The following is a 59,536-nucleotide window of genomic DNA, read 5'->3' as shown; positions in this document are numbered from 1 at the left end:
CTGGAAAGGGTTGGAAAGGAGCTCTGCTGCTCACCTTGTAACAGGCCGAGTAAAGAGCCTCAGTCCCCCCAGTGCTAGGAAAAAAGCTCCATGGAAAACCAGATTTGGGGAAATGAACTTTCTTCCGTTCTCCAGGGGGGATGCCCCGACGAGCAGCGGTAAAGATGCAGGCACACCAGCAGCACACAGCAGTTTAATTCTGCGTGACAGCTGCCTATGCAGAGCTGTTCTGCAGTCATGCACCCTGGCAGCCTTCCCCAGCTCTCACACAGATGGAATGTCAGCTCTCAGTGTCCATGCTCAGCTCCCAAGATACATGAGGTCCTGTCTCTAGGTTAACAGCACTTGGGTCCTTGCCTTCAGGCAGCTCAGATCCACAGGTGCAGGTCACCAGGAATCAAGGAATCACTCGATTGGTAGAGGTTTAAATGAAACTGCCATGAGCTGTCATCATAACTCCCGAATCCCCCCAGGTAAAACGTGTCCTGGAGCAGAGCAGCACATCCCTTGCACCCCCCCTTCAGTGAGACACAGACTGTGTGGGGTGTCATGAGCAGAGATGTTGAGAACTGACAGAGGAGCACCCAGAGCCTGGGCAACAGGTTACTGCCATAGCATCCATTGCTGACTGGGTGACCTGGCTTTGGCTGGGATAGAGCTGATTCTCTTCCCAGTAGCTGGTGCAGTGCTGGGTTGTGGCTTTAGTCTGGCAGTACCGCTGGTAGCACACTGATGGTTCAGTTGTTGCTCAGTAGCACTTACCCTGAGCAAGGACTTTTTGGTCTCATGCTCTGCAGTGAGAAGGGGCACAAGAGGCCAGGAAGGAGCAGAGACAAAACAACTGATCCAAACCAGCCAAAGGGGTATTCCATACCACAGGAATTGATAGAAACCAGGATAGAAACTGGGGTAGTTACCTGCTTGGGTCAGGCTGGGTATCAGTCAGCAGGTGGTGAGGAAGTATTGTGCATCACTTGTGTTTATTGGGGTTTGTTCCTCTCTATTTCACTATGATCATCATTCTTATTGCTATTATATTTTACTTGCTTTTCAATGGTGAAACTGTTCTTATCTCAGCTCAGGGTCTTTACCTTCCTCCTGATTCTCGTCCCCATCCCACTGGGGATGTGGGGAGTGAGTGAGGGGCTATGTGGTACTTACCTGTCAGCTGGGCTTAAACCATGGCACTAGGTCTGGGCTCATAAAGCAATCATCAGTTACAGCAGAGAAAGCAAAGGGCTATAAAGAGGCTGAGTCAACATTGCAATGTCCTTCTGCCCCGGGTGCTCAGTAATGTGAATGTTATTGGGTAAATATTTGTGTTGTTGGTTGAAGTGACAGACCTGTGCCTGTTGTTTGCCTTCTCTAGTATGAAATGAGGTGTGTGGAGAGAAGAGCAGGAGAAAACCCTGAATACTGAAGCACGAGACACTTGGATTTTCTTTACAGAGCCGCTTGTCCCTGTCAACTCCCGTTACATCCCCAACGATTTGCTTTCCTAAGAGAAATCCAAATGCTCAAAGCTGGGAGAAAAAGCAGCCCATGGGAAAGGCATGTTCCATTGCTGTCCAGGCAAGAGCTGCAGCACACAAGACTGTGCCACGCAGTGTGACAGGGCACATGAGCACAAAGCAGGGATGTCCTCTGTGGTGGTGGCATCTCAGCTCTGCTGCTATGGCTGTAAGTGTCAGAGGCTCTGAAACAGCCCCTGTGTAAGGAAAACGGGGTTGAATCATGGAATAACTGGAAGGAGTCCCTGGAGGTCTCTAGTCTCAAAGCAAGACTCCTTGAAGCCAAACTACCAGGGGAGGGCTAGTCCCCTAGAAGAACATGCAACACAAAGAAGGGGCATCAGCCCTCTTTCCCCTTCCAGTTCATGCTTCAGACCCAGCTGCGGGCTTACAAACGTGCCCATAATGACAGTGGTTGTTTTAAAGTCCCCTCCATCAAAAGCAAAGCCATCTGCCCAGCCAGAACGGGGCCAACATCTGGCATCAGTGCCCGTGCCTCCAGAGCCCCAGCAGCACCTTCCAGATGTGGCATTACCCTGCAGCCTCTTCCTCCACTGGGGCTGCCTGGCAGGCAGAGCCCTTGCACCCAGAGGAAGGCAGAGCTTCCTTTAGCTCTCTCAACAGAGAGACAGCCAAAGCAACCAGGCTGCTTTTCTTGTGAGGTGGACATTGACATAAAGACAGCAGATTCCTTGTGTTCTATCTGTACCATACCTTAGATAACATCTGAGCCTGGGCTGCTTTCTATTCATGGATGTCCGTGTTACTGTCTCTCTTTTTATAACCACGGAGCTGCTTTCACTTTAATATTGTATTTAAATCCAGGGCTTTCACAGTAATTGCTTCAGTATCTGGCACTGTCATTAAAGGAAGGTATTTTGGATGTTTCCCTTGGGTCTGATCTAGTTTTCTCCTGAGCATCCCCAGCCGCACTGAGGCAGTTCACAATGGTGCTCAAGAAACTTGGGAATGTACTTCTCAAATCCTAGCAGGCAGCTAGAGCAGATAAATGCTTTGCTCATGAAGGTCAACAGATGAGGATGTTCATTTTCACGGCACTGGATGAAACACCTCAGAAACCTGTAACATGGCAAAAAAAGAGCTAAGCGTTAAAATAACGTTTAAATATAAAGATGCAGGTGCTGTTTCTTTTGCCTCAGGAGTAGAACTGCTCAGCTCCCAGCCCCTCAGCCAGGACCACGGTGCCCTGTGATGGGAGCACGGAGACAGGACAAGCACTAGCACTGCCCCACGGAGCATGCACTTCCCCTCTCCACTCAAGGTACACGCTCGGAGTAAGGACTGCCTTATATTACATGGCTTAAGGATTAAGCACAAGGGGATCCATACTAAGGATCCATACTAAGGTGAAACCTTATCCATAATCCATACTGAGGTGAAATCCATACTAAGGTGAAACCCATAAAGCACATCAGAGTGGGCAGCAGGGAAGCTATTGACAAGTAAATGTCTAAAGGGGGTTTTCTACTTATCACTTCCTCCTCGTGTTCTTTGTCCCTGCCCTAACACACAGCCAGCACCTTCCCAATGGCAAAGCCTGCTGGAAAAGGGGGTGAGAGGAAATGGTACCGTGGCTGCCCTGGGGCCTCAGCACTCACCCATCACCCCCTCTCTGTGGGAGCAGAGGCTGCAGTCATGCGTATGCAGCATCAGTGGGCAAAGGCTTGATCCCTGAAATGCTCCCACTGAAAACGCTTCAGATCTCCTGTGATGCAGGAAAAGCTCCTTTGCAGTTGCCCAGCAGCCTGCAGACACTTCTGTTCTCCCAGTGGAAGGATCCGGGCTCTCTGGCTTTCTCCCACAGCAAGTTTCCTTACAGATCGCACCATTTCCCTCTTTTGATTCCTGCTTCTAGCCAGGAACAGGGCTTACAATCAGCTTCCTTTTTAACCTGAGCTCTAGCGCACTGCTTGTTACTGCCCTGGGTAGAGCACTGCCCTCCCTGCTGGGGTGCTGTTCGCTGTCCTTGCTGCGGCTGAAGCCACACTCTCATTGCTTGTTCATCTGCACTTGCTCAGCCCTCCCTTCTTCAGCCTGCTCATGAAGCAGGGTTTGCATCACTCGCTTTAAGCCTCGACATCGGAATGAGTCACCTGAACTCCCTGGGAACAGCAAGATGTAGGCTCTCCCAAGAAGGGACTGATCAGGTCTAGGCCCTCCCTGGGTTCTGTAACGGCACCTTTCAGTGAATTCACTGCTAAGGGGAGCTCTGGAACGGGCAAAACAACTGGTTTCATCCACCACTTCCGCAGTGCAACTGCATCCCCCACTGTACATGTACCTGTCCCCAGCATCTCCCTGGCAGAGGAGCAGACTAAAACCAGACCCTTCCAAGCCCCAGCCCTCCTTGGTGCTCCTGGGTCGCCTCTCGGTGCCCATGTGAAGATCGCACCCCTTTGCATGGATCCCAAATGGCCTGTGGTGGAAAACAGGCATCTCCCATGCAGTCCAACCCGCAAGACGCATGCTCGGGCATTTCTCTTGTGCAGTGAAACCTGCAGCATCTGAACAAGGCGTGCAAGTGAGATCACTGACAACCAGCTTGCTGGTCATTTAGAGACCTGGGAGCTTACAATGGGTCAGAGAGTTAAGGACCTGTAGGAATTGCTTTGTCAGCATCTTCTTCTCCTGCAATACTGTTGTTGTAACTATAGCAGAGCTTCTGGCACGACTAGAGAGTCATGCAGAAACCCCAGCCTGCAACCAGCCATGCCCTTGAATCCTGCTGTTTAAAGGAATCCTGGTTCCAGAATAGGTATTTTCCCAGACAAGGAATATCCCCAAGAGGGACGGGGATACATCATTGCAGTGGGGAACTGCAGAGAGACTCTCAGCTTCAGGTTCCCTGAAATCTGTGGATATGGGAACAAGGAGGAGTCGAGGCAATCCTGCTGTTAGACAAAGGCTGTGCTGTGCTGAGTGCGTCGGGTTAGCTTTCCTGAGCAGGCTGGGTGCTGTCACTTCAGATGTGTTCGAGACGGCAGCTATGCGGACAGGCAGATTCTGCCATCGGCTGTAGGAATCAGCTGTGCTTGCCCAAGACCAGCCTGGTTTGTGTTACATGATCATTAGAGCTGGAACAAGACTTAACAAAGCAAGTAAGTGATGAGGCTCTGCTGCATCAAACGCTGCTGCAGTGAAAGCAGGATTCCCCCAATTATAAAGCATGTCTCACTTGTGAGACGGGTGATGTTGTTCTGTAGTTCACTGCATTTCTTCAAGGAGCAAAGCAAACATCCTTCTAGAAGAAAAAGGGGATACAAAGAGTATCAAATGGACCTCAAGCAGCACAAACCACAGTTCTTACCAAAAGCTGTAGCTCGATCATCAGAAGCCTCCCATGGTTGTGAGTTTCTCTGTAGCCCTTGAAAGAGGCCAAGGTGTCAGAGGAGCGAAGGACAACATGAACTGGGTCTGCCAGTCCTTGTCCAGCCAGCACAGTGTTAGAGATAGAAACATCTTTCTCTTTTAAAGGACTCCAGTAAAATGACCCACAGCACACTCAGATGGGCTTCAAAGCTGGACCATGGCCATGGCCAGAACAAGCCACCTCCAGTCTGAAGAGCATCCTGCAAGGATCGTTTCCCCAGGACAAACTTCTGCTTTTCTTGCTGGCAGGAGGGTTCAAAGCTGCTTCCCAAAGAGCAACACCCACTTAGCTCACAGGTAGTGGAGGATGCTCAACCCTTGCATGTCCATTGCTGAGAGGAACACCCATGGCTGGAAGTGTCTCTCTCCCATGTCTTAGCTAACTTATGCAACTGCAGTCAAGTGCCAGAGCAGATCCAGCCACAGGGACTCTTGCTTTTGATGCAGATGGTCCTTATCCTGCCCCTGATGGTAATTCCGAGCGGTGCAAACGAAGCTCTCAGCGCAGGTGGATGCAGGCATCCAAGGGCTCCTCCCTCAGTCTGAGCTGCTCTGCTTTATTGTCAGCAGGAACAAAGCAACCTGAGGGGTGACCTGGACATCCAAGAGCAATCAGCTGAGCAACCCTCACATGAGGTTAGGGTACCAAGAGGATTATATAGAGTTACTTGAGATTAACCCCACCTGCTTGTGAGAAACCTCTAGGAGGTGTGAGAAACAGGTTCCATAAAGAACCATGGAGCTATGTTATAAACCTTTATCAGAATGATGTCTTCTATCAAGACGTTTGCTCTGCCTGACTTGGGAGTGACAAACCACGAAGGCCTAATGTATTTCATGGGATTTCCCCCATGAGCAGATAGCAAAAAGGTCCTTACATCCCAGTTGCTTTGGGACAGTAGCAATTCTGCTCATGCTCTCCATCCCTAGGCTGCGTTGGAGCCTCACTTCTACTAAACTCTGATTCACTCTACTGTGGATATTTCCTATGCAGTGCAAACATGCTCCTGCATCAAGCTCATCCTTTGCACCAACAGAAGGTAAAAAAAGGGGATGAGCAGCCAAGTTAAATGTCAGACTCCAGAGCTGTGAACCTGAGAGGGAAGTAAATGAAAAGAAGGCAAGGCCATGATTGCTTCCCATCACTCTAATTCCAGTCATCCGGCAGGCCCGGGTGCCACAGCATCCTGCACAGTGCAGGAGAGTCAGAGTTAACTGGTCCAGGCCTGTGCTGGACATGAGAACCATCAAAGCAATGCTCTGGAGGTGCTCCCTGGGGTTGTTCTGTAGTTACTTCCCCAGGAGAGCGTTATGGTTTGAATGGAGATGACTTCTTTCCTATAAAGCCACTTGTACTCCTCCCATAAAGCCGTTTGTACTGCTCCTATTTTGAGCCTCTTCAATAACTGCTTTTACAATGGTTGGTAGTTTGGTTTTGCCTGAAGTGTGTGACTCCTGAGCCGCTGTGGGCCTCCTTATGATGATCTTGCCCCTTGTACTGATCAATAATTGTTCTTCATTTAGAAACGGAATGCCGTAGCCCATCGAGAGCCCTGGGGTGTCCAAAAGCCACGTATTGATCTAATGAGTGCTTTTATGAAGTGAGGAACAAGAGCTGCAGTTCTGGGTGCAGAAGGGGAGGTCTTACTGCAACAGCAGGAGGTGAATGAGCAAAGGCTGGAGGCAAGAGCCATGAAGCATAAGAGGATGTAGTAGGCTAAAAACTCTCCATGTGAGACACTTTGGTTGCAGAAGAAGTCGGGGCATAGGTTTATTGGTTGGACTTGATGATCTTAGAGGTCTTCTCCAACCTAATTGTTTCTCTGATTCTATTCTGAACTAAAAGAGGACATGCCTGGCATTTGTATGGCCAGAGACCACTTGGTGACATGCAAGATCCATTGCTTTAGAGAACTGTGCTCCACCTGACTTCAAATTGCTCCCTATTCCCAGAGCTCATCCGAAGACCTCTGAGAACAACAGTGCGGTTTTCACCTCTTAGTGAAACACAGCTGCAAGTAGGGATGTGCAGCTGGTAGACACGGAACTGTCCTTGGAACTGACTTGGCAGGGATTTGTGCTGCCTTAATGCGGGGGGGTGTCTGCAACATCCAATTCACTGCATTTTCCGGAGAAGTCATTGATTTTCCCCTTGTAGTTGTGCAGGCTTCTTCCTGCTGTTAAATGAAAAGATGGAGATGATTGCATCTGTTATCTTAAAAATACACCGACCTTAAGCTTCTAATTATACTGTGACCAAGTTACAGAGATGGCATATTTTCATCACTCTTCACTATGCCAAGTGAGCTAAACTGCAGCAGGAGGGAGATGCACAGAGCTTTTCACTGAAGATGCTGTTTGAGGAAGGGCCTGTGTGGAGGGGGCTCTGGCATGGCAGCAGTGAGTGGCAGCAGTGCTTTGGCAAGAACTACTGGGAAAAAAAAACACTCAAAGCCAAGTCCATCAGAGCCTTGTCTTGCTCCCAAAGCAATCCCTTGGGACTTCAGTTCAACCCTGAATGGCCAACTCATTCTTACTTGTTTAGGACTTGCAAAATCACAGAAGAATACATTTGGAAGGGTTTTCTGGGAGCCATCTGATCCAACCAACCCTCCCAAAGCAGGGCCAGCTCTGCTCTCGTGAGACCCCACTTGCAGCACTGTCTGCAGTTCTGGTGTCCTCAACATCAGACATGGACATGGACATGGACATGGAGCTGTTGGAGCAAGTCCAGATGAGGCCACAAGGATGATGAGGGGCTGGAGCACTTGCCCTATCCCTACAGTCCCCAATGAAGAGTCCCTCCCCAGCATCCCTATAGTCCCCCTTCAGATACTGGAAGCTGCTCTGAGGTCTCCACACAGCTTCTCTTCTCCAGGCTGAACAGCCCCAACTTCCTCAGCCTGGCTCCATACAGGAGGTGCTCCAGCCCCTGAGCATCCTCGTGGCCTCCTCTGGACTTGTTCCAACAGTTCCATGTCCTTTTTATGTTGAGGACACCAGAACTGCACACAATGCTCCAGGTGAGGTCTCACAAGAGCAGAGCAGAGGGGCAGGATCACCTCCATGACCTGCTGGTCACGCTGCTTTGGATGCAGCCCAGGATACGGTTGGTTTCTGGGCTGTGAGCACACACTGAAGCTGGCTCATGTTCATTTTCTCATCCACCAACACCCCCAAGTCCTTCTCCTTGGGCTGCTCTGAATCTCTTCTCTGCCCAACCTGTAGCTGTGCCTGGGATTGCTCCCACCCAGGTGTAGGACCTAAATATTCAACACTTGCTTAGAAAAAAGAGCTTTGTCTAAAAACGGACCCAACGCCCAATGCAAGTAATGACAGTGAAAGGGCTAAATAACAGAATACAAAGCTGAGCAGTTATTATGGGCTGAGGAAAACACACCAGGCTTTCTCAGCTCAAAATGTCCTTCACGTTTCTGCCTCACTTCTGTCTGGGTTGAATTTTCTACCAAATGCTTGGACTGCCCAGTTGACAATGAGATCTGGGTGATGGTCACTGCCGGAGGGTTATGCAGGGTTAGATGCAGCCACGCTTTGGGGAATGATGAAATTGGCTTTTCTCTCTTGTGGGAGGCAGCTATTGCGGGACCCAGACATTAGCATGAGTCTAGGATGTCTAGAAGGGATGACTGTGTAACGCAGTCTATATTTGTCACCGTGTGTATGTGAGCACATACAGAAAAAGCAGTTGACACACACGCCACATTTAGGCTTTCTATACATAGAAGGGGTGAACTTTCCTATCTGTGTGCGAACATAGACCCAAAGGCTGCACCTCAGGGCTCTCTTCTGCAAGACCCTGCCGACCCTCAGGAGCTAACCAGCAAGATTTTCACCAACGAATGTCCCTCTTGGAGACCTCTGGATACCTTTGGCCTTACCCCAACAGCATGAACAGAGCTGTGTCTCTCTGTGCTTTGGCTTCTCTTACCCTGCCTAAACCTGCTCCAGAGTGACCATGCTCAGGCAGGTCATTGCAGGAGGAACTTAGCCAAGCTTTGCTCCCAGGTGGGACTGAGATCCCTACTTAGTCAACCAGTAATTCACCTAGGCTAGAAGTGCTGGGGCCGAGTGACAAGATGAAGAGGGAGTTGTGCTGCCTCCAGCCAGCCCCACGTTCCAAACTGCCCCTGGTACCAGTGTCAAGGTAGAAATGAGACCTTTTGCAGCAGGCAAACACAAGAAGCTGCTTGTGGTGCACGCTCCTTCTGTGGATTAAAGCGTACTTCAATGTACAGTGCTGTAGGGAGAAGACCAGCTTGGAGAAACAGTGATGCTTGTGAGCACTGAAACCCTCCATGGATCTCTAGATGCAGCTCTGTGCAGCCCACTTGCATAGTCCTCTTCTCACTTTCAAGGTTCAGCCCAAAAGCACGTGGTTTGATCTGCTATGGCTGGTGCAACATCACTGTAAATAGATTCCTGCACCTTCCTCTGCTCCTGCACAGGAGGGAATGCAGATATTCTAGTTTCAGCAGTGTGGAAAGCCAGAAAGGTATTTTTGGGGACCAACAGAAAATGCTCTGATGTGAAATACAGTACTTGCCTTCTGCAGGATGGGAGGGGAAGCCATCATTCTGAAAATGTCAAAAAGAGATGTTTCTGTTTCCAAATGTCAGCAAAAATCACTTGTGCTGAGGCTCTGTTCCAAGGCTACCAGGGATGTCTGCTTCAGAGGCTCTACGAATTATCTGCTTAATTTTCCATTTCAGGTTTTCAGTCGGAGCCCTGGTGCAGGGGAAACGGCTAGTTGGAAAGGACCTTAAGATCATCCAGTTCCAACCCACAGCAGGGACACTTCGCACTAGAGCAGCTTGAGCTAAGCTTCATCCAGCCTGGCCTTGAACACCGCCAGGGATGGAGCATTCACAGCTTCCTTGGGCAGCCCATTCCAGCGCCTCAGCACCCTCACAGGGAAGAACTTCCTCCTTATCTCCAACCTGAACTTCCCCTGTTTCAGTTTGAACCCATCACCCCTTGTCCTATCACTCCAGTCCCTGATGAAGAGTCCCTCCCCATCATCCCTATAGGCCCCCTTCAGACACTGGAAGCTGCTCTGAGGTCTCCACGCAGCTTCTCTTCTCCAGGCTGAACAGCCCCAACTCTCTCAGCCTGTCTCCATACAGGAGGTGCTCCAGGCCCTGCTCATCCTCATGGCCTCCTCTGGGCTTGTTCCAACAGCTCCATGTCCTGATGCTGAGGACACTCCAAGCACACTCCTGCTGCTGTGGGTGTGCCCGTGATCCTCTGAACTCATTCTGCATCACGTTTTCAGACACTTTGCCCAGTGCTCATCAATTTGATCGCTTGGTCACCAGGACACTTAGCCCTTGCCCTGGTGCTTTCACACGCAGCCATTCCCATCAATTCACATGGAGCTCAGTATTGCTATTACAAACCTCTAAACCAGGATGTAATTCCCAGCTGCCCAGACCGACCTTTTTCATTGTCTTGCTCCTCCACTTACCCTTCACTCATCACCAAATGGCACAAGCCTCTCAGCCAGGTTGGAAAGCGCCATGACCCGCTATTGGTATTGCCAGTAGGTCTTCAGAGGAGTTTTGCTATTTGATTGAAAGCAGCCTTTACCCTTTGGGTCAGCGTTTATCCTGTGTCTCTAATAGAGGCTGACAGGATGACTTGCAAGCCCTCGGTCCTGGAGCAAGCATTTGGACATTCCAGCAAGATTTGCGTTCCTGTAAGTGAAAAGCAGGACCATCATTTGTGTTCCCTTGTCACTTCTGCTTACAGCTGCCTCTGTCCAAACTCCAGCATGGAGCCTGGGTTCCATAGCTTAAAAAAGAGTAAATCAAGGTAATCCCACTCTGATTCTCATTCTCCTCATTTACTGTGTAGGAAACACATGGAGAGCACTGTCAGGTAGGAGTTAACACCCCTGCAGAGGCAGGAGCACTCCCCTGCTGTGCCTGGCTTTTCGGTTTCCCTCAGGACACCTGAAGACCGAGCAGAGATGGAGGCACTGGTAGGACACCCCTCATCTCCTGAAGCACTGTCTGTAGCTGGTGTTGAGCTCCTGGCATTTCTGGTGCAGATGCTTAGGGCATCTACAGATTGAAGCCTATCTGCATGCATTGATGGCTGGAGACAAGACAGTTAATATGCTCCACTGTCTGCCTTCAGGGGAGCCCAAAGGCCCGGAGCTGGGTTCAGCAGTCCTGCAGAGCTGTCAGGTAGTGAACTGCTACCATCCTTTGCAAAGCACTGTCCACCTGATCCACAGGGCTCTGCGAAAACCAAGCCTGTCTGCAAAACTGGTGTCCTGTTTTGCCACTCACTGCCTTCATCACTAAAGAGTCATATTCCTTCCTGGTAGTGCAGACACCCTCCTACTCCTCTCTGCATGCAGATCTTCCTATTCACATCTTCACTATATAAATCTATTCCACGTGACACTCAGAAAATAGGATGCTAGGAAGCCTCATGGTGTCCTTAGTGGACCTGCTCTTTTCTTTCTTGAGACTTTACAATCATTTTCAGAGCTTCAGTAGCTGACATTGTGGATTTCCTAGGGAAATATTTCTCTTCTGGAGCATTTTGATAATAGTAGATACAGTTAAATATACACTTTTAAATTTAGGCTGAAGATTGTAGAGTCAAATCTCACTGATTTTGCCTTTTATATGTGAAAGGCTTCCTCTGTCATTTGAGTGGTTGGCCACATAGGTGAACTGGCCTCTCAAGAGGTCCCAAGTGGAAAACATCCTAAGAAAACTGTCAGAACTGGTTGCTTGCAGCTTCTTCTATCCTATATTACCCCTTGATTCCACAATCTACTAAAGACTCTTACACAGTTTGTGAAATAAACTGACAGACATTTTGGCTAACATTCCCAATGCAGTCCCAAATTGTCAGCAGCCCAGTACTCATGAAAGCCAGCTCAGCGAGGGCTTTGGGGGGGGGTCGACATCAGCACAATGGGAACATCAAAGCCTTGCAAGGAGAAAATGGAAAGGGACACACAATGCCAAGCATGAGCGCTCAACTGACTATGTTTTCACCTAAAGTAGTGCTCAGAACTCATTTTAGTCAGCTTTTTCCACCCAAATGAACCAGTAGCACCAAGTCAGTATTTCTGGAGCTCTTATCACTCATCATTGAAACCCTCTTCAAGGCAGCCCCATCCCTTGGACCAAGGTTGTGTGATGTGATGCGGCAGACAGCCAGCTACACCTTGTGCCACCATCAAAGCTGTTGCCTCTCTCTTTGCATGGACACAGGTGTGATTGATTTTCCATGTCCTGCTGTGCTGTATAAAGGGAAGAGCAAGGTATTGGCTGCAGTCTGGGAAGTGCTAGAAAGGTGATTCTAACAGGGCAGCCTTCAAGTTTTTCTAAAGACAAACTGTCTATCAACTAGTCATAATGCATTACCTTCTTCCAGTCTGGCAGCAGAACAGTACCTATATAGTACCAGATGTACAGGCAGCACCAGAGAGAGTGCATGAGGAGCAGATACCGGAGGTTCTGACAGCATCACCAACACTGGCTCTTACCTTTATTTTTATGGAGCCAAGGCTTTTGGCACTTCTCTGTCCTTAAAATCCATCTTGTAAGCAAATAGGATTCAATAAACTTTTATCTGATTCCTCCACATACAGGAATGGACTCATCTCTTCCTGCTGCAGGAAATGAAAGAGAACATTTTGGGACAGGAAGATGAAGGCTAGAGCACGGGCGAGATTGGAGACACGATGAAACCATGAATGTCCTGTGCAGCAGTGCCAAAGAAGAATGCAAAGAAGAATGAAAGAGCAGCCACTGCTTAGTTCCTCTTTGCTTCAAAACAGCCCTCACAGCCCTGGGAATAGTGGTGCCTCGAATAAGGAGAGATCAGCAGCTAGAGAGCATCATTCCTCTTTGGGGTGCATCAAAGAAAGGCTGAGCTGCTTTACCTAAAGGGCAAAGATGATTCAAATCTGATGGGGTTGAGCTCGTTGGCTTAAGCTCAAAAGCACAACTGGATCAAGGGTTTTGTGACAGTGACACTGTCATCTGTGAGCTCTGGGGTTGAACAGCTAATCCTGTGCATCCCTTTCAGTGTCATTTCCTTTGATGAGAGGTGTGAGAGAACTGCCCTCGAAAGATCCAGCCCAACACCAGCACCCACGGTCACTGCTTGGAAATTGCCTTTGGGTCCTCTTTGCTCTGTCCTGTCCTAGACACCATCCCTAGTCCAGAGAATGGCATCTGTCTGGATGGATGGGCAGCATCTGTATGTTTCAATGCCTAGAAGTGGGAAAGAGTTTCCTATGTTCAAACAGGGTTGAAATCGTTTGAGGAAACTGATAGGCAGTTTTTCCAGTAGCCTTACTGAAGCCTTGATTTCTTGTACTAATAGTTCTAGTGTATTTGTCTAGTATATATCAGCACAGAGCATTTGCTCTTTTTCCTACATCTCTCACTTGATTCAAATAATTTTAACTGCAGGAAAACCAAGTATTTGCTCTAAGTGAGCAGCCAGCACCCAAAACTTCCTCATGCCCAGTACACGTGAAGACCTCAGAGCAGTTTCCAGTGTCTGAAGGGGCTACAAGGATGCTGGAGAGGGGCTCTTCATCAGGGACTGGAGTGGTAAGACAAGGAGTGATGGGTTCAAACTGAAACAGGGGAAGTGCAGGTTAGATATAAGGAAGAAGTTCTTCACTGTGAGGGTGGTGAGGCACTGGAATGGGTTGCCCAAGGTCCATGTCCTGGTTCAAGCAAGCCCTTCAGCTTATACCTCTGGTTTTCAGAGACATGGCAGTTGTGTGGTAAGGTAAAACAGGACTAACCTGGGGAAGCTGGATGCAGAGATGCTGTTAAACCCTCTGTATTTCCCTGCTGGGAAGGCATTTCTCTCCATTTCAGAGAGGGTTTATAAGGCACCAGCAACTCAGTGTGGAACCCCTGCATCCCGCTCGTGCAGTGCCTTGTCAGCATTAAAAAGTGGGGGCTTTTAATGGCATCTGGCTGTACTGTTCCTGTGTTATAAATAGCAATAAAACTGTGTCTTGACAGATAAATCTCTCCTCTAATCTCTTGAAATACTTGACAACCATTAAGGAAATGCAGAGCTTGTTTAACACGTGTGCTCTATTCTAAAGGAGGCCTGAAAAGATGAGGAAAAGCAATACTTTTCCTGCTTCTCCTTTCATTAGGAATTCTGGCCCTGGGTTTGCAGCTTTGCTTGGAAGATGCTCAGGTCAGTTGGAGCTGTAAGAATGGAGATTTCCTGCAAATGAATCACCAAAAAACCCTACTCTCCAGGTATTTCTTGTCTCTAAGTTTTAAGTATAATGAATTGGATCTGGTTTTCAAACAACGAATGGGTTTTTAAGTCTTGTGCTATTCCAATTCATCAGGGTTGAAAAATCTATATCTAATTTTGGACATCCTGCCACTTCCCTGAGCAACCGCAGAGACCAAGGGCACATTTGAAGCCCTCCTTTCTTTGAGTGCTGTGGTTACTGCCCTTGGTCCATTTGAGTGTGATTTAAGGGGAACTGCAGCACTTAAATATAGAAGAACCACCAAGACATTTTCCCTACAAGAGTGGTGACCCCCTGTTCAAGCCCAAAGATTCCCATGCTGGAAAAAGAACCAAAGGATGTACAAATACCTTTTGTCCCACTGGCTGCGTTCTGTTCTGGGTTTTATTGCCTGTGTGGTTATGTAAAGTGTCTTGCGCTTCAACATGTCCAAGTCAGTATTTCAACAGGCCTTGAGATGCCCTGTGGTAGCAGAGATGATGTGGCAGGCTCATGGGTAGCACCGATGACCCCAACCCGCAAAGGCTCAGCTGTCCAAGACAACCCATGCCACCTCTAGGGGTTGCAAGGGGTGATAAAGCTTGGTTGTGGCATTTGCCCTCTCCAGAACCAATGGCAGGAGCAGGTTAGAAGAGAGATGTCCCCTTCTTGCTCAGCTCATGGCCAAGACAAGCTGTTGGGCTTGGAGAGCTGCGGGGGAACACACTTCACCTCAGGCAGCCAGGGTGGCTGCAGCCCCAGATGCAAAAAGGGCAGTACAAGGCAGCCTGCAGCAAGAGGTAAAGCCTCCTGTAGTGGTCTAAAGCTCACTGTCCTCTCCTCTGGTCACCGTCCCTGCCAGAGACTCTGTAGTGAAGCTCTGGACAGGTTCAATGTCCCACAGGCCCAATGTGGGCAACTATCTCCAGCTACTCTTGCAAATCTCCAGTGCTTGTGCTCAGCCCCTTTGATCTCCAGAGACCTGCAGGGAGTTGTACCCTGTCAGCCAGCAGCCCAGATCCTGCACTTGTTAAACTTTATCCTCAGGCTCTTTTTGTTCAACCAATTCCCCTGCACCAGGCTACCATCATTTGGCTTCCCTACATTTGTGTCCACATTCTTTTCACTAGAGCAAGTTGCTCCAAGCCCCTGTGTCCAACCTGGCCTTCAGCATTGCCAGGGATGGGGCAGCCACAGCTTCTCCATTCAACCCATTCCAGTGTCCCAGCACCCTCTTCTGCCTAAGAACTCCTCTCCATCTCCCCTCTGGCAGGTTCAAGCCATTCCCCTTGGCCTGTCCCTACAGGCCCTTGTCCCAAGCCCCTCTCCAGGTTTCCTGCAGCCCCTTCAGGCACTGGAGCTGCTCTCAGGTCTCCCCTTCAGGAGCCTTCTCTTCTCCAGGCTGACCCAGCCCAGCTCTCTCAGCCTGGCTCCAGAGCAGAGCTGCTCCAGCCCTCGCACCAGCTCCGTGGCCTCCTCTGGACTCGCTCTAACAGTAACTGGGACAGTAACAATTGAAACAGGGCAGGGCTTGTTTTCAGCCCCATCAGAAGTGTCTGTCTGGAGGCATTAGCTCCAGTTGGAGTTACACAGCCTACTCACTGCTGGGGTGACAAAGTCTATTTATTTAGTTTACCTTAAAACATCATTGAAATAAAATCCCACACCTGACTGGACTGCAAACATCCTGGCCCATACCCCAATATCCAAAACCAGGATTAAGTGTGTCCCATGGGATCCTTATGGAGGAGTTCTTGCTGCGAACATCCGGAACACTCTTCTTTGACTTCTCAACATTTTCGTAAGGTCTCTGAAGGTGAATTCCCTGTAGCACCAAGGAAGAAAACAAGAAACAGACTTATTTTTTGACCCTCATTCCTTGTAAATGACATCCACAAGTTGAGCTGGCCCTGGCTTGGTGAGACACAGTGGTCTGTTACTTGAACCCCGTGGGAATAGAGGAGGCTTCCAAAGAAACTCCCTCAGAGGCATGAGTTAGGACATCTCTCAGCCAAGATACGAAGTAGGTAAAAACTACAGAGGAACAGGGATCGAGTGATGGTGTGGGAACAGGGATGCAAAACCAGCAAGAAGAGCACATATACACACAGAGGGGAAACTGGACAGACCTGGGATTGAATTCCTCCAGCCCTGCTTGCTCCTCAATGAGTGTAGGTATCCTCCATACTGAACACTACATGTTGTTGCTCACAGCCACTCAGCTCAGAAGCCACTCAAGCTTGAAAGCTATTCCTTTAAAGGAGCAGGAATGGAGTGTCCTTGTCCTGTTTGCTATTGGCTTTGCTGGGGAATCTGACAAAACCCACAGCACCAGAGAAAGATGAACACAGGACTACCCCAGAAGTGTCTTCACTTTCTCTTAAACGCAAGGCAAGAGAGAACATCAGGTCCCTACCACTGCACTGTGTTGCTATACAACAAACTGGATAAGAAAACTCCCAGGACATTCACATCATAATGAGCTTTTACTCCCACTTCCTTCAGAAACACCACTGTAAGCTAGAACTGGGTCAGAAATGACTTGTACTTGCTGTGAGATCCAGATGGGAGCAGCAAGTCCTCCCAAGAAATGAATAACAATGTCCAATCTACTATAACCTGTAAATATGACATCCAAAAAAGATCCCAGAACTCTGGATCACTTTAAGCTGCTTTATCTTCATCATCTAAAACAATGGCTTTGATCACATTATAACCTCTCATGCACTGATGGAAACCAGATTTCACTGCATATTTTCTCCTACATTCATTAAATGACTTTCTGAACCACAGAAACCATTCCAAGCTCAAGGATTTGCTTTATGTATCTTATTTTATGTCTTATTTCAACTATCCCTGGCCAAATCCATCCCTCATCTCAGGCTATTGGCTACAGTTGTCTAAGACAGAGGACAGACTTGGCATCTGTGAGACCCACAGCTCTAACACAGTAACACCCAGCACAGGGCAGAGAAACTACTGGAGTCTGTTTCAAACTCCAGCTAAAGTAGCAAATTCAAACCTCCCAGGCCACATTATCATGCTTAAAACCATCCACTTTAAAAGCTGAGACCACTCCAGGCTTCCTCGGGGACTCCAGTTCCTGAGGGCTGAAAGAGCTCTAGGCTCATAGGATCCAGTCCTTCAACAGGCTAAGCTCCAGTGACCAGCATTACCCAGTCCTGCCAGAGCCTTAAGGATCTCCCCTCCAGTGGGTTCCAGTAAATACCAACTGGAATTAACTCACCAGTTTGCAGGACCAAGTTCCTAGCACAAGAGGTGACAAGATACAGCTATGTTTTGGCTGCTGACTCCTGACATCCACACACAGGGCAGAGGAATTCCCATGTCTTCCCATTAAGAGGGAGCTGCTGCCTCTTTGCCAGGTCACAAATAAACAGTATTTCAGGTCATAAATAAACAGCATTTCAGGTCATAATATTCTCCTGGCAGTGTTTTTGCTCTGTCACAGGGTTAGGTTCATCAACAGCACTCCCTTCAGATGTAACACTGAATATAAAACTCTTACCTTCTGGTCCCACACATGACCCTGGCTTCATTCTGCATTTTCCTTGCCCAACATCCACTCTATGGATTATCCCAGGAGAAGCAAGTCCTGTGTTACTCAGCTGGAAGGAAAAATGGAAGGGATTTACTAAAGAAACTGGACTCACTTCCTCATATGACAAAGAACAAAACCACTGCCTTTGAGTAGTTGTAAAGTAATAACAGAGTGAGTGCCAGTGGGTGAAATGCCATGTTGCAAGGGAAAAACCCATTCTGAAAGCTGCCACCTGAGAGCAAGGACTTCAGAGAGGGGAATTTGCAAGAGACTGGGTTGCCAGTGACACCCGAGGCACAAAAAGTGCCAACTGACACCAGACACAGGAGATCTCAGCTGTGTTGTTTGCTGCCTGCCTGGGTTTCACGCCAGATCCTTCAGTGTTGTAGGGAAGAGCTTGAGGAAACAACCTGAGCATGAAGAGAGAGGTGCAAACCCTGCCCAGTGTGAAGATGAAGGATTCTCAGTCTCCTGTAGCAATGCAGTAAGGATCAATGTTCACTTTCCATCCCCAGGGAAGAGCAGAGTGAGGGATTTTTCCTTCTATTCCAGCTCGCTTCCACACGTTAGTCACTGGGATGAGGCTGCTCCAGGCAGGATTCACACATCCCTTCAGAAGCTGTTTGAGAGGATCGGCTGCTGCTCTCATCGCACTCTAACGGTCCCGATGCCAAATTCCACCACCGAAACACCCCCAGCCAACAACCGGCGGCCCTGTGCTGCCCTCTGACGGGCTGCACGCAGCAGCAGCACTCGGCTCCCAGACCCCGGCGACCACGGAGGCACAAACAGCCCGGGGGGTTCGGAGTGTCCCTTTCACCAGGGATTTATGGATGTCCCCGGGGTTTATGGGTGCCGCAGTGACTGCGCAACCACAGCCAGCTCTGCCCCATGCCTGCCTTCCCGAAGAGAACCCAGGGCTCACCAAGCACAGCTCCCATGCACACCAAATACCAACCAGTTCATGAGGGTGCCCTGGGCCAATTCGTCTCTGCTCTATCATAGTGGTCTCCTCTGCTTCAGGAGCTTCCACCCTTGCTGTTGGAAGGCCTGGGGAGCAAGAAGGATAAAAGGGAGGATTACACCAGACCCAATCCAGCCCCATGTGCTGGGCTGAGCCCCACAAAGTGGGCAGTGCTCCAACCTCAGAGGCAGGGCAGCCCCGTTTGGCTGGGATCTGCCTCACAGCTTCTGCCCCTTTGGGTGGAGGGGAGCTGGGATTATGGCTTCTCGCAGACCTCACCCTCGTGAACCCCACTGAGCCTTCAGCCCCCTGCCAACAAGTGTCCTCATAGAACCCCAGCCTGGTTTGTGTTGAAGGGACCTTAAAGCTCATCCAGCTCCAACCCCTGCCACGGGCAGGGACCCCTTCCACTAGAGCAGCTTGCTCCAAGCCCCTGTGTCCAACCTGGCCTTGAGCACTGCCAGGGATGGGGCAGCCACAGCTTCTCTGGGCACCCTGTGCCAGCGCCTCAGCACCCTCACAGGGAAGAGCTTCTGCCTAAGAGCTCAGCTCAGTCTCGGGCAGGTTAAAGCCATTCCCCTTGGCCTGTCCCTACTGCTGAGCATACAGATGCCCAAAGCGCCTTTAGAACACCACAACACTGGCAACATCACGCTTTTACTACACCCGTTTGGGACACAGGGAGCTCCCAGCCTCCTTACCCAGTGCATGGCACAGCCTGTGTGCTACTACGCCGAATAATGAATTCTTCTCTTCATTTCAAAGCCTCATGATGTGTTTTAAGGCAGCGCCGTGGTGCGTGGGGGCCTGGGCTGGCAGCTCCAAGTGCTAACACGGATCCAACCCCCGTCTCCCGAAACACGGGGATCTTGAATGAGGAAATTTGGGGTTTGTATTTCACACGTGAAGCTCTGGGGGACGCAAAGGACCCGTCAGAGGGGGCTGGAAGCTCGCTGTGTCTGACAGAAAGAGAAGGGACCCTCGGCCCGTGCAGACCCCGGAGCTGGGCCCTGTGTCCCCATCCACACGCAGGCCCTGGAACGGGTGGGCATTCCCTGTGCCTCAGTGCTCCTGCCCCAGCCTTGACCCGCCACTGCCCCTCGGCCCCTTCCTCCTCCTCCCTTCAGCCCCTTCACCCCGCTCCCTTCCTGCCAAGCCCGTCTCTCACCTCAGCCCCCCCGAGCACCCGCAGCCCAAACCCCTCCTTCCCTCCCCTCACAGCCGCCTCCATCTCCCCCCCCCGCCTGCGCTCCTCCTGCCGGCAGGGGGCGCTGCCGCAGCGCGGGCTGCCCCTTGGCGGCGGGGGCGCCGCTCTCTCCGCCCGCGGGAGGCGGCGGGGCGGGCCGCGGGCTCGGCGTGAGGCGGGCGGCGGGGCCGGGCGCGGGGAGTCGCGGCGCCGCTGGAGCCGGCGCGGGGCCTTGCGGGAGCAGCATGGCCGCCAGCCTGTGGATGGGGGACGTGAGTGTCCGGCCGGGAGCCGCGCGGGGGGCTTTGTGCGGCGGGCAGCGGGGGCGGCCTGGCCGGAGGGAGGAGGGAGAGCAGCGGCCGCGGCACCGGGGAGAGCGGGGTTGGCGTGCGCTGAGCGGCGGGCACCCAAACACTGACACCCGCACACTGACCGGCTGATACCCGCACCCTGATACCCGCACCCTGACACCCGCACCCTGACACCCGCACACTTACCCCGCGCACTGACACCCGCACCCTGACACCCGCACCCTGACACCCACACACTGACCCCGCGCACTGACACCCGCGCACTGACACCCACACACTGACCCCGCGCACTGACACCCGCACGCTGACCGGCTGGCACCCGCACACTGGCACCCGCACACTGACCGGCTGACACCCGCACATTGACCCCGCGCACTGACACCCGCACACTGACACCCGCACCCTGACACCCGCACATTGACCCCGCACACTGATACCCGCACCCTGACCGGCTGACACCCGCACCCTGACACCCGCACATTGAGCCCCGCACACTGACCGCCTGGCACCCGCACCCTGACACCCGCACACTGACCCCGCGCACTGACACCCGCACACTGACACCCGCACACTGATACCTGCACACTGACCGGCTGACACTCACACATTGACCCCGCGCACTGACACCCGCACACTGAGCCCCGCACACTGACCGCCTGGCACCTGCACACTAATGCCCGCACCCTGACACCCGCACATTGACCGGCTGATACCCGCACATTGACCCCGCGCACTGACACCCGCGCACTGACACCCGCACACTGACCGCCTGGCACCTGCACACTGACACCCGCACCCTGACACCCGCACATTGACCGGCTGATACCCGCACATTGACCCCGCGCACTGACACCCGCACACTGACCAGCTGATAACCGCGCACTGACACCCGCACATTGACCGGCTGGCACCTGCACACTGACACCCGCACACTGACCGGCTGATAACCGCACACTGATACCCGCACATTGACACCTGCACATTGACCCCCGTACATTGACTGGCTGGCACCTACACACTGATACCCGCACACTGACCCCCGCACACTGACCGCCTGGCACCCGCACACTGACACCCGCACACTGACCGACACCCGCACACTGACCAGCTGGCACCCACACACTGACCGGCTGGCACCCGCATGCTGACTGACACCCGCACACTGACCGATGGACTGCCACCCTCGCACTGACTGACTGATACCCTCCCGCACTGACACCCCCCTAAGCTCCTGGAGTGACCGACCCTCTCCTGTGCACGCTGGCAGGCTCACAGGCTCACACCCAGTCGGAGGCTCTGACCCCAGCCCAGCACACTGGTGAGCAGTTACACACCCACAGACACAGTCAGACACACACACACACACCCCAAATGACCCTAGTCGCACCCGTGGCACTTACACCAGTGTCCTGGCTGCCTGTGCTCATGCTGGTGCACACTAATGTGCGCTCACTCTTTGCTGGTGCTGTGTTAGGCACTTACACCCTCACATGCCTGTGCGCTTGCATGTGTGCAGGGTTTATACACTGCTTGTGTGCTTGTAGGCACTTGCATGCTCATAGTCAGACACTGAGGCTACCACTTACACCACTAACACCGCTTACACGTGCTTGTGCTGCTCAGGTTGCACGCTTGTGCGCACACTTGCAGGCACTCACATGCTTGGATGTGCCTACCCAAGAGTATCCCTCACTACACCCCGCTCACTGTGGGTGCACTCACACACTTGGAAGGATTTACAGTCTTCTGCACGCACACACACTCGTGAGCACTGACACACACAGCAGCTCCCTCATTCCTCCCTGCTTGTGCACCTGCAGCACGCTCACACTCACAGATGCTTCTCTCCCTGCCTGCTCCCATGTACGCTCACAGTGACACACACCACACAGTGTCCCTTGTCCGCCCTTCACTCACACTCCACACACCCTCATACTCCTGTGCCTGTGTCCCTTCCCCTTTGCACTGTGCACACACACTTTCATACATGTATGAGTATGAAACACATCTATACATGTATGAAAGTATGTGTACTCACCCCTGGCGCATAGCACCCACCGCACTCTTGTCTGCATGTGCTCACATCGTACTCTAGTGCCCGCACTGCCTGTGTCTATGACTTTCACACTGTCATATTCACAGTCCCACCAGGGTATCGTGGTGTCCTTGCTGCCTGCCACTTGCTGCACACACGTACTCAGAGCCAGGTGTGTGCAGTTACACCAGCGTGTGCAGTTACACCAGCTTGTTTCCGTGTTGCCTGTTACCTGCACACACACCTTCCTCCTCACAGACCCACAGCAGCACGTTGCCTGGGCCTGCCTGCACACACGAGTACCCTGTAGGCTTCCTCAGTCCCCCTCACATGTGTGAGGGGTCGCTGAGGATCCTGCTGGGTGCTCCTCTCATACGCACTCACACACTGCGTGTGTTGCACACACACACTGATGCATCAGGGAGTCTTTCACTGCCTGCTGCTTGTGCAAGCAGACTCCATGGAGTTTGCTGTTTCTCTGTTACTCAGACAAAGGGTTATCCACCACCTCTCCACCATTAAGCCATCTTCTCCAGTTACCACTCTCACGAGCAGCCTGTGGCTCTTTGTAACATACACAGACACAGCTAGCAGGAGTTACCTGTTGCCTTTATGAGTCTGGCTTTCCTGTGAACACAGCACACAGGATCACCCTCTGCACTGCACATCTGGACAGAGTAGTGCTGCTTCCTGCTTCTGGCACACGTAGCAGAGTCACTTCTGCTTTACACTCCCACTTCCACAGGGCAGCTGCCACCTTTTGCACATCCTGGTGGGTGCAGTGTGGGTACTGCACAAGCCTCTGCATTCTGTCACATGCACCGGGTACCTGGCAGACACCAACGTGCTCGAGGGCTGTCAGCTCCCACGAGGCCATCTGTCTGACTCACACAGGTGTAGAGATACGTAGAGGTGTATAAATGTACAGATGTGTGCAGTGCTCTCCATCAGGATGTCCCCTGCACAGAACCTTCATTTCAGTTAGCTCCCTCAGCACTTTCTGTTACAGAGAGGCATCCTTTTCCCTCAGTCCCTTCATAGAATCTCAGCCTGGTTTGGGTTGGAAGGGACCTTAAAGCTCATCCAGTGCCATGGGCAGGGACACCTTCCACTGGACCATGTTGCTCCAAGCTCCATCCATCCTGGCCTTCCTCATACATTTGCTCCAAGTTGCAGCACTGTTTCATGCTCTTCGGACACTGACACCGTACAGACACCTCCTCTCCAGCGTGTGCACTCACTGCCCTTCACACACCCTCTGACACCCCCCCTGCCACCCTGTCACCCATGACAAACACACGGTCAATGCACCCAGTTATAGGTTCCCCCTCTTGAGTCCTGCCCTGCGTATCTCGTGTCCTGGGAGGTAGACAAAGCTCGGCAACCCCCTGCCCAGCTCCATGGGGACTGTTACCTGCCACATGCCACCCGTTCCTCATAGCACCCCAACAATGCTGGCCCAACCTCGGTGTGCACACAGAAGGAGCCTTGCCACCTCCTTGTCCCCTCCTCCATGTCCTGAACGCTCAGTTTGTTGCTGTATGTTTTCTGAGTGGCTTTTGTCCTTCTGTGAAAGCTCCCTGTTCTCTGAAATTCATGCTGTCTCTTGGGTTCCACTTTGCAGACTGTTGAGCCTGGTTCATGCATGCCTGCTGGTTTTGAGTGGCATCGACCCTCTTAAATGAGTCTTCTTTTTGAAGTGTAAGGGTAAAATCCTTCTCAATAATGTTTTAACTGCTTAGGGGGACATTGACACAAAAATTCTCCTGTTTGTCGATGCCTGAGCCTAATTTTTCCTCTCTTGCTTTTATAGCTGGAGCCATATATGGATGAAAACTTTGTTTCAAGAGCCTTTGCCACCATGGGAGAGCTCGTACTGAGCGTAAAAATCATTCGAAACAGGTTGACAGGGTAACTGTTTATGCTTGTTCTCAGTTTGTTCTACCAATGGAGTGAGCCATTTGCCCTCTGTGTGGTGTCACTGTGGTCCTGTCAGCATTAGGGTGATTGTCACATTGAGCTTTTCACCGGGGCTGCCACCAATCTGGGTGCATGGTGGTAGCAGTGGAGAGACCAGTTGCTGGCTCTTTGACCATCAGCAAGCCAAGGTTGAGCCCTCGTGCTGCAGCACTTCAGCACTTGTTCAGAGAGGTGTACAGTGCCAGACAGGCTCTCTTGGAGTTACACTGCCTGTAACTGGGCTGAAAGCTTCAGTGCTGGCCTGGCGTTCATCGTGGCACTAGTGTGTGGTGCTGGCAGAGGTGGGAATTCTGCCTTCTCTGTTCTTGTAGATGTTGTCATTTCAGTTTCCAACTGGTTGGGACAATTGGGTGGGAAAACTTCTAGTGAACGAGAGCAGAAACTAAGCTAATTGTGAGCCAAACTATTTGACATGACTTACTGGTAAGTAGGGGCTACCTTGACTTGAGATCAAGATTCCTTTGCTGGCTTCTTTTCGGGAGCTGCTGTCTATCTTTTGAAACAGAAATGGTCCCAAGTATTGCGACTATAGCAAACTCCCTCCTGGTTATGTGAAATGTGTTTTAAATGTGAACTCTTTCTCTCTCCTGTGTCCTGTGTTCAGAATTCCAGCAGGCTATTGCTTTGTAGAGTTTGCAGATCTAGCTACTGCAGAGAAATGTTTACACAAAATCAATGGAAAACCGCTTCCTGGGGCTACACCGGTGAGTAACTGGAGTCAGGCAGTTGAGAGCCATGACTAGGAAGGAATAGATAGCACCAGAGCTGTATTTGGAATGGTTACAGACGAATTCAATAGTTAGCAAACTGGGGTTCTCCTTTTCTTTCTAGTTAAAGTGATGAGCATAAAACTGCAAAAGTTCTTATGCAGAAAAGTGTTGGAAAACCCACTCATTTATGTGTGAATGGGATAAAATCCAGGTATAGATCTGGTGTGGTGTGAGGTTTTCTGTCTTCTTGTCTTTTTGAACCTTTTTGCTCTTACCACAGTTGTACTAATGCGAAAGAACAAGTTAAAAATAGATTGAGTATCCTTTCCACAGTCCTCCACAGTCTCTCTCCAGTTGTAGCTCCATCTTAATTTATCTCAGTGTGTAAGTTCTTACATATGTACCAGATGAACTTGGGAGTTCATCCTGAGTTGTGAGAAGCTTGGATTTGCAAGAGAAATGTGACTTTTAAGCCTTGTATTATTCCTGACCCTTAGCAAGCAAAAGTTACTCCAAACTATTTACAGTGCAGAAGGAGCTAGGCCGTTGTGTAACTGCAGCATGTAACAAACGTCTTGGATATGTAAAAGGTAGTTAGGAGGGAGAACAGTCACCGAGGCTAATTTTAGGCTGTTGACTTCAACATGGAGTAGATTAAAATGGGATGGCTGACACAGCTGCCCGTTGTACCCACAGGTGTTGGCTGCAGGAGCTGGGATGACTGCTTCCTAAAGCAGCTCTAGAACCGCCTCAATTACACTGGGAGGTAGTCAAGTAAATTTATGATACCTCTTTCAGTGTAATTAATACCCTGAGCAGGAAAGTGGGAAGTTCAGGTTGAGCCTTTTGGTCAGCTTCCTGAGAGGACGGCGGCCCCGTCAGAAGGGGTAGATGAGAAGCCTGGAGGGATTTGTTTCACCTGCCCTGTTTAATACTCAAATCAGAGCCCATGATTAAAGGAAGTTAATCTTCCTCAATGCTTTCTTAGTCACCAGAGACACAAAGAGAGCAGCTCCTGCAAGGAGTAAGACAATCACTGAAGTTTAGTTTCAGGAGTAGCCACAGTTTAATTCCAAACATGGTGGTGTGTAGAGGGATGATGTATGTAGCACGTGTTGGGAGCTACAGATGTCAGCGAGCCAATGCAGGCAGCCAGAATCAGTGTATTGTGTTGTTTCCTAATTGTGTGGCTTCACACAGAACATCTGAATGCATGGATTCATTTCTGCCTTGTTTCAGGCAAAGCGATTTAAACTGAATTATGCAACGTATGGGAAACAGCCTGATAACAGGTAAATGTTCAGTATTTAATATCAAGTTTGCTGATTAATGCCTCTGTATCATTTGCCTTGCAAAGGGTATTCAAAACACACAAACCTACAAGTTCCTCAGTGCCAGTCTTTAGCAGAGGATGGGTAACCTACCCTGCCTGTTGGGTTTATGCTTTGCTTTCTGTGTGGCACAGCAGATGGGTCAGGAGTGTCTTTGAAGTGTTTAAACTCTGTAGCACCGAAGTATCTCATTTGTGTATTATCATTTAAGATCAGTACGTTGGAAATAGCAAATTATTAATGAGACCTTAATGTTTCTTGCCCTGTTGGATACCCTGACATTATCTTTCAGTAGCAAGCAGTAGTGAATAGATGGGTTGTGCTGCTTGAATTGACTTGAAACACAATGTCAATAACAATTCTAAGTCACTGAAGCAGCTTAGCTGGTAACACTTTGAATTATCCATTAGATGCTCTTTTAATATCACTTCTCTCTGCAGTTCAGGCTGTTAGCTGTCACTCAGCATGCCTCTTTGGTTTGTGTCATTGTGCTTAAGGAGTTTTCTCTTGGTTTCTTTAGTCCAGAATATTCCCTTTTTGTGGGAGACCTGACTCCTGACGTGGATGATGGCATGTTATATGAATTTTTTGTTAAAGTTTATCCCTCATGTAGAGGTGGCAAAGTCGTTTTGGACCAGGCAGGAGTATCCAAGTAAGTCATCTTTTAGTCATTCTTCTCTTTCACTTCACATGCAGCAACAGGAAAAATACAGTGCATTAAGGGAAAAAGCATAGTTCTATAAGCTTAGAACACAACATTCTTGGATGTTCAGTTACAGTGTGCTTGGGTTCAGACAGTCCCCACAGCATCCTGTCACTCAGTGTGATGCCCTTTGTGTGTTGGCAGCATGTTACAGAACATGCTCAGGATCTCTCCTCTTTCTCACATAAGGTTCAGTCTTAGCCATGTTGGTTTGAAGGAATCTCTGGAGGTCTGTGGTCTGACCTCCCACTCGGAGCAGGATGGCTGCCACCTTTCAGTCAGGTCAGCAAGGAATTGTGCAGCCTGGAAAACCTCCCTGGATGGGGATGATACAACCTCTGAGCAGCCTGTTCCAGAGGTGTGCAACATCCTTAGTAATGAGGTCCTTCATGTTCAACCTGAACCTCTTGCAGAGCTGCTCAGTCACTCTCTGGCTGCTCAGTATCATGCTGTTACTGCCACCTCACCTGAGACCAGCACTGGATGGGCTCCGAGCACGTCCTCCTCAGAGGTGTAAACCCAGTGGTTCTTGTTTTGTTTCAGTCTCTGCCTACAAAAGAGCCAACAGTTGGGCTTTGGGAAATGTTGGTAAGTGCAGGCCACAGGGAAGGGGAATCTGTGGCAGCTCTGGAAGTGGGGAAGGAGCAGGGACTTAAAGTCCTATTGCTGGGAAGAGCGAGGCTATCTCCCCTAGCAGCACCAGGGTGTTGCTGCCAGGGGCTTTGTTGTGACTTGTGCAGTTACTCAAAGCTGAGGCAACTGCAAGTGTTGGTGTGGTCTGAGAGAGGAACCTGGGGCTTGTGGACGTGCCTAGTGGTAGATCGGGAAAGCTTCAAAGCATCTTTTCCCCAGCACCACTTGTTGAGGCAAGAGAAGAGCCTGATGCCTTAGAACTGTGCTGGCCTCTGCTTTCTGATGAGGGTGCAGCCTGGGGGGCTTCTCTTAACTGCAGGGATAGGACAGAACGTCCTGGCCACAAAGAAATGCTTTCTTGGTGGGTTTTCTTCTGTACTAAAACCTGGTTTAGCTACTGGTGTGCAAAGAACTCTCTCCCTTGCTGCACCCAGCATCTGTTCCTATGCGCTACATCCCACCCTTTGTCTGTCCCATCTCTGGTTTGGAATTGCCAGTCTTCCTGCTTTCACTTACTCCTGGTCCCATCCAAAAGGCTGCAGGAGTTCATGCCCATCATGGGGCAGGGACAGCTCTGTACTAGCTGCCAGTGGGGACCTATTATGAGCAGTACATGATGTGTACGCGATGCCACTTTCAAAAGAGCATGTTACGTGGTGTTGCAGAGTTCCCACAGAAGAGATAATGTGCTCTAAATGTACACCCTTGCTTACAGCCCGTGCTTTTCCCCAGGTAGACAAGCCCTTACCCTCCCAGCCTCCTTCCTTCACCCAGATGGATTCCTCTTTCCCTCCCACACCTATGTCTTTGATCTTTCTGCTGCAGGAGGCAGCCCAGCCCATGCTGGGATCCTGGCGCTGCCCTCTTGGGTGCTGTTGTATTGCTTCTGACTCACTACAGCAGCAGAAGCCCACGCAAAGGACCTTTGGGGTTGGAGGGGAATTCATATTGGCTGTTGTGCAGAGCTGCCAGCACCACAGTGCAGGATTGCTGCAGTCCAGGGCTTGCTGGCTGGGTGCTAGCCCTGTTCCAGTTGTGCTGTCAGAGCAGGCTTTAGCAACTTGGTGTTAAGAGCTTGTTTTCAGGTCCACTCTTGAGAACACCAGTGGGGTTGTGCCATTGTTCAGAGTAATAAAAGCCTATTTGAGTGTTTTCCTGTTGCAAAAAGGACTTGATTAGAAAGTCTTAGTCAACCCTACACACAAGTGATGCTCTCCTTCACAGTGGGACAGTTTTAGCTATAAGCAGTGCCTCTGTTATGTCAATCCTGTGCTGACTTGCAACCATGTAGATTATCTGTATCCTCCTGGTGCAGATCTGAGGCTTTGCTACTGTTCATGCATTTCAACACGGCTTGTGTCAGCTTATTTCCAATTCCTCAGAATCCACTGCTACAGCCCCCTGTGCCAGTGCCTCTGCACCCTCACAGGGAAGAGCTCATCTCAGCCTCACTGGCAGGTTAAAGACATTCTCCTTGCTCTGTCCCTATATCCCTTGTCCAAAGCCCCTCTCCAGGCTTCTTGTAGCCCCTTTAGGCAGTGGGAGCTGCTCTAAGGTCTCCACTAAAAGCAGGGACAGCCCTAGTGAAAGCATTCCTTTTGCTGTGTTCTTCAACACCTATTTTGCCTTCCCTGTAAATACCTGTTTTTAAGTGGCTTCTTTTGCTGTTATTTCATTGGAGCTGTTCTATATCTCTGCAGAGGTTACGGGTTTGTGAAGTTTACGGATGAGCTGGAACAGAAAAGAGCCCTGACCGAGTGTCAAGGAGCCGTGGGCTTGGGCTCCAAACCTGTACGCTTGAGTGTGGCTATACCAAAAGCGTGAGTATAAGAGCAGGCAGGGGTTCACTAGAGCACTGTGAAGTGAAACCAATGTCTTCTAGTGCTTTGGCTACAATTCCTGGATGTTTCCATCCCAAAGTGAAGGAATACCCAGGGAACAATTAGCTAGAGTATCAGAATGCCCAGGATTCCCAAAGAATTCTAATGTTAGCTCGAGAGTTAAGCATTTAACACTGTTTTGAATTGTATACATTATTAAATACACACACACTATATTTAAATCTGACCATTTTTTAAAGTATAATGTTCCTTTGTGTTAAATTGCAATTGTCTACATCTGCTTCTTGATTTCTGGGTAGCAAAGCTCAATGACCTTGCTAATTCTGTGATAATGTCTACTACATGTAAGTCTTTTGGGGCAGAGATTAACTTTGTTTTCTGTGTTTGTTCAGAACCTGATACAATGAGATCCTGCTCTGACTTGGGGCTCGTAGCACTAGGGTAATACGAATCATAGTAATTGCTCCCTATTTGAATAACATTTAGGTTTTCAGGCACCTCAGAAGTCTTGGGGGGATGAGGAAGAGAAAAAGGGGGTGTATCGTGGTGAGAAGATTGCTGCCGTTTCCCTCCTCCTACTTCTCGCTAATTTCATCATTAGACATAGCTTGATGTGTGACATACTTCCATTTTCAAACAAGATCTGTCATCTCATTACTTTCCCATCTCAATAATCTGGTGGGATTCCTAAGTCCTTGGAGAAAAGCTGCCACTTGATGGCAGGGAATGGGGGTTTCAGGCAACATACAGGCTATTTTAAATGGGTTTAAGATTAAGTATTTATTTCTTTTGTTATTTGTAGTCCTTTTTACTTTATGGGCGTTTCCAGCTCTGTGCATTGATGAACACAGATTCAGAGAGCCTGGGGTCAAGGAGTCATTGCTTTAAGCTTCTGCACAACAGTGGCAGAGGGAAGAGGGTTTTGCCCGTTCTTGCTAAAGAAAACCCCATTCCTTTTGCAAGGCTCTCAGTCTTTAACTCTTCTTGTAAAGCAAGACTCAGTACCTGGTGGCAGGAAGCTGCAGGGCACTTCAGTCCATCCTATTTATCAGAAGGAAAAAGGGACCCAAGGATCTGGATCGTGGTTCAGGATTGTTGTAAACTGAGGCTCCTAGTCCTGAACTCTTCCCTTCACAAAGGCAGGAAGTGATACTACGTTAACTCATAAAGAATGAAAGCAGTTAATGAAGATGAATATGGGAAAGGGCATTAATTGAGAGCATTTCTTTCTTCCTGCAAATGTATGCAAATGATAAATGCTGCTGCAGTGAATAGTGGATCTATTTTAAAGACTGAATTTGCATGTTAAACTAAGCCTTGCCTGTGCACCATAGATACAAATCTCAAGCTCTTTCATTGCTTTTTACCTGGTTCATTCTTGGCAACTTAATTCCTGCTTTTTTTCTTTTTTTTTCAAGTAATCGTGTGAAAGCCATGGAGTACAACCAGATGTACAACTACAACTATAACCAGTATTACCAACAATATCACAGCTACTACGCGCAGTGGGGCTATGACCAGAACACGGGCAGTTACAGCTACAGCTATCCCCAGTATGGATACACCCAGAGCACAATCCAGGTAGGGCAGTGTGACATACTCACTCTTCAGTGCTCTGTCAGCACAGAAACACCCCATAGCTTACAAAACACTAATGGGTATATTTCATCATCAAGCTCCAGGGTCTTAATATGAGAAAAGAAAAGTGTTTAGCACACCCTGGTGTGTACTGTTGCCTTTTTGGGGGGGATATTGCTGGGACTGGAAGAGTAGAAAGGTCTGGAGGACACAAAGGGTCTCTTAATAGAGTTGTCATGGTAGAAAGGTTCTCTTGATATGGGCAGTTTTAGAGGGTAGAACAAATGAGGACACCTACCCTACTACATCACAGGCAGAGAAACTGCTGCCTCAGAAGTTTAGTGTGGGCTGATTCAGCCTGGAGAAGAGAAGGCTCCTTACAGGTTGACCCTAGAACAGCTCCAGTGCCTAAAGGGGCTGCAGGAAAGCTGGAGAGGGGCTTTGGACAAGGGCCTGTAGGGCCAGGCCAAGGGGAATGGCTTTAACCTGCCCGAGGGGAGACTGAGATGAGCTCTTAGGCAGAAGCTCCTCCCTGTGAGGGTGCTGAGGCGCTGGCACAGGGTGCCCAGAGAAGCTGTGGCTGCCCCATCCCTGGCAGTGCTCAAGGCCAGGTTGGACACAGGGGCTTGGAGCAAGCTGCTCTAGTTGAAGGCGTCCACTAGACATCATCATTGGATGAGCGTTAAGGTCCCTTCCAACTCAAACCACTCTGATTCTATTCTATGATTCTATGATCTCCCCCATGGAGTCTGTTGGGAGTAGAATACAGGGCTTATGTGTGAAGAATTCTGTTGACATCAGTCAGCTCTAAGTCAGTATGTGACAGCAGTGATCAGCAGGTGATGTCTGTAAAAGAAAAGGTAAATCTCTGCTGTCCTAAGGGTTTCATTTTGCCTTGCAGACATATGAAGAAGTTGGTGAGGATGCATTGGAAGGTAAGTTTCTCAAATTCTATATTGAAGTAGTCTGTTCTGCACAGGTTAGAGATAGTCTTTCTCAGCTTGGCCCTTCATTTCACTGTATGATGTATCTTCATCTTTGAGTAAATCTGAGGTCTGAGAAAATCTGTGTCCTTGTTTTACAGTTGCTGCTCCTAGTCTGAACCCTGTGAGGACTGAAACTAACTCCCCCAGCACTGAGATTTTAATCTGCCATAGTACTCAAACCTTTATCCTTTTTTAAAGTGTTTCTTTCTGTTATGCTACAAAAAACAATGGAGGTATTTGATTTTCCTGTAAAATCTTGGAATTTAGAAGCCAGGATACTTCACTGTGGTTTTAGCTTAAAAAAGAAATCACGTCAGTTAGCACAGTGATCAGGTCATTTAGCAGTCATTGGGCCACAAAACCATATTGGTTTGGATAAATGTACAGCAGTTTTCATTTATTAATACAATAAAATAATCAGTTCCACATGGCTGTCTTGAGTGGAATATGCACTGTGTAGTGTATCTTATTCTTCATGTGGTGACAGGAGAAAGCAGCTGGATCCTTTACAGGATCCATAGGTATCAGTATCGACATCAATGAGAAAGCCCTGAATGGCTTTTAAAAGCATTTCAGGAGGGGTTTTCTTGCTCTGAAACACACCAGTTCTAAAGGTGGACTATCTCTGAGGTGTCTTTTCTCATCCGTTAAATGAACAAGTTGAAATTTGGAGGAAAATGAAATAATCTATCACCAGTGTATCAGTTCTGGACTGTGCTCTGCTGCGATGTGTTACGACACGAAGCAGCTAACGCCACACGTGTTTACAAGCCTTTTATTCCTGAGTGCTTGGTAGTTTTTCCTCCAGTCAGCTGGTTGCTTCACACTGTGCTAGTCACTCACTAACCTGTGTGATTGTGCCGCTCTGATAACCTGAGCTGCAGACTGTGGGTGTTGCTCGGTGAGCTTTACATCCTCCAAATGGTTTGGGGAAGATGATGAGTCAGTGATTGGGAAATGCTGCAGTAGCAGCAGGATCGTGCCCTCTGCGTTCCTATCCGGCTCCAAAATGCTTTACAGACATTTCTTGCAAACAGCTGTCAGCTCGGGGCCGTGTTCACGTGTCATTCACTGGGTGTTGCTGCCCCTCTTTGGGTTACTAACTGTGAAATGCTTTGAGATGTCCGAGGCTTTGGCAGACGAGCTCTGGTGACTCTTGTTGCAGCACCTACGGTCCCCAGCCATCCCCAGCAGCCACTCTGACCCCGTAGTGGAGGGAGCAGAACGGACCACGTGCCTGTGCCTCCACTCCGCCACTTGGCAGTCGGTGCCTTAGTGCTCCCCACCTTCTTTGGCAGTTTAAGTGGCTACCCTGGGCTGCGAGGTGCAGGTACGCGTCCTCTCCGTTCACTCTGCTATGGGGGCATCGCCACTGCAAAGAGGGACGTACTTGGATGGTGTGGTTTCTTAACGCGTTGCAGAAAGGGCTGATCTGGTCAGGCTCACGGTTGGGCAGGTGCTGGGAGTGTTTTGTGACTCTCCCCAGCTTTGTTTTACTCAAACTAACACGTTCATGGGGTGTGGGTTTTCCTTCCTAAAGCTTTTGGTATGTGACCTATTTGTCTTTCCTCCTTTAGATCCAGCGCCTCAGCTAGACGTCCAGGAAGCAAATAAGCAGTTTATGGAACAGAGTGAAGAGCTCTATGATGCCTTGATGGACTGTCATTGGCAGCCTCTGGACAGTGTCTCTTCAGAGATTCCAGCCGTGTTATAGCCTCAGGCTGAGGCACTGTGTCTGTGTGACAAGCCTGCCAGCGTGCTCCAGACTGTTAGTGCTGCACCAGGACCCTGCAGTAGTGAGGGGTGGCCCTTTCTCCACCCAGGTCTGTTACTCGAAGTACAGGAGGACTGTGGCCTTCCCTGTATGGAATGAGTATCATAGGAGCATCATGGTAAACTTTTATTCATGGGGAAAGTTAGAACTGCAACAGTTTTATTCCTTTTGTCTTGAAATGAACTCTTATTTGGGAATTGTAATTTATAAACTCTCAGCGAGATGGCACAGGGCAAAGACTCTACTCCAACGTCCAATAAAAAAGTTGGTCTTTTAAGTAAAATCACCCTTTGCATTTGGTTCCTGCCCATCTTTCTGCTTTGCTGCCCATTTAACCATCTTCAGTTCTCTGATCCAACTCCCACGAATGGGTTCTTTTAAGGAATCATTGCTGGATACCACTGACGTGTTGCACAGTGACCGGGTAAGGTTGCTGTGACTTGAGGATGGGGAAGAACCACGTAGATGAAAGCTTATGTTCTCTTTGAGCTAGCACATGTAGAGCTCAGTGTTCTTAACCTACCTGAAGAGCTTTTTGGAGAGTAAAGACAGAAAGGAGCGTTGTAAAACTACTCCAGACCGATGCCTCCTATCGGGTGATGTCTCTCACGTTTGCCTTGCTTCTCCACTTGTCTATAAGGAAACAATTCCCCAGCAGCCAACCAGTTTAAAACACGTTTACCAGCAACCTTCTTTAAACCTTATTTTGTGTCTCATGTTTCATTGTGGATGAAAAATGGTCTCATTGAGATGATGAGATTTCCCTTCCACTGTCCTGTCAGAGTGAACCTGGTGAAACTGAAGATCCTGCAGCAAAAACGGGTCAAAAACGCTGTATTGTGCAACAAATTGTTGCTGCCCTGGAAAGCAGTTTTTTACTGGATGTTGTATAAGCTGGATGGACAAGCAATATTATTTAAGCTAAGATTATGTTGCATTAGAGGTGAAAGCAAAAAATAATCGCACTTCTGTACATGTTCTAAGCCCTTTCCAGGCTTTTGTGCCTTAAACTCTTGGAGAACTAGGAACAAAAACTACCTGCAATAAATGTCTATCCAAGAAATCGTTTGGTAACTGACATTGCTGCTGCAAAGCAGTTCATTGCCTCCCTGCCCATGGTGAGGCAGAGATTTGCCGCGAGATTTCAATACTTTCATAAAGCCTAACTCTGCTGCCCCTTTGTGTCCATAGTTGTGATGTATTTGTCAGTCTGCTCCTCTAAACTGACTGCGGTGGTTGAACGTGCTGTGGCTATGAGAGGAGCAGTGATGTGATACAGGTGCTGAATGACTGCAGGCTCCCTGTGTCCTCTTCTGCTGTGAATTCTTCCCTCCTGCTGTGCATCTGACTGTGCTGTGGGCTGTTACCCATGTCCTAACCTTCAGTTGCTCTGAATTTAAGGAGATGAATGTTCCCTGCCTTTGCTGGGAGCCTTTCAGAGATGGAGGAGAGCAGAGTGCTTTGTTTCTTCTGACTGGAGCTGCTCAGCTCAGAGGATGCCCCTCTTCTTGAAAAGGGCATTTCAGAGGTGATGTAAAGGGGGTTTATGTTCTGCTGTTAACGGCTTTCCAGGTCGTTCCATTCCTGTGCTGCAGCAGTGCTACCCTGGTGCCCAACCGTCATAAGTCTGTTTTGTCCATCCAGATTTTAGCTTTTATAGTGCAGCCCTCATTATTTGACCTGAAGCCATGTTTCCTTTATCAGTATAAGTTTATGCTGTGCTTCTAAGGCTAATATTCCCTGGTGCCCAGATAAGCCATCTCCATCCAAGCTGGTCTCTAAAGGACAGCAGAGCAGGTTAGCACAGAACAGTGACCCTGTGGCAAATCATTTTGCTCTCTGCTGTTGTTTCTGTGGTGGAAAGCTGGTCATGATTGGTCCAACCCATCATAATCCCCTAGTTTCATAGAACCATAGAGTGGTTTGGGTTGTACCTTAAAGCTCCTCCAGCTCCAACCCCTGCCATGGGCAGGGACACCTTCCGCTAGAGCAGCTTGCTCCAAGCCCCGTCCGAACTGACCTTGAACCCTGCTAGGGATGGGGCATCCCACGTTCCAGCAGAGCTGTGTATAGCCAGACCCTCGGGCCCTTCCCTAGGTGTAGAAAGAACAGTTTGGGAGTACAGAGGCCAGCAGAGGATACCCACCGACGCCTGTTTACTGTTGCTGCAGAGCTGAAAATAGCTCCTGCATTTCCTTTTTGGAGCGAGGGTTGACGTGAGGCTTTGGGCCACGTTCCCTTGATGCAGGAGCCAGTTTTGGGGGGTTGTTTGTGAGACTCTCAGCCAACGTTCTGTTGAGCTGTTAATCTCTCCACACTGTTTCCTGTGGATCACTTACTCATCTTCATGTTCATTTTCAGCTCCTGGCCGTCATTGCAGCATCTGAAGCACAGAAGAGACTTCTATGTGGTGCTACAAACCCGTCACCTGCAGTTTGTAGAGTTTGTGCTTTGGAATCCAAGTCAAACAGTGTGGGATTCTGCTGCTCGTGGATGGCTACAGGAAAAGCTCTGATTAATTGCCATTTAGCCTAACACCAGATGAAAGACAAGGACTCCGTGTAGTAAGGTAAATCCTGCTTTTATCTTTACGTGCTAAAGACGAAATCCAAAGCAGATGATATCACAGCTCAGGGGGCTTATGAAATTCTCTAAAATTACATTTAAAAAGGTAACAGAGGGGAGACCGTGATGAGATCTGAGGCAGAAGCTTTTCCCTGTGAGGGTGTGGGACACTGAGATGGGATGCATGGAGAAGCTGTGGCTGCCCCATCCCTGGCAGTGTTCAAGGCCAGGTTGAATAGGACTTGGAGCAACCTGCTCTAGTGGAAGGTGGGGGGCTGGAGCTGGATGAGCTTTAGGGTCCCTTCCAAACCAAACACATCTGGGATTCTATGATTCTGTGAACATTGCATCAAAACATGCAGTGGAGACGATGAAATACTCTGCCTTTCAGCATGCAGCATTTACTAGTAATTACAAGAACACTTCCTACGTTACTTGATGAAGATGTGATGATCCAATTTAGATTCCTCTCAGTTTGCTGGGATTACTGTTGGAATTACATAGACTAAAAAATGTTGGGCCAAGTGCAGAGCTGGAAAGATGTGGGTGTTCCTGTTGGGCATGAAGCAGGGGTGGTTTCCAAAGCAGAAGCTGCAAGGCTGTGGGGTGGACTGTTGCCATTGCATGTGTTTAATTCCAAGCTTGACATAAGCAGTGGGGGTGGCCTGTGAGGAATGCTGACCAGTAGGATGAGGAAGGAAAGCATTCCTTTAGCTAACGTGGCTCTGCACTAGTGCAGCCCAGTGTGTGGGTTGAGAGCTCTGATAGGAATCAGTGATGATGTTTTCCATGTGTGTCTGAGTAAGAAAATTCCTGTTGCTTGGGCCAGTTTCAGGAGATGGTTCCTATCCCGCACATCAAGAAGTACCAAACACCCTTTGGTATTTCTCTGAATCCTTCTCAAGGAGCAGGGATGCTTGGCTCTGATCTTTGCATACTCAGTTTCTCAACACTGGCTTTCCTCATGCCCAGCTTGTGCTAAACAAGACCTGAGAGGAATCTCTGCCTCCCAGGTTTGCTCTCTGCATCTTGTGAAGCATTCTGGATGCACCAGCTTCTGGATTTCATTCCGTGCTTCTGCTCTAACGTTTCCAGGCTCAAAGCAATGGTAGATAACACAGGTAAGGTGATAAGTGATAGAGCTGTTCATGGCAAGGGCTTGGCTTGTCCCCGCGGCACACAGGATTCCTAGGGAGCACAGCAACCCGCTTGGATTACTGATTCATCCTTGCTTTTCCTCAGGGTTAGCTCCTCACAGAGCACTTTCCTGCGGGATGTCTGCTCTCACCTGTCTGGTGATGGGAATTGCAGCCTCTTCCATAGAGCAGGAGCATCTCCCAGTGCTCCCCATCCTGTGGATGCTACCAAAGAGACTGGCATGAGGCTCCCAGCCAGACCAGGAGGTTTCATCGGGGCCTCCCCAGTGCAGGCATGGGATTTTCTCTGCTCCTCTTTGCAACTCCATCCACCATCTCATGCTGGGTTGAGGTCTATTGAGCATCACAGGTTTGGGGCGTTCACCCAGCTGGAAGATTCTCTTGCCAAACACTTGATGTCTGCCAAGGCTTGGATTTTTGGGAAGGGTTTCTTTCTTTTGCTACAGCGATCTCCCAGTTTCTGGCCTGGGATTTGACAGGGAGATTTCGAGGTTCCCTTTGCACGAGTGCCAAGGAGAATCCAGGACACTCAGGGAATGAACGCCTCGTGCCTTGGCAAAGCAGCCACAGGATCCATGCAGGAGGTGGAGGATGGGACCAGCTTTGACCAGGGCTGTCTTTAGAAGAGCTTGACCACACACGGGCTGGGGCTCATTTCCAGGCTTGTGCTTTAAATGAGGACCAGGTTGATTTGGTTGCTAACCTGGCACGTTTGTGGGGGGGTGACCAGCTCCAAGGGTGATTCCTGAGCGCTGTGAATGGTTTTCATCTGTGTCCTTTGCTCAGGTTTAAAACTAATTGTTGTTGCCCCTCATCCTTTCTGCTCTTTCCCCAGGCTCAGGGGCAGGAAGCAGTCTCCGGCTTCTCAGCCCCATTTCTCCTGGAGGCTGTGGCATCAGCACCTGCAGGAATTCCAGCAGTTGCTCCAAACCAGTTGGTTGTAATCCTTTCCATTGATGATGGATCATGAGCCAGGAGCCCAACAGAAGGATTGCTTTGGCAGGTAGGCTTTTGCTTCCAAGAACTTTCCTTCCATTCCCCAAGGGTCGGGTGTGCTCCCCAGCTTCAGGAAGGAAGGAAGGAAAAACGTGTCTGCTGTAGGACAATATAGGTGCTTCCATCCCCTTTGGGGAGAGCAACCCCATGTGGGGAGGAGGAGAGGGAATTCCTTGTGCCTCCCAGCCTGGAGGCTGCTCAGGTGGGCTGGGGCGCGTATCAAACCCAGCCTTGCTCTTGGGCTGGGCCATCCCCTGCTGCTGCGGGGGCAGAGGGGAGCCCTGAGCCCTTGGGGCGGGCGCGGGGGTACCGCGACGGAACGAACTACAACTCCCATAAGGCTCTGCGGCGGGGCCCAGCCCCAGCGGCCAATCAGCCCCCGCGCTGCCGCGCTATAAAAGCCCACCGCGAGGTGACTTCCGCCTCTCTCTGCGATGGCGGCTGCGGTGGCGGCGGGGCCTGCGGGACGGCCGCCATCCGCCTTCATCCGTCGCCATCCGTCCTCATCCTCCCTCATTGGCTGCCATCCGCGCTCCCCGCGGTGCTTCGGGGCCCTCCCATGGGCTGTGAAGGGCAGCGCGGCCGCCGGAGGGCTCCGCTCCCGGTTGCAGGGGCGGACGATGCCACCGCGGGTGAGTGACCGGAGCGGGCTGAGCTGAGGGCCCCGCCGGGGGAAGCGGCTGCGGGGCGGGGCGGGGGAGCCCGGGCCGGCCCTATCGAAGCTGCGTCTGTCTCGGTGCTGTGGCAGATGCAGTCAAAAAGGAGCCGAGAGCGAAGGGTTTTCCTCGACGGTCGCCGCTCCGTTTGAGCCAACGTAACCGAGCGGCAACATGGCAGGAAGGCACAGGGGCGTCCGGCGGAGGGGCTGCGGGAGAGGGGCTTCGGACACGGGATGGAGGGACAGGGACAGGCCAAGGGGAAGGGCTTTAACCTGCCAGAGGGGAGGCTGGGGTGGGATCTTAGGAAGGAATTCCTCCCTGTGAGGGTGCTGGGTCACTGGGATGGGGGGAACAGAGCAGGTTTGGCTGCCCCATCCCTGGCAGTGTTCAAGGCCAGGTTGGACACGGGCTTGGAGCAAGTGGAAGGTGTCTCTCGTTGCAACTGGATGGGCTTTAAGGTCCCTCTGTCATCTGTGAAGCTCAAGGCTCTGTTCTTCCCCAGCAGCATCCCAACATGGAAGGCGATCCTAGGGCATGGGATGGTTGATGCCCAGCTCAGCCTTGGACAGGTGAGATGTGCAATCCAGGAGTCTCCCATTGGGAATGGGGCTGCCTTCATGGCCCCCCTGGCCTGAGCACCAGGTGGTGCCAGCGTGGGGCTCACTGCAGGGGCTGTGGATCCTCCACAAGCTCATCCTGCAGACAGGGATTCCCTGTTCCTAATACGAGGCATGAAGAACTGCAGGCCCCCCTTGGTTCTTGTTCTGTCGGTGTCATGCATCCCTTGGGATAAAGGGACTTCTCTGCCCAGCATCGCTGGGGCAGAACCAGGAACCAGACCCGATCTGAAGCTGCTGGATCCCTCCTGCTGCTTGGAGCCATCCCAGCCTTTGGTGGGGAGCTCCGTGCTGCCTGGGCATGTTCATCCAAGAGCTGTGGCTCAGCGCAGTGGCTACAGCTCTCCAACAACATGCCAGAGCAATGGAAGGTCTTTGACTGCTGGGCTTCTCCTGCCCGTTGCTGTCACTCGCCCCTCCTATAGACCCCCAGGAATGTGGGGTGTACCCAGCAGTCTGCAGCCTGCTCCTCATGTGGGGGTGTTCTTGTTCCTCCAGGGTCATTTGGCTGCTGGATGATGACCGTGACCTGCCGGTGCTTAGGCCTCAGGTGAGAATGGGATGCCCTCATTCCAGGCTCTTGTGTCCCGTCCCTCCGGATCCCTTTCCCATCAGATCTGAATACCGATCTCGTGGTCGAAAAAGGAGGAAAAGCAACATTCCGGCTGGTCTCATCCTGTGCTGGTGCAGTGCTGCTGGGAGAGGGGCCAGTCAGAAGACAGCCTGTGCTGGCCTTCCTTTGGGAAGGCTGGGGTGGGAGTGAGCATGGAGGAAGGTGGGGCACAGCAGGAGGCTGGGGTTCACCTGGGCTGGATCTGATGCCTCAGTTCCTGGTGGGCAGCATCCCACCAGTGTCACATCCTCACTGGGGCTGGTTTTAACAGGAATTACTTGGTGGAAAAGAGCTGCTGAGCCCCTCTCTGTGGGGAAGGGATAGGCTTTGCCTGCCTTAGGGCCTGCATCGTGGGAAGCTGACGTGGAACCGGGTGAGTGTCCCTGGTGGTTTGAGTGGGATCTCACCAGCCCTGAGGGGGAAGGGATGGTTCAAGCTACCTCTGCCCCTGCTGGAAGTGGCCACTCCTCAATCTGGGAATGATGGGCTTTGTTAATTGGGATCTTAACTGGGCAGCCCTCTGGGTACAGCCTGGTCCGTGATGATCCTTCCTTTGGAGACTGCTGGATGAGTCCTGCGGATATGGGGCTGAGGCCAGGCATGAAGGAGCCAAGGGATAGGTGGGAATCCTGTGGCACTGGGAGCTGCTGCCCTTCACTGAGCTGTGTTATCCGTTACCCCTCTTCAGGTCTGCATGGAGCTGAGGTGTGAGCTGGCCCTTGAGGGCTGCAGGAGCTCTGCAGAGCCACATCCTGGCTCCTTCCTGAGCTCCACTCACTGCACCCACCAAGAGGGACCCTGCCTGGCTCCTGCTGCAGCCCTGCGTGGAAGGACTGGAGTTTTCCAAGGAGAAGAGCTTGGAGGGGAGGGTCTGGGTATGGAATGCTGGAGGGTGAATAAACAATCACATGAAGCTTGTGCTGTGTCCTGTGCTGGGGTTTGGGTTGCTGCCGGGGCACCTGCATCCTGCTGGCATGAGCCCTAAATCCTAATGGCTTCTTCCACCTGATCCTTCGAGGTGGGTTCCCGTTGGTGGCTGGGCATGGGGGTGCCTGGAATGGCACCTGCGTGGACAAAGATGACACCTTCAACGTTGCCAACGTCTGTTGCCCATTCCCTTAGGATGGAGAGCAAAGAGCCCCAGAGCTGTTGCAGGGAGGAGGGATTCCCCGTGTCCATGCAGCCCTTAAAGGGGGGACACATCCCCACTGCACTCTGGGCTCTCGGGGGCTATGGAGGGACCCCACAGGGCTACTCTGGAGCCCCCAGTCTGGTTGGGGGACCCAAAACTCCCCAAGGGAAGGGGCCGAGGGGCTGTCAGGTTGCTGAGGTGACCCCCAAACCTCACCAGCACCCGGGGCTGCGTCCCTGCAAGGGTTATTTAAAGCCTTAATGTGGGGGCTTTGAATAACTAGCACCTCCCTAAAGAGGTGGATTTAATGAACGTGAGGCTATTCCACACTAAATAAAGGCTGCTCTGAGCGCTGGGACACATCAAGACTCAACCCATGGCATGGAGCAACATGGTTTGTGTAGGAAGGGACCTTAAAGCTCCTCCACCTCCAACCCCTGCCCCGGGCAGGGACCCCTTCCACTGGAGCAGCTTGCTCCAAGCCCCTGTGTCCAACCTGGCCTTGAGCACTGCCAGGGATGGGGCAGCCACAGCTTCTCTGGGCACCCTGTGCCAGTGCCTCGGCACCCTCCCAGGGAAGAGCTTCTGCCTAAGAGCTCATCTCAGTCTCCCCTCGGGCAGGTTCAAGCCATTCCCCTTGGCCTGTCCCTACATCCCTTGTCCCAAGCCCCTCTCCAGGTTTCCTGCAGCCCCTTCAGGCACTGGAGCTGCTCTGAGGTCTCCCCTTCAGGAGCCTTCTCTTCTCCAGGCTGAGCACTGGGGGATGCTCTGCTTTGGGGGGGGGGGGTAACCCCCCCCATGTCCGTCCCTTGATGGGGTAAACAGGACCAGGCTCCCCCTGAGCGAATCCCTGCGGATGGAGCCAGGATAAAAGGGGCTCCAATGGCGGGCCGGGAACGCCTCCTGGGTGGAGGAGCCAGCTCCTGCCTGCCCGTACACGCTCCCGGTGCAGGGCCGGAGGAGCCGATGGAGCCGCGGTGGCAGCTCCAGTTCCGGGTGATCATGCTGGGGGACTCCACGGTGGGCAAGTCCTCGCTGCTGCGGCGCTACACGGAGGGGGTGTTCCTGGATGCCATCAACCAGACGGTGGGGGTGGATTTCTACGTCCAGTTCGTGGAGCTGGAGCCGGGGCTGAGGGTGAAGCTGCAGTTCTGGGACACGGCCGGGCAGGAGAGGTTCAGGTGAGTCCTGCTCTGCCCATGGGGGCCCCTGCCTTAGAGAGCTGTGAGCCAACCCCCATGGGCGTCCCTTTGCTGGGGATGGAACCACAACGCCCGGGCAGGCTGCGGGGGCTCAGATGAGTCAAAGCCAAGGGCGTCCCTAAGGAACGGAGCCCTTGATCCAGCCCTAAGGGGGGTCAGGAGCTCCCAAGCACCTCTTTGCCCCATGAGGGGATGGGCAAGCTCAAGAGACATGGATGTAAGGGATGGGAGAGCACCAGGATCCATGGCTAGAGGAGATGGGAGAGCACCAGGACCGTGGCCGCAGGGGACAGGAGAGCACCAGGACCATGGCTGCAGGGGATGGGGGAGCACCAGGACCATGGCTGCAGGGGATGGGAGAGCACCAGGACCGTTGCCACAGGGGACAGGAGAGCACCAGGACCATGGCTGGAGGGAATGGGGGAGCACCAGGATGGTGGCCGGAGGGGCTGGGGGAGCTCAGGGGCTGTGCTGCAGGGGATGGGGGAGCACCAGGACCGCTGCAGGGGCTGGGGGAGCACCAGGATGGTGGCTGGAGGGGATGGGGGAGCTCAGGGGCTGTGCTGCAGGCAGGGGCGATGCTCCCCCCCCTTTCTCCCGTTGCCCCAGGTCCGTGACCCGCTCCTATTACCGCAACTCGGCCGGGGGGATGCTGCTGTTCGACCTCACCAACCCCGCGTCCTTCCAGAGCGTGCGGCGCTGGCACCGGGAGGTGACGGACACGGTGCCCCCGTCCCGCATCGTCTTCCTGCTGGTGGGACACAAGAGCGACCTGGCTGCGCAGCGCCGCGTGAGCAGGAGGGAGGCGGAGAGGCTGGCGGCGGCGCTGGGGGTGCCGTACATCGAGACCTCGGCCAAGGACGCCACCAACGTGGTCCAGGCCTTCCGGATGCTGACGGTCACCATCTACCAGGCGCTGCGGACAGGGCAGCTGGCAGCCGGCGAGGCCTGGGATGGGGTCAAGAGCAGCGTCCCGCTGCCGGCGCCGCTCCGGGCTGCGGGGACGGAGAAGGAGAAGAGGTGGAAGAGCTGCTCGTGCTAGAGGTGGGCACTGGGACCCGGGCGCTGTGGGGCACGGAGCGCATTAAACACCCCTGTTCGGTGCTTCTGCCTGTGTGTGAGTGGGGAGGGGGGGGACAGGGCAGGGGTGGGTGTCACCCGTGTCCCTCTTCTGTTCTGAGGCTGGGCCCAGCCCCTGGGGGTGTCACCGCCTCCCCCTCGGCCAAGGGCTCGTCTGGACCCCTTTTACTGCCCAACCCTCATGCTCAGAGGGCCACGTCCAGCAGCCCCTCCTGCACACCCCACGCTGGGAGCCCGGCTCCATTGCTCATCCTCAGGCACCACATCCCATGATCCAGACACCCTGGGCTGCAGGCAGGAGGGGACGGCGCCTGCCCCGCTGTCCACACAGCGGAGACCAGCCCAAACCCCTTCCCTTCTCTCTAACACCACCAAAAGGGATCTTGCACCAGAGCCAAACCCCGGTGATGGAGCTGCTGCCCCTTTCTCTCTGCACACCCCAGCAGAGCCCCAGGCTGTAGATTAACGTCTTTATTCCTGTAAAACAAAGGCAAGTCCTTATAGAAACACTGACATTACAAAGTACCGGGGCAGGAGGGAGGGCACGAAAACCTCTACGGATGCTTCTAATACTGTCCCACACACGCTCAAACGCTGTCCCCTGGATAATCACTGAGGAGAAACCCACGTTCAAGTCACAAAGAGTCTTTGTTTCCGAGACCCGCGGCGGGAGGAAGGGGCTGGAATCTCCTCGGGAACTCCAGGTATTGCTGCACCACAAGGGGAAACCGATGCTTCTGTGTGGAGCATGAAACCCCCGACCCCTGCGTGGTGCTGGGGGGGCTCCGGCGGAGGCAGATCCCAAACAGGCGCACGCGGCTCCTCCCTCCCGGCTCAGCCCTGCGTTATTTCTTGGTGGTTTTGCGGATCAGCGCCATTCTCTGCAAGAGAGGAAGAGAAATCCCTTGGGAAGGCGGGTGCCTGGGAGCAGGCTCCTGCAGAGCAGCCTGGAGTGGGGGTGTCTGGGGTGCCCTGGGGACAGGCGCTGCCCGACTCGCTCCACACAGGTCTGGCAGGTCTGCTGGAATCTTAATGGGGTCCCAAGTGGGAGCCAGAGGCAAAGGCAGAGTCTGTGCTCCTCAGCATGGGAAACACGGAGGGATGGGGAGCGCAGCGATCAGAGCCCAGCGCGGGGGCTCCTGTCCCTGCCAGAACCTCAGGAGGGGAGGTGCAAAACTGCCTAGAGGAAACCTGGAGAGGGGCTTTGGACAGGGGATGTAGGGACAGGCCAAGGGGAATGGCTTTAACCTGCCCGAGGGGAGACTGAGATGGGACCTTAGGAAAGAATTCTTCCCTGTGAGGGTGGTGGGACACTGGGATGGGCTGAATGCCCCATCCCTGGCAGTGTTCAAGGCCAGGTTGGACACAGGGGCTTGGAGCAAGCTGCTCCAGTGGAAGGGGTCCACCAGACATCATCACTGGATGAGCTTTATGGTCCCTTCCACCCACACCATTCTGTGATGCTGTGATTCTATGGGAATCATCCAACAGCTCCTTCCCCAGCTCTGACCATGCACTTAGAAGCCAACACAAAAGAGCAAAACCAAGTGATTTCCAGTTCAAAGCAGGTGGAAGAGGCTACAAATTCACCTCGTGCTACGAGTCCAGTACCACTACCACCGCTCCCCATATCACACGTGCGCCATGGGCTCCTCACCTGTTTGTGAGCTTCTGTAGTGCAGGCTTTCTTGTAGGGCCTGATCTCTTCAGAACCAAAGCCTGGGATCCACATGTTCCACTGACGCTCTAGAAGAGAGAGCACAGCTCAGCTCTGCCCCGACTGCAAGAGCAGCCCCATCACTGCAAGCCCCCTGACAGCACAGCAGTGCTGGAGACGTGCTGGGGATCCACACACCAGCGAGGAAAGGGAGCCCCAGCATGAGAGGGACGTGGAGCTGCTGGAGTGAGGCCAGAGGAGGCCACGGAGCTGCTGCAAGGGCTGGAGCAGCTCTGCTCTGGAGCCAGGCTGAGAGAGCTGGGCTGGGGCAGCCTGGAGAAGAGAAGGCTCCTGAAGGGGAGACCTGAGAGCAGCTCCAGTGCCTGAAGGGGCTGCAGGAAACCTGGAGAAGGGCTTGGGACAAGGGATGTAGGGACAGGCCAAGGGGAATGGCTTGAACCTGCCAGAGGGGAGACTGAGATGAGCTCTCAGGCAGAAGCTCTTCCCTGTGAGGGTGCTGAGGCGCTGGCACAGGGTGCCCAGAGAAGCTGTGGCTGCCCCATCCCTGGCAGTGTTCAAGGCCAGGTTGGACACAGGGGCTTGGAGCAAGCTGCTCCAGTGGAAGGGGTCCCTGCCCGTGGCTCTGGATGAGCCTTAAGCTCCTTTCCAACACAAAGCAGTCCGCAATTCTCTGCAATCAAACCCCAGCTCACTCACCAAGATGCAGCTGGACATCCTTCACTTCCAGGGTGTTGGACTTGCGGTGCCGTGCAAGCTGACAGGCCGCTGTCACCACGCTCTCAATGAAGTCATCAGCGATCTGAAGCAACATCTGGGGCAGGACAAGGACAAGAACCGGTTTTCTCAGTGCTGAGCAGCTGAAGTTGTGCACCAAGTATGAAAATGAACCCTCAGAAGTTCCCATTTCAAAGGGGTTTGCTGCAATTCCTGTTGGAAACCCCTTCTTGGCACTGCAACACCAATGGATGGTTGCAGGCTGCAGCGAACGTGAGAACTCACAAGTGTCCAGTGAACCAGCCCTCCCTGCTCTGCACAAAGCATCCATGGAAAAGCCTGGATCTGCTCTTCCTGCAGCCCCTGGCACACGCTGGTACCTACTTCCTCCACATCCTCATCCAGCTGCTCGTTGGGATCCACCTCGCGCACCAGGTCCTGCAACTTCTTCTTGGTTAAAACCTGAGAGTGTGCAGAAGAGGAGCCATTTACTGCCCTGCTTCTGCCAAAGCCTCCTCCCCAGCTGCCTCCCAGGCCCAAGTCATACAAGGATCAGTTCAGGAAGGGCAGAGATAAGAACTAGGAGGTGCTAAAGAGCCGTTTTCAAGCACCAGCAGCTGCTCTGAACAGGATGCAGCAGGCCAGGAGAAATAAGTCTCCTGCACTCAACAGGTGCTGCAATGCTGAAGCAAGAAGGGACAAAGGCAGAACTGGAAGCCTTGAGAGGCAGACAGCAAGTGCAAGCACCTATCAGTGACTAAATCTGTGCCCAGGGCACAAGGGAAGTGTTTCCATGGCTCTGGCTCTTATCAGCTTTAGTGCTTCCAATGGGAAACAGAGGGATCTGAGTGTGGGGTCACTCAGGGGCAGAAGGGAACAGCCCCAACAGGGCAGGGAGGAGAAATCCTGCTGATGCTCAGCATCAGCAGGAAACTGGGGTTTATAGGATCTGGATGCAAGTTATCCCCATGGATCTGCCAGCTGAACCAAGACACACGTAGGGAATTCCTGCCCTTGCTGGTGCCATCACACCCGGTTTGTTTAAAGGGATGAGCACAATTCCCAGGGAGGGCACATCCCGGGGCTGATGGGCAGCAGCACTGATACACACCAGGGACTCCCCATCAAGCGCACAAGCAGGTCAGCACCGCTGCCACCCTATACGGCAGAGCCCCCTTTAGGCACTGGGGGCTGCTCCTGTGCTGTCCTGCAGTCAGGAACGCAGTTACCTGGTTGCTCTCAGGGCTGAGGCGGCCTCCCCCACTGGGTGTTCCAGGCATCTTTGCCACGGCGGTGCTGTTGGCCATGGAGCTCTGAGGGGGGGTGCTGGCTGGTTCTGGCTTGATGGAGGAGAAGCTGGAGAGGTTGATCAAGGTCGAGGGACCAAACTGGTTCATAATCTGTTGGGCTTTAGCTTTCAGATCATGCGGTTTCTCTCAGCCCTGCTGCTTCTTGGGATGGGGGGCACCCAAACCGGTCAGCTGGGGAAGGAAAGGGAAGGCATGGTTAGCAGAGAGAGAAGGGATTGAACAGGGCCATCACATCTTTGTCTGGACAAACAAGTGTCCTGGCAGGACCTGGAGGTCTGCAGGAGGCTGGGTCTCTCTGGACAAAGCAGGAAGGGAGAAGCAACACTGAGAAGAAGAGAAACCTCCTGTGGTGCAATGCAATGGTTTAGGATGTGAAGCACATTTCTCACACTGAATCCCACACGTGGCCACCCACACCCTCTGCTCAGCACCCTGCTTCATTCCACAGCATCACGGAATGGCTTGGATTGGAAGGGACCTTAAAGCTCATCCAGCTCCAACCCCTGCCACAGGCAGGGACACCTTCCACTAGAGCAGCTTGCTCCAAGCCCCTGTGTCCAACCTGGCCTTGAGCACTGCCAGGGAGCACAGATATCCCCTGGACCACAAGGAGCTTTGAAGAAGAGACCACACAAAGAAGATGGAACCAAAGGCAGCAATGGGGGAATGGCAGGAACAGTGTTGGAGTCTCCATCTCCATGCTCCATGGGCCTAAGACAGGGTTCAAGCTCTGCTGGGTGCCTGCTGCAGTGTGAAGGTCTCGTTTCTGGCCCCATCAACACTTCAAGCCCTCCTAAAATCGCATCATCGGCTTGGGTTGGAAAAGTCACGGATGAAGAGAGCATCCGGTACCTGTGCCCCAGGCATCCCCCATTGTCAGAACAAGCTCTGTTAGTCGGGATTAACTCACACCAAAACACAAGGCAGAGACCAGGCAGGAGCACCTGGAAGCTTCATTCCAAGGCACACTCTTGCACAGATGGACACGGAGCCCTTGGAGCAGGATTTACGCCCCGGACACACTCTGCAGCTCAGTTTCTACCTCAATTTCAGCTAAATTAACACTGGAAAAGCAGGATTCTCACACCTGAAACCCCTCGGCTGGTGTTTCAGGACGAGGAGCTCAGCAGAAGCTCAGGAATGAGCTCAGGTGAGGCTTGGCTTTGGCTCAGGCTGATCACGCCACAAATCCCCAAAGCAGGAATCCTCGCCCACCACACAGGGAGGGGATCCTCAGCCAGGAAGCACGTTGTGAGCATGCAGTTGTTGCTTCCCTTTTATCCCCCCCTCTACAGGTTGTGAAGACCCCCAAAGATGAAAGAAGGGGGATGTGCCCAGGCCAAATCCCACGTGGCAATGCTGAGCTTTCCTTCCATCTGTGTCTACATCAGCAACCACTGTGGGGCCAGCGAATGGAGAGGCCACTGCCCAAAGCCTTCACCCTGCTCTCACCTCCTCCTCCTCTTCCACACAACTCTCGTTCCTATAGGAACACCCATTCAGAGAGGAGACAGGCAAGAGAACACACACTGACAGCACCAGAGGGCTTATCTATAAGAGGATAGGACCTGATCCCAAGCAGATCATTCTCTAAGGACCCCAAAGCAGGAGGAGAAACCTGCCCCGGTGTAATTCTTGTGTCAACGCAATGCAACGCAGCCGGGGCAGGGATGGGGCTGGTGCCTGCAGTCAGCCCTGTCAGCCTCCTGCGGCAGCTCCCTGAGGTCCTACAGCTCCCATTGACCTCTATGGTGAAGCCAAGCCAAGCCTCAGCACTTGCTCCTACGAAGACACGAGGGTTTCCAGCAGCTCCAAGGGGGTTTATAAAGGGCCGGATGAGGCCCCCCCCCTCGCAGCACCCACACTCGGCATCCAGAGCTCATCCCCCGTGACAGGGCCGGACCGAGCCTCCCGCCGGTCACCGCGGAGCCGGGGGCAGAGGCAAGGTCACCGGTAACCGGTATCACGGCCGAGCCCCGCTCACTGCTGCCCACCCCCAGCCACCGACCGGCACACGGGCACCGGCTGCACCGGGGCCCGGCCCCGCGCTCCCTCCGTGTGTGAGGCTGTGAGAGCCGGTGCAAAGAACGCGGAGCTCCCCCGCCCCACGGACCCGCACCGCCCCACAGCCCTGCACCAGCTGTCCCGCTCCATGGCCCCGCACCGCCCCACGGACCCGCACCGCCCCATAGTCCCGCACCGCCCCATAGTCCCGCACCGCCCCATAGCCCTGCACCAGCTGTCCCGCTCCATAGCCCCGCACCGCCCCACGGACCCGCACCGCCCCATAGTCCCGCACCGCCCCACGGCCCTGCACCAGCTGTCCCGCTCCATGGCCCTGCACCGCCCCACGGCCCCGCACCGCCCCATAGTCCCGCACCGCCCCACAGCCCTGCACCAGCTGTCCCGCTCCACAGCCCCGCACTGCCCCACGGACCCGCACCGCCCCATAGCCCCGCACCGCCCCACAGCCCTGCACCAGCTGTCCCGCTCCATAGCCCCGCACCGCCCCACGGCCCCTACCTCCCCATAGCTCCGCACCGCCCCATAGCCCTGCACCAGCTGTCCCGCTCCACAGCCCCGCACTGCCCCACGGACCCGCACCGCCCCATAGCCCCGCACAGCCCCACAGCCCTGCACCAGCTGTCCCGCTCCATGGCCCCGCACCACCCCACGGACCCGCACCGCCCCATAGCCCCGCACAGCCCCACAGCCCTGCACCAGCTGTCCCGCTCCACAGCCCCGCACCGCCCCACGGACCCGCACCGCCCCACAGCCCTGCACCAGCTGTCCCGCTCCATAGCCCCGCACCGCCCCACAGCCCCGCACCAGCTGTCCCGCTCCACAGCCCCGCACCGCCCCACGGACCCGCACCGCCCCACGGACCCGCACCGCCCCATAGCCCTGCACCAGCTGTCCCGCTCCATGGCCCCGCACCGCCCCACGGACCCGCACCAGCTGTCCCGCTCCATAGCCCCGCACCGCCCCATAGCCCCGCACCGCCCCACGGCCCCTACCTCCCCATAGCCCCGCACCGCCCCACAGCCCTGCACCAGCTGTCCCGCTCCATAGCCCCGCACCGCCCCACGGCCCCTACCTCCTCATAGCCCCGCACCGCCCCACGGATCCGCACCAGCTGTCCCGCTCCATAGCCCCGCACCGCCCCATAGCCCTGCACCAGCTGTCCCGCCCCATAGCCCCGCACCGCCCCATAGCCCCTCAGCGCCCCATGGCCCCTACCTCCCCATAGCCCCGCACCGCCCCACAGCCCTGCACCAGCTGTCCCGCTCCACAGCCCCGCACCGCCCCACAGCCCTGCACCAGCTGTCCCGTTCCATGGCCCCGCACCGCCCCACGGACCCGCACCAGCTGTCCCGCTCCATAGCCCCGCACTGCTCCACAGCCCCGCACCAGCTGTCCCGCCCCACAGCCCCTCACCGCCCCACGGCCCCTACCGCCCCATAGCCCCGCACCGCCCCACAGCCCTGCACCAGCTGTCCCGCCCCACAGCCCCTCACCGCCCCATGGCCCCTACCTCCCCATAGCCCCGCAGCCGGACCGACCCTGGGCTCGCTCCGCCGCGCAGCCCGAACCCTTCCGGGGGGACCGGAAGCGCTGCAGGACGCAGCCAATCAGAAAACGGCGCCGCACCCGCCACGGCACGGCCCTTGCCTCCCCGGCTCAGCTAGGGGGTGTCCCAACATGCACCGCGGGATTTGCATATTGCTAATGAAGGGTGCGCAGCGGCAGGAAAGAGACGTTTTGGTGGGAAAAAAAAAACAGTAAAAACGCAAAAGAAGCGTAGAACACAGGGTGAAAGATGGGAAGAACTGGGATGGAGGCGCTGAGCGTTTGGCGAGAGGATTTCCTCGCCGTGAGCTCAGCGGTAGTGCAGCGCTTTCCGGTGGTGGCGGGTGGCCGCGGCGCGGTAAAAAGGGCTTCTGCCGTGCGTGGCACGGGGGGGCCCCGCGGCCGCCCCCGCGGAATCGACATCAAGAGATTTCGGAAGCACAATTTTTGCAGTGGGGGTCGCCGGTAACCGCCTGTTCCGGCGCCCCGGGAGACGTCAACGAGAGACAGAGAGGCGGGGAGCGCCGGTACCGGGGGCTGTGGGTCCGGCAGTGCCGGGGCGGTCCAACCGGTACCAGCAGCAGCAAGGGAGGCTGTGGCTGTGCTCGGCAGTTGTACCGGTACTGGCGGCAGCAGTGAACGCAGCCCTGACACCGGTGGGACCGGGAGCAGAGCAGTGGGACCGGGACTCTGCCTGTGCTGGTACCGCGACCCTGCGTGCGGTGGTACCGGTACCAGTGGCAACAGGATTGGTACCAGCGGTAGCACCAGGACCCTGCGTGCGATGGTACCGGTACCAGTGGCAACAGGATTGGTACCAGCGGTAGCACCAGGACCCTGCATGCGGTGGTACCGGGACCAGTGGCAACAGCATTGCTACCAGCGGTAGCACCAGGACCCTGCGTACGATGGTACCGGTACCAGTGGCAACAGGATTGCTACCAGCGGTAGCACCAGGACCCTGCGTGCGGTGGTACCGGGACCAGTGGCAACAGGATTGCTACCAGCGGTAGCACCAGGACCCTGCGTGCGGTGGTACCGGTACCAGTGGCAACAGGATTGCTACCAGCGGTAGCACCAGGACCCTGCGTGCGATGCGGTGGTACCGGTACCAGTGGCAACAGGATTGCTACCAGCGGTAGCACCAGGACCCTGCGTGCGATGGTACCGGTACCAGTGGCAACAGGATTGGTACCAGCGGTAGCACCAGGACCCTGCGTGCGGTGGTACCGGTACCAGTGGCAACAGGATTGCTACCAGCGGTAGCACCAGGACCCTGCGTGCGATGGTACCGGTACCAGTGGCAACAGGATTGCTACCAGCGGTAGCACCAGGACCCTGCGTGCGGTGGTACCGGTACCAGTGGCAACAGGATTGCTACCAGCGGTAGCACCAGGACCCTGCGTGCGGTGGTACCGGTACCAGCGGCAACAGGATTGCTACCAGCGGTAGCACCAGGACCCTGCATGCGGTGGTACCGGTACCAGCGGCAACAGGATTGCTACCAGCGGCAGCACCAGGACCCTGCGTGCGGTGGTACCGGTACCAGTGGCAACAGGATTGCTACCAGCGGCAGCACCAGGACCCTGCGTGCGGTGGTACCGGTACCAGTGGCAACAGGATTGCTACCAGCGGCAGCACCAGGACCCTGCGTGCGATGATACCGGTACCAGTGGCAACAGGACCCTGCGTGTGATGGCAGCGGGACTCGTACTGGCGGCAGCCGTGGCACCGGGACCCTGCGTGTGCTGGCAGCGGTACCGGCGGCAGCGCTCCCGCTACAGACACAGTACATGTGTTCAAACACGGGTGTTGTTAAGAGCCCCCCCGCACCGCCGCTCCCGGCTTCACAAGGCTTCGTGGTACACGTGTGACAGCGTCGCCTCCAGGCCGGGGCTGTGACCCCACGCCGCCCCACCGGGTCCTCCCCACGGCAGCTCGGCGGGCCGCGGGGCTGGGCTGTGGTATCGCAGCGACGGGGACTGGGGCTCTGGCTCGCTGAACGGGGTGGCATACTCGGGCTCGGGCGGCAGCGGCTCGGCGTACTCGTGGTGCCTCCCCGGGGTGTCGTAGTGGCTCAGGAGCAGCAGCAGGGCGTAGCCTTCATCCAGGCCTGGCTTGAAGGTGGAGGGAGCGGGCTGGCTGCCGGGGCTCAGCTGCACCAGGTCTGGCTCTGCGTAGTCTGCAATGGGGGAGCCGGGCTCTGAGCGCGGGACTGGCCCCACAGTGCTGGAGGGGTCACAGAGCCACGGACTTGTTCATTCTGGAAGGGAGCTTAAAACTCATCCAGAGCCACGGGCAGGGACCCCTTCCACTGGAGCAGCTTGCTCCGAGCCCCCGTGTCCAACCTGGCCTTGAACACTGCCAGGGATGGGGCAGCCACAGCTTCTCCATTCAACCCCTTCCAGTGTACCGCCACCCTCTTCTGCCTAAGAGCTCATCTCAGTCTCCCCTCGGGCAGGTTAAAGCCATTCCCCTTGGCCTGTCCCTACATCCCTTGTCCCAAGCCCCTCTCCAGGTTTCCTGCAGCCCCTTCAGGCACTGGAGCTGCTCTCAGGTCTCCCCTTCAGGAGCCTTCTCTTCTCCAGGCTGCCCCAGCCCAGCTCTCTCAGCCTGGCTCCAGAGCAGAGCTGCTCCAGCCCTCACAGCAGCTCCGTGGCCTCCTCTGGCCCCACTCCAACAGCTCCACATCCTTCTTGTGCTGCTGCCCCAGAGCTGGATGAGGACTGCAGGGGAGGCCTCCCCAGAGCACAGCAGAGGGGTCATTGTGCTGCTGTTCCAGATGTGGGCTGGGTGGAACAAACCTGCACATCTGGCCCCACCAAGGACTGGAGTGACCCATGCCAAACCCCACTGAGGGCAGAACAACCCCCCCCCGAATGGAGGTGGGCACACCAAAGCAGTGCTGGGGGGGGAATGGGCACCCCAGGGTGCAGTAGGGGTGACATAGCCCCCATTCGCACCCTGATGTCCCCATTACCTGGTGACATCAGGTCCCCTGGCGCAGGCGCTGTGGGGAAGGAGGCCAGCGTGGAGCCGGGGGGCGGCAGGGTCTGCAGGGAGCACACCGGGCTTGGATCCAGCTTGGGGTGCCCTGAGCAGAGAGCAAACCCCCCCATTGTCACATGCACCAGGACCCCTGTCCCCATGGAGGTCTTGGGGGCACTTCTTTACCTTTCATGATCCCACAGCTCAGCTCCGCCGCTGGTTTTCTGCCAAGGGGGAGAGCAAGATGGGGGTGAGGGGGCCCCAGCACCGCCCCCCTCGGTACCCAGCTTGCTGCTGTGTTTTGGGGGTCAGGATGGGACCCACCTCTTCCTGCGGCACAGGAAAGCCAGCACCAGGAGGCTGGAGCAGAGCAGGACAAAGCCGCCAATGAGCAGCAGCAACAGCAGCGTGGAGCCTGGGGAGGGCGGGCAGCATCAGCCCCTGGGTGCCCCGTCCCACCCCTCTGCACCCATGGGTGCCAGACGCCCATGCAGAGCCACCAGAGAAGGGAGGGCAATCAATGTGTTCTCACAGCCCCACAAGACGACGCCACGATCCCATGGCACCCACCTGCCTTCTCCGGGTCCAGGGCAACACCAGGGATGGGTGCATGGCTGGTGGGGACAGGGACCTCCCTGGGGACACCGGGTGCTGTGGGGCAGAGCAGGGACTCCATTGGGCACAGTGGAGGTGCCATGGGGACATGTGGGATGGGGCCACCCGCCCAAGGGGCTCACCATAGGGCCGGGGCGCTCGGCCCCGCGCTGACTGACATCCCACCAGGGCCACCTTCATGGCCACGTGCTGGTGCCAGCTCTGGGGTGTGACACGGACGTAGCGCCCAACGATGGGGGGGATGAAGGCGTTGGAGACCTCCCCGTGGCTGTCGGTGTTGCCTTCAAACACCTGCCAGAGAGGGTGAGGAGGTGCCCGCATGTCCATAGGCAGGGGGGCTACACCCCCTTAATGTCCCCCCATCCTATGCCCACCTTGTCCTCCTGCCCATTGCTGCCCCTATAGGGCCTCCAGTTCTTCCCATCGCGGCTGGAGGACACGCAGTAGGACTTCACGTAGTAGTCGTGCTGCTCCGAGGAGCCCTTGGTGATGATGCCTGAGGGAGGTCCCGCTGTCAAAGGCCTGGGGGGCTGTCCCAGTGTGCCCCATTGCATGGGGCAGAGCTTTCCCGGCTGGAACCACCCCCATCTCTGGGATACCCACATCCCTGCTGGGAGGGGATGAGGAGCAGGGGGACCCTCCAGCCTTGGGAGGGATCCAAGTGCTGTCCCCAGCAGCCGATAACCTCCGGCCCCGGCTGCCAGCGCCACATTCCTGCCTCCTCCAGCCTCCGGCTGGGACAATGGCCCCATTTTCCCGGCACAAAGCCCCCGCTTCGGGCTGGCTCCGGCCGAACAAAAGGCGTTTGCTGGCACCAGATGCAGGAGCAGAACATGAACAGAGCCGGCTGCGGATGTGGGGGGGCACAGGGACACCCCCGTTTGCACAGTTGTGTCCCCAGCACTCACCAGTGATGTTCCTGCGGGCGCCCAGGTCCAGCTCCAGCCAAGCAGCATCAGAGCCGGGTTCTGCTGCCCAGGAGTGCCCGGTGGTGCTGAACGCTGCCCGCTGGGCTCCCCAGGCTCGGTCCTGGCCCAGTGCATCCACCTCGTGCCACCAGGACGAGGCGTTGAAGGCAGCCACGTCCAGCACATCAGCACAGGCTGGCAATGGGACAGGGCAGGGTGAGAGCCAGGCTGGCACCGGGCTTCATTTGAGGGGAAATGCGGGATATACCTTTATGGAACAGGAGCCGCTTCTCGGAGAGGGAGCCCCTGTGGGGAGGAGGGACCCTGTGAGCAAACCCGGGGGGGGGTGCGCAATGGTGCGGGGCACAGAGGGAGGTCCCCAGCACCACCTCCCTCACCTTTTGGAGTGGAGCCCATTGGCAAAGGCCGACTCATAGAGCGTGATGCCCTTCTCCCGTGCCAGGGTGACCTGCCCGCCCTGCTCGTCCGCGATCACCCCGGCGTGCACGGCCGCCTTGCACAGCACTGACGTCTGCACCGGGGAGCAAGGGGGTGAGACCGGCACCCTATGGGGCACCCCATGGCTGAACAAAGCCCCGGTGACCAGCAGCACCCCCCATGGCTCTGCACTTACGTCCCGGTAGCCCTGGCTGGGGTTGCCCCAGATGTCCCCATCGATGTCCTTGCAGCCGGCGGGGCAGTACACACTGAAACACATGGGGACGGGGGGGGACGGGGCTCACCCCCATCCCAATCCCCTCTGCTCACCCGTCCTCCAGCTGCACCCCAAGAGTCCCATGAGAGGGGATGAAACCGGGGCTGGTGGAGACCAGCAAAGCACCTCCTGCCGCTCACCTGATGTGCTCCTGGGTGTAGTGGGTGCCTCGAACCAGGCAGGAGACCAGGTCTGCAAGGCAGGGACACCCCAGGGTGAGGGACCCCCTGCCAGCACCTCATCCCCTTCCCCCCGAACCCTGCTCCATGGCTGGAGGGGTGGGGAGGGTCCCTGCAGCCATCAGCCCCCCCGCCCCATCTCCCATGTTTCGTCCCCAGCCAAGGGATAAGGTGATGAGACCCCCACCCAGGGGGTGTCCCTGGGTGATGCTCCCCCCTACCTGGGTGCTGCGTTGTGGCGTAGGACAGGAGGAGGCCCCGTCCCGAGCGGTGGCTGGTGCTGTTGAACAGGACGGTCACGGTACTGGAGTTGGTCACCAGGAGAGGGGTGGCCGGGACAGCATTCCTGCAGTAGGGCCCTGGGGACAGGCAGAGGACTGGGGTCTCAGATCCCGGAGCTCCAGCCTTTGGTCTGTGTCCCCACGTCCCCTTTCACAGGTGCCACCAAAGCTGCCTCCTAAATCCCCCTCCCATTGAATACACATTAATTTGCAGCCTCCATCTCCCTGATTAAACTTCGGCTTAGCCGGTTCCTTAGGGACATCTCTGCTCCTGGCAGGCCCCAATCTCTGCACTGCCATCACCCCCTCGTTGTGTCTCTGCTCTGCATCATGTCCATTACAGAGGGCTTGGGGCACCCAAACCCATCGCTGCCCTGGGGACAAGGAGCTGTGTCCCTGTGTCCCCAAGGACATGGTGCTGGACCTCAGTTTCCCCACCCAGACCCGTACCCTCACCCTGCCTGGCTCATGTTGAGCCCAGGGGACATGGGACACTGCAGGGATGTCATAGCATTTCCCCATCACGTCCCCTGCCCCTCACCAAGCCTCAGGTTTGCTCCTCCACCCCATCAGTGACACTTCCCCCCCAGCACTGTAAAACCATTAAATCCCTCTGGGAAGCATTTGTTTGAGTAGTGACTGGGCAGATGGAATGGATTAATTGGTGCCTGCATCTGGTCCCTGCTGGGTGCCCCCCCTCAACCCCAGCTTGGCAACAGCCCCTTCCTTGGGTATCCCCCTTCTTGGATATCCCCTTCCATAGATTCCCCCGTTCCTCATGATGAAACCAGATAAAAAGCCAGATTTTCCTGCTGTTATCCCTATCCAGCACTTTGCTAACAAGTGATACCCCCCCTCACCCCCCTCAGTTCTCCCCTTACCATAGGAGATGCCGGCCTGGGGGTCAGTGAGCAGCAGGGAGCTGCTGGCGCAGCGCTCCGAAGGCTCCAGGTCCACATCCCCAAAGGTGAGGAGGAGGAAGGTGCCGGGGGGGCTCCGGAGCCGCCAGCGGCACGTTGTGTGGTTGGGGTACGTGCCCGGGTAGTTCCTGGAGCTGAGGGTGCCGCTCTGGGGGGTCAGCAGCGTGTGGCCACAGCCGTCCCCTATGGAGAGACCAAGGAAGGGGTGAGCGGGGCTCCCTGCCTCAGTTTCCTTCATGGAATCACCCCCATGGGCACCTGCATCCCCTTCTTCATGCAAAGCATCTCTTGCTTGACAGGGATCCAGGGGTGACGCTGCCTCAGTTTGCCCCCCACGCCATGTGGTGCAGACCCAGCTCCTATGCACCCCCCAGCCCAGGGGGACCCCAATTTGGGGGATACTACAAGGGGCAGGACAAGGGTAATGGCTTTAACCTGCCAGAGGGGAGACTGAGATGGGATTTTAGGAAGGAATTCCTCCCTGGAAGGGTGCTGGGACACTGGGATGGGTTGAATGGAGAAGCTGTGGCTGCCCCATCCCTGGCAGTGTTCAAGGCCAGGTTGGACACAGGGGCTTGGAGCAAGCTGCTCTAGTGGAAGGGGTCCCTGCCCGTTGGAACTGGATGAGCTTTAAGGTCCCTTCATCCCAAAGCAGGCTGGGATTGTGCGCTAGAGAGGACGCACCCCCCCATGGAGCAGCACCTAGAAACCCCTGGCTCCAGCCTTATCCTTGAGGATGACCCTGGGCAGCTGCATCCCCATCGCCTCCTCCCCGGGCATCCACCACAAAGGGGCTTTTCTCCAGGATCACCACCCCCGGACACGGAACATCCTGGGAAGTTGAGTTGAAAGTGCCCGGAACTGGGATTTCCGGGCAGGACTGCGATGCGGGAAGGGGGGAAGCAGGGCTGGGAGATGTGGGGTTCATCCCACATCCCCCAAAGAGCCGCTGCTCCTGCCAAGCAGCAGCATCCCAGCAAGAAAAGGGCTTTGCCCCTGCCTTGGCTCCCGTTGCCGTCGCCCGGAGACGGGACAAAGCCGGGGAAAATCCCGCAGGGATAACAAAAAGGGGGGGCCGGAGGTGGACAGTGCCAGCGCCTCCACAGAGCCCATGCGGGAAGGGCCAACCGTGGGGGGGGTTATCCTGTGGATGAGCCCTGCACAGGGATGTGGGATGAGGTGAAATTCCCACCCCCGGCAGGGCAGAGGAGGGATGGATCGGGGGGGGGGGGGGGGGGGGGGGCAACAGCACGGGGACACCCCAGGGTGGCCGGGACAGCAGCTCCCAAATGGGAGAAGACAAGAAACTGGGGGTATTTTGTGGCAGTTTCCAGCAAGGAATGTCAGATCCATTGGGATCCGCATGGAAAACCCGCTCTGGGCAGACAGCCTGGTCTGTGCACTCGAGCTGGGGTCTTGGATGGACCCCTCAACCCCGGCTGCAGCCCCCGTGCTGGTGGGTACCCATCCCAGGAAAGGAAAGCATCCAGCGCACGGCTGGCACATGCCAGACGGGAATGGCAGAAATAAGCAGGGAGCTGCGGGCGCACCCGGGAATTCGGCTCCAAAGAGGTTACCAAGGGGCTGGGAAGGACAAAAGCCACAGGAACATTCCCCCACCCCACCAGAGTAAAACCAACTGCCAAAAAGAACGGGATAAGTGGCTTTTCCCGCTGGATGATGGCGCTCAGCGGCTGGGATCAACCCTTGCCAGGGATTTGTTTGTCTTCCCACAGGATGCAGGAAAGACACAACAGGGCGACGCTCCGGGAAGCACGCTCCAGACCCCGGGAGAGCTCCCCCCTTGTCCACCACAGCCTTTGGGATGCACTGGGAACCCGCTCCCATAACACACGGACGGGACACAGCGGGGTCCT

At 54.2% G+C, this 59,536-nt stretch overlaps 4 protein-coding genes, 1 long non-coding RNA gene and 5 other non-coding genes across 15 annotated transcripts; 8 read left to right on the top strand and 2 right to left on the bottom strand.

Moving 5' to 3' along the window:
- Window positions 1-20,008: 20,008 nt before the first annotated feature.
- On the top strand, window positions 20,009-34,933 carry TRNAU1AP (tRNA selenocysteine 1 associated protein 1). 4 transcript variants are annotated; one of them, XR_009966656.1, is made up of 10 exons: window positions 20,009-20,150; window positions 24,038-24,135; window positions 24,809-24,908; window positions 26,154-26,206; window positions 26,766-26,897; window positions 29,282-29,401; window positions 30,841-31,003; window positions 31,902-31,935; window positions 33,152-33,316; window positions 33,564-33,700. XR_009966656.1 is itself a non-coding variant. In XM_062628771.1 (10 exons), exons 3-10 carry the CDS (start codon window positions 24,050-24,052, stop codon window positions 33,698-33,700), a joined length of 825 nt encoding a protein of 274 aa, XP_062484755.1. In that variant the 5' UTR covers window positions 20,014-20,150; window positions 23,849-23,925; window positions 24,038-24,049; the 3' UTR covers window positions 33,701-34,933. The 4 variants fall into 4 exon arrangements, 3 of the variants coding, with proteins under 3 accessions (XP_062484754.1, XP_062484755.1, XP_062484756.1); XM_062628771.1 differs by lacking the exon at window positions 33,152-33,316 and adding an exon at window positions 23,849-23,925 and having other exon boundaries at window positions 20,014-20,150; window positions 33,564-34,933; XM_062628772.1 differs by lacking the exon at window positions 33,152-33,316 and adding an exon at window positions 23,849-23,931 and having other exon boundaries at window positions 20,014-20,150; window positions 33,564-34,933.
- Window positions 34,934-39,183: 4,250 nt separating this feature from the next.
- LOC134168773 (small nucleolar RNA SNORA16B/SNORA16A family) lies at window positions 39,184-39,327 on the top strand. Its single transcript, XR_009966668.1, has one exon. It is a non-coding gene; the product is annotated as a small nucleolar RNA SNORA16B/SNORA16A family (small nucleolar RNA).
- A 200-nt stretch (window positions 39,328-39,527) lies between these two features.
- On the top strand, window positions 39,528-41,252 carry LOC134168752 (uncharacterized). Of its 2 annotated transcripts, XR_009966658.1 has the most exons (4): window positions 39,528-39,706; window positions 40,253-40,304; window positions 40,639-40,740; window positions 41,056-41,252. It is a non-coding gene; the product is annotated as an uncharacterized LOC134168752 (long non-coding RNA). The 2 variants fall into 2 exon arrangements; XR_009966657.1 differs by lacking the exon at window positions 39,528-39,706 and having other exon boundaries at window positions 39,758-40,304.
- On the top strand, window positions 40,052-40,181 carry LOC134168774 (small nucleolar RNA SNORA44). Its single transcript, XR_009966669.1, has one exon. It is a non-coding gene; the product is annotated as a small nucleolar RNA SNORA44 (small nucleolar RNA).
- On the top strand, window positions 40,345-40,477 carry LOC134168775 (small nucleolar RNA SNORA61). The gene has a single exon (XR_009966670.1). It is a non-coding gene; the product is annotated as a small nucleolar RNA SNORA61 (small nucleolar RNA).
- Window positions 40,898-40,967, top strand: LOC134168771 (small nucleolar RNA SNORD99). The gene has a single exon (XR_009966666.1). It is a non-coding gene; the product is annotated as a small nucleolar RNA SNORD99 (small nucleolar RNA).
- A 1,095-nt stretch (window positions 41,253-42,347) lies between the features above and the next one.
- Window positions 42,348-43,787, top strand: RAB42 (RAB42, member RAS oncogene family). Its single transcript, XM_062628813.1, has 2 exons — window positions 42,348-42,680; window positions 43,311-43,787. Exons 1-2 carry the CDS (start codon window positions 42,382-42,384, stop codon window positions 43,741-43,743), a joined length of 732 nt encoding a protein of 243 aa, XP_062484797.1. The 5' UTR covers window positions 42,348-42,381; the 3' UTR covers window positions 43,744-43,787.
- Window positions 43,788-44,232: 445 nt separating this feature from the next.
- Window positions 44,233-51,173, bottom strand: TAF12 (TATA-box binding protein associated factor 12). Of its 2 annotated transcripts, none has more exons than XM_062628773.1 (6): window positions 51,019-51,173; window positions 47,403-47,654; window positions 46,558-46,635; window positions 46,156-46,270; window positions 45,439-45,527; window positions 44,233-44,662 (listed from the first exon to the last, which is right to left on the bottom strand). In XM_062628773.1, exons 2-6 carry the CDS (start codon window positions 47,568-47,570, stop codon window positions 44,627-44,629), a joined length of 486 nt encoding a protein of 161 aa, XP_062484757.1. In that variant the 5' UTR covers window positions 47,571-47,654; window positions 51,019-51,173; the 3' UTR covers window positions 44,233-44,626. The 2 variants fall into 2 exon arrangements, with proteins under 2 accessions (XP_062484757.1, XP_062484758.1); XM_062628774.1 differs by lacking the exon at window positions 51,019-51,173 and adding an exon at window positions 50,501-50,517.
- Window positions 51,174-51,413: 240 nt separating this feature from the next.
- On the top strand, window positions 51,414-51,542 carry LOC134168770 (U11 spliceosomal RNA). Its single transcript, XR_009966665.1, has one exon. It is a non-coding gene; the product is annotated as a U11 spliceosomal RNA (small nuclear RNA).
- Window positions 51,543-52,795: 1,253 nt separating this feature from the next.
- On the bottom strand, window positions 52,796-57,912 carry LOC134168748 (discoidin, CUB and LCCL domain-containing protein 1-like). Its single transcript, XM_062628769.1, has 14 exons — window positions 57,621-57,912; window positions 56,680-56,817; window positions 56,420-56,471; window positions 56,199-56,271; window positions 55,963-56,096; window positions 55,833-55,870; window positions 55,565-55,759; window positions 55,031-55,152; window positions 54,779-54,947; window positions 54,612-54,692; window positions 54,366-54,456; window positions 54,228-54,265; window positions 54,034-54,147; window positions 52,796-53,235 (listed from the first exon to the last, which is right to left on the bottom strand). Exons 1-14 carry the CDS (start codon window positions 57,895-57,897, stop codon window positions 52,901-52,903), a joined length of 1,857 nt encoding a protein of 618 aa, XP_062484753.1. The 5' UTR covers window positions 57,898-57,912; the 3' UTR covers window positions 52,796-52,900.
- Window positions 57,913-59,536: the final 1,624 nt, after the last annotated feature.

The sequence above is a fragment of the Pezoporus occidentalis genome, unplaced genomic scaffold (genome assembly GCF_034315485.1).
Source record: "Pezoporus occidentalis ecotype Australia unplaced genomic scaffold, CSIRO_AGI_Poc_V1 ctg323, whole genome shotgun sequence".
In the NCBI taxonomy this organism is placed as follows: domain Eukaryota; kingdom Metazoa; phylum Chordata; class Aves; order Psittaciformes; family Psittacidae; genus Pezoporus; species Pezoporus occidentalis.
The sequence above is the reverse complement of the archived record's forward strand: the minus strand, read 5'-3'. Positions and strand labels throughout refer to the sequence as shown.

Bases quoted from the DNA above. Each gene is read 5' to 3' on its own strand.
- TRNAU1AP (XM_062628770.1), top strand. From the start codon at position 20,124: ATGGCCGCCAGCCTGTGGATGGGGGAC. The intron at 26,207-26,765 runs GTAAATGTTCAG...TGGTTTCTTTAG, and splicing joins GGGAAACAGCCTGATAACAG to TCCAGAATATTCCCTTTTTG. The intron at 29,402-30,840 runs GTGAGTATAAGA...TTTTTTTTCAAG, and splicing joins AGTGTGGCTATACCAAAAGC to TAATCGTGTGAAAGCCATGG.
- RAB42 (XM_062628813.1), top strand. From the start codon at position 42,382: ATGGCGGGCCGGGAACGCCTCCTGGGTGGAGGAGCCAGCTCCTGCCTG. The intron at 42,681-43,310 runs GTGAGTCCTGCT...CCGTTGCCCCAG, and splicing joins GCCGGGCAGGAGAGGTTCAG to GTCCGTGACCCGCTCCTATT.
- TAF12 (XM_062628773.1), bottom strand. From the start codon at position 47,570: ATGAACCAGTTTGGTCCCTCGACCTTGATCAACCTCTCCAGCTTCTCC. The intron at 46,636-47,402 runs GTAACTGCGTTC...GCACACTCTCAG, and splicing joins TCAGCCCTGAGAGCAACCAG to GTTTTAACCAAGAAGAAGTT. The intron at 46,271-46,557 runs GTAGGTACCAGC...GTCCTGCCCCAG, and splicing joins TGGATGAGGATGTGGAGGAA to ATGTTGCTTCAGATCGCTGA.
- LOC134168748 (XM_062628769.1), bottom strand. From the start codon at position 57,897: ATGAAGGAAACTGAGGCAGGGAGCCCCGCTCACCCCTTCCTTGGTCTC. The intron at 55,153-55,564 runs GTGAGTGCTGGG...GACCTCCCTCAG, and splicing joins CGCCCGCAGGAACATCACTG to GCATCATCACCAAGGGCTCC. The intron at 54,148-54,227 runs GTAAAGAAGTGC...CTCTCTGCTCAG, and splicing joins GAGCTGTGGGATCATGAAAG to GGCACCCCAAGCTGGATCCA.